At 47.9% G+C, this 68,135-nt stretch overlaps 5 protein-coding genes across 17 annotated transcripts in view; 4 read left to right on the top strand and 1 right to left on the bottom strand.

The window, feature by feature from the left end:
* STOML2 (stomatin like 2) overlaps positions 1-2,414 on the top strand; it is a 3,613-nt gene extending 1,199 nt beyond the window's left edge. Inside the window, exons 4-10 of the mRNA XM_003911548.3 lie at positions 33-91; positions 184-285; positions 435-569; positions 716-860; positions 982-1,061; positions 1,269-1,397; positions 2,134-2,414. Of these exons, the coding sequence (XP_003911597.1) occupies positions 33-91; positions 184-285; positions 435-569; positions 716-860; positions 982-1,061; positions 1,269-1,397; positions 2,134-2,271 (788 nt within the window). The 3' untranslated portion in view covers positions 2,272-2,414. The remainder of the gene's footprint in view (positions 1-32; positions 92-183; positions 286-434; positions 570-715; positions 861-981; positions 1,062-1,268; positions 1,398-2,133) is intronic.
* Positions 2,415-6,926: 4,512 nt separating this feature from the next.
* On the top strand, positions 6,927-15,315 carry PIGO (phosphatidylinositol glycan anchor biosynthesis class O). The gene is given in 12 exon segments (XM_009188579.4): positions 6,927-7,475; positions 8,485-8,996; positions 9,640-9,783; positions 9,975-10,098; positions 10,432-10,591; positions 10,803-10,982; positions 11,245-12,480; positions 12,482-12,773; positions 13,341-13,547; positions 13,733-13,947; positions 14,564-14,634; positions 14,790-15,315. Coding segments are annotated over 12 exon segments (3,495 nt in total). The 5' UTR covers positions 6,927-7,251; the 3' UTR covers positions 14,920-15,315.
* Positions 15,316-24,518: 9,203 nt separating this feature from the next.
* On the top strand, positions 24,519-31,090 carry FANCG (FA complementation group G). Of its 11 annotated transcripts, none has more exons than XR_638309.3 (14): positions 24,519-25,142; positions 25,342-25,432; positions 26,193-26,324; positions 26,583-26,785; positions 27,523-27,658; positions 27,819-27,949; positions 28,050-28,196; positions 28,337-28,488; positions 28,889-28,955; positions 29,184-29,473; positions 29,613-29,659; positions 29,854-30,009; positions 30,472-30,563; positions 30,718-31,090. XR_638309.3 is itself a non-coding variant. In XM_009188584.3 (14 exons), the coding sequence occupies exons 1-14, from the start codon at positions 25,059-25,061 to the stop codon at positions 30,824-30,826; spliced, it is 1,851 nt and encodes a 616-aa protein (XP_009186848.1). In that variant the 5' UTR covers positions 24,519-25,058; the 3' UTR covers positions 30,827-31,090. The 11 variants fall into 11 exon arrangements, 7 of the variants coding, with proteins under 7 accessions (XP_009186848.1, XP_009186847.1, XP_003911599.1 ...); XR_638310.2 differs by having other exon boundaries at positions 30,472-30,560; positions 30,718-30,831; XM_009188584.3 differs by having other exon boundaries at positions 28,337-28,470; positions 30,440-30,563.
* Positions 31,091-31,677: 587 nt separating this feature from the next.
* Positions 31,678-48,089, top strand: VCP (valosin containing protein). Of its 3 annotated transcripts, none has more exons than XM_003911546.4 (17): positions 31,678-32,572; positions 36,562-36,673; positions 36,871-37,043; positions 38,114-38,256; positions 39,521-39,651; positions 40,610-40,741; positions 41,785-41,887; positions 42,498-42,631; positions 42,710-42,845; positions 43,158-43,270; positions 43,862-44,026; positions 44,118-44,240; positions 44,516-44,728; positions 45,233-45,541; positions 45,815-45,970; positions 47,120-47,274; positions 47,430-48,089. In XM_003911546.4, the coding sequence occupies exons 1-17, from the start codon at positions 32,556-32,558 to the stop codon at positions 47,533-47,535; spliced, it is 2,421 nt and encodes an 806-aa protein (XP_003911595.1). In that variant the 5' UTR covers positions 31,678-32,555; the 3' UTR covers positions 47,536-48,089. The 3 variants fall into 3 exon arrangements, with proteins under 3 accessions (XP_003911595.1, XP_031510172.1, XP_009186846.1); XM_009188582.4 differs by lacking the exon at positions 31,678-32,572 and adding an exon at positions 32,661-33,151; XM_031654312.1 differs by lacking the exon at positions 45,815-45,970.
* Positions 48,090-58,668: 10,579 nt separating this feature from the next.
* On the bottom strand, positions 58,669-62,441 carry C13H9orf131 (chromosome 13 C9orf131 homolog). Its single transcript, XM_009188586.2, has 2 exons — positions 62,164-62,441; positions 58,669-61,786 (listed from the first exon to the last, which is right to left on the bottom strand). The coding sequence occupies exons 1-2, from the start codon at positions 62,392-62,394 to the stop codon at positions 58,781-58,783; spliced, it is 3,237 nt and encodes a 1,078-aa protein (XP_009186850.1). The 5' UTR covers positions 62,395-62,441; the 3' UTR covers positions 58,669-58,780.
* Between the last annotated feature and the right edge of the window lie 5,694 nt (positions 62,442-68,135).

Below are 68,135 nucleotides of genomic sequence, written 5' to 3'. Positions count from 1 at the left end.
GACTTTCCTCCTTTTCTCTCCTGGTTCTACAGACAATGTAACTCTGCAAATTGATGGAGTCCTTTACCTGCGCATCATGGACCCTTACAAGGTATCTGCCCCCTACTTTATCTAGCCTTTTCAGTTGCCCTCTTCACTAAAATCTTGTGCCCAAGCTTCTTACACTATTCGTGTCCGTTTCAGGCAAGCTATGGTGTGGAGGACCCTGAGTATGCCGTCACCCAGCTAGCTCAAACAACCATGAGATCAGAGCTCGGCAAACTCTCTCTGGACAAAGTCTTCCGGGTAAGCAGATCTGAGCCAGAGTTAGGGTTTGAAGACACAAACCTGACACTCAATCTTTTCTGAAGGTCAAGATCAGTCCCAGGCCCTTCTCAGTGTAGGCCCTTGATAGGTAAGTTGAAGCTGTGGGGCTTATACCTCTCTTTTTCCAGGAACGGGAGTCCCTGAATGCCAGCATTGTGGATGCCATCAACCAAGCTGCTGACTGCTGGGGTATCCGCTGCCTCCGTTATGAGATCAAGGATATCCATGTGCCACCCCGGGTGAAAGAGTCTATGCAGATGCAGGTGGGAGCCAAGGAGGGGTAGGAAAAGGACCTCAGGGTGCTCCAGTCCCAGGAGGATCCAGACTTCCCTCCTGTTATGATGGGTAGAGTTGCAGGTCTGTATAACTTTCCCTTGGCTTGTTGATTGGGATTGTTGCCGGCTTCCAGGTGGAGGCAGAGCGGCGGAAACGGGCCACAGTTCTAGAGTCTGAGGGGACCCGAGAGTCGGCCATCAATGTGGCAGAGGGGAAGAAACAGGCCCAGATCCTGGCCTCCGAAGCAGAAAAGGCTGAACAGATAAATCAGGCAGCAGGTCAGGAGAGGTAGAGGCTGAGGGAGGAGCAAGGCATGGGCCTTTGAAGATTGGTGCTGGGGCAGAATCTTTGGGCACTTTGACTTCATGGGTCAAGCAAGCTCTGTCCCTTCTCTTGCAGGAGAGGCCAGTGCAGTTCTAGCCAAGGCCAAGGCTAAAGCTGAAGCTATTCGAATCCTGGCTGCAGCTCTGACACAACATGTGAGAGGCCCCTGGGTGGGAATGGGGGACAGGAATTGACAGTGGAAGGGGTTCTCTTATCTATGCTTAAGGAGAGTTCCTGCCTCTGTGGGCTCTGTTGAACCAGATTACATAGTCCTTTTTATTGTGAACTGCTTTCTTCATTCCCCATCCACCCCTTCTTCTCCGTATCTATAATCTCTGATTTTTATCCCCCTGTGGTCACAGAATGGAGATGCAGCAGCTTCACTGACTGTGGCCGAGCAGTATGTCAGCGCGTTCTCCAAACTGGCCAAGGACTCCAACACTATCCTACTGCCCTCCAATCCCGGCGATGTCACCAGCATGGTGGCTCAGGTTAGAGCTCTCTGAGGACCCAGCACAGAGCACCTGTGCCAGGGACCGAACTGAGACCCCACCACCGTCATCAACACTTAGATACCATAAAGGCCTTTTTTTTTTTTTTTTTTTTGAGGTGGAGTTTCACTCTTGTTGCCCAGGCTGGAGTGCAATGGCACGATCTCGGCTCACCACAACCTCCGCCTCCCAGGCTCAAGCAATTCTCCTGCCTCAGCCTCCCTAATAGCTGGGATTATAGGCATGTGCCACCACGCCCAGCTAATTTTGTATTTTTAGTAGAGACGGGGTTTCTCCATGTTGGTCAGGCTGGTCTCGAACTCCCGACCTCAGGTGATCCACCCGCCTCGGCCTCCCAAAGTGCTGGGATTACAGGCGTGAGCCACTGCGCCCGGCCATAAAGGTCTTAAGAATGCCTTGGCCCTAGACATCCCTTCATTCTTTGTAGAGATGGAATCTAAGAATGAAACATCTCCACTCAGTCCTGCAAATATGGAAGTTCTTGAGATACCTTTTTTTGGTAGATACCTGTGCTGGTATTCTGAGAGTCACTTTACTCTGATGGTTTGTAAGATTCCTAAAATCAACCCCAGAGCTTACAAGACAGGTTTGAGAGAGGGAGAAAGGAAAACTAATTCACTGGCCTCCATGCCATCTTTTCCCTTTTAGCCATTGGTGGGCTGGGCTGCACCTCTGTCAAGTGTCCTCATGGTACTCTCTCTGTTCCTCTCCTCAGGCCATGGGTGTCTATGGAGCCCTCACCAAACCCCCAGTGCCAGGGACTCCAGACTCGGTCTCCAGTGGGAACAGCAGAGATGTCCAGGGTACAGATGCAAGTCTTGATGAGGAACTTGATCGAGTCAAGATGAGTTAGTGGAGCTGGGCTTGGCCAGGGAGTCTGGGGATAAGGAAGCAGATTTTCCTGATTCTGGCTCTAGCTTCCCTGCCAAGATTTTGTTTTTTATTTTTTTATTTGAACTTTAGTCATGTAATAAACTCACCAGTGGCAAACCAAAACCTGTCCTCTTTGATTGGGGAATGAAGTTGGTAAAGTCACTAGCATTTTCCTTGGATCCAGTCCTGTCAGCATGATGCCTCCATGAACAAGAGTGAACTTTTTGTAAAGTGAAACTATATTTTTTGTCTTCAAGAGAAACTGTGGGATAGGGTGGAAGAGTTAAACCACATGTTCACTGAACTGCTGGCTGGGAAGTGAAGTCCCCTTTCTGCTAAGTGTGGGGCTGTACATTTGAGGCAGGTGTGTGGGGTTTTTTCATGGGAAAGTACTACCCTGCACTGGCATACTTAAAGGGTTTTCAGGGACTGAGGGTACTCCTCATTCATTTATTCAAAAACATTAAATGTCTACCAAGTGCCAAGCTCATTACTAGACACTGGATTACAAAAATACCTGAAACCCAGTGGTCCCTGCTTTCACAGAATAGAAGGTCAGGTAGGGAAGACAGACAGGAAGCAGTGATAGAAAGTGATAAATGTGGCTGGGCGCAGTGGCTCACACCTGTAATCCCAGCACTTTAGGAGGCCAACGTGGGCGGATCATGAGGTCAGGAGATTGAGACCATCCTGGCCAACATGGTGAAACTCTGTCTACTAAAAATACAAAAATTAGCTGGGCATGGTAGCATGTGCCTGTAGTCTCAGCTGCTTGGGAGGAGGCTGAGGCAGGAGAATTGCGTGAACCTGGGAGGTGGAGGCTGCAGTGAGCCAAGATCATGCCATTGCACTCCAGCCTGGCGACAAAGTGAGACTCTCTCAAAAAAAAAAAAAAAAAAAAAGGTGTGGTGGCTCACACCTGTAATCCCAGCACTTTGGGAGGCCGAGGCGGGCGGATCACAAGGTCAGGAGATCAAGACCGCGGTGAAACCCCGTCTCTACTAAAAAAAAGATACAAAAAATTAGCCGGGTGCGGTAGGGGGCGCCTGTAGTCCCAGCTACTCAGGAGGCTGAGGCAGGAGAATGGCGTGAACCCGGGAGGCGGAGTTTGCAGTGAGCCGAAATCATGCCACTGCACTCCAGCCTGGGGGACAGAGCGAGACTCTGTCCAAAAAATAAAAAAAAAGTGATAAATGCCGTGGTAGAGGAAAGTTCTGGCTGAGGGATCTTGGTGGGAGGAGCATATCAGCTTATGAATAGCAGCGTTGCTGACTGCCATTGAGCTCAGGCTGGAAGAGTTAGCAAGTTTTCACCAAGTCAGGTCCTTGACTATATACAAAGGCTCACTGCTTGAAGAAGTTGGCTGAAGGGTATTGTGTTAAGGGGGATGTGACTACATGGCTAGGGCCAAGTCACAAGGAGCGAGATTCTTGTTGAAGGGGTTGGACGTTATCCCTAGGGTAATAGGTTTTTTTTGTTTTGTTTTGTTTTGTTTTTTGAAACAGTGTCTTCCTCTGTTGTCCAGGCTGGAGTGAATTGGCACAATCTTGGCTCACTGCAACCTCCGCCTCCCGGGTTCAAACAATTCTCCTGCCTCAGTCTCCTGAGTAGCTGGGATTACAGGCATGTGCCACCATTCCCGGCTAATTTTTGTATTTTTTGTAGAGACGGTGTTTCACCATATTGGTCAGGCTGATCTCGAACTCCTGACCTCGTGATCTGCCCGCCTGAGCCTCCCAAAGTGCTGGGATTATAGGCATGAGCCACTGTGCCCAGCCTATGAAGGGTTTTTTTCCCCTTCCCATGAAGAATTTTAAGATAAAACATCACATTGGCCAGGCACAGTGACTCATACCTGTGATCCCAGCACTTTGGGAGGCTGAGGTGGGAGGATCACTTGAGCCCTAGAGCTGGAGACCAGCCTGGGCAACATGGTAAGAACCTATCTCTACAAAAAAGAAAAAAAGAAAAGTAATCACAACAATGTTTTAGTTAGAGCTATCTTGCTGCAATGTAGAGAAGGGGTAGTAGGGAGAGAGAGGAGGCTGGGAGGACAGTGAGAAGGCTGCCTCAGTGATCCTGGAGAAGGGATGAGGCCTGAACTGAGATAAGGGGCTGTGGGGATGAAGGTGGAAGAATAACTCAACATTTTTTTGAATTAACGTATTCCTTTATTCATTTGGTCAGTATCTGAACCTCAAATCTATGCTAGGTGCTGAGGATATAGTAATGAAGAAAACAAAATTCCCTGACTTCAATGAGCTCACATTCTACTTGGAGGGGACAAACCATAAATATGTGTAGAATTTCAGATGCTGATGCATTGTGCTATGGAAGGAATTAAGGAAGTGAGAGGGGAAATTTTTCCAGAGGTTGTGGTGGTGGGGGGTGCTGTACTAGTAAAGTAGGGGATTCCAGGAAGCCTCCCCGATGTTACAGTTGAGCTTCAATATTAAGGTGATGGAGATCTATTTCAGCATTGGGAACTGAATGCAAAGGCCCTGAGGCAGAGCTGCTACGGATGGAACAGAGTGAGTGAAGCAAAGAAGTGGCAGCTAGATGAATCAGAAGGGGAAGAGGCAAATAGTGTGCAGGCCCATGTAGAGCCAATGCAAGAACTTTTACTCTGAGATGAGAAACCAGTGGACAGGCTTTGTTTCATTTTGAGACGGAGTCTCGCTCTGTCGCCTAGGCTGAAGTGCAGTGGCATGATCTCGGCCTCACTGCAGCCTCTGCCTCCTGGCTTCAAGCAATTCTCCTGCCTCAGCCTCCTGAGTAGCTGGGACTACAGGTACATACCACCACACCTGGCTAAATTTTGTAATTTTTAGTAGAGTTGGGGTTTTACCATGTTGGCCAGGCTGATCTCCAATCCCTGACTTCAACTGATTCTCCAGCCTCAGTCTCCCAAAGTGCTGGGCTTGCAGGTGTGAGTCATCGTGCCTGGCTTTTTTTTTTTTTTTGAGAGGGAGTCTTGCTCTGTTGCCCAGGGTGGAGTGTAGTGGCACAATCTTGGCTCACTGCAACCTCCGCCCCCTAGGTTCAAGTGATTCTCCTGCCTCAAACTCCTGAGTAGTTGGGATTATAGGCATCCGCCACCATGCCCAGCTAATTTTTGTATTTTTAGTAGAGACGGGTTTTCATCATGTTGACCAGGCTGGTCTTGAACTCCTGACCACAGGTGATCTGCCCACCTTGGCCTCCCAAAGTGCTGGGATTATAGGCATGAGCCACTGTGCCTGGCTGGCCTTTTAAGACAGGGCCTCACTCTGGTGCCCAGACTGGAGTGCAGTGGCCTGATCAAGGCTCACTGTAGTCTCTACCTCCCAGATTAAGCCATCATCCATCTCAGCCTCTGGTGTAGCTGGAACTACAGGCTCCTGCCACCATGTCCACCTAAATTTTGTATTTTTTTTGTAGAGATGGAATTTCACTACTTTGGCCTGACTGGTCCTGAACTCCTGGACTCAGGGGATCTACCTGCTTTGGCCTCCCAACGTGCTGGGAGTCTGTTTTGTTTTTTAATAGTGGCTTTATTGAAATATTCACACATCAGGCTGGGCATGGTGGCTCATGCCTGTAATCCCAGCACTTTGGGAGGCTGAGTCTGGAAGGTTGAGCCCAGGAGTTCGAGATATAACTCACACATCATACAACTCATTCATTTAAAATATAAACATAGTAACCTTTAGTATATTCACAGAATTGTGCTACCACCATGATTTTAATTTTAGACTGCTTCACAGCCCCCCTCCACAATATTCCATTGTATGAATACACCATTTTTTATTTTTCCATTTGTCAGTAATGGACATTTCAGTTTCCACCTTTTGGTTATTATAAGGCTACTATTTTATTTATTTATTTTTTGAGACAGGGTCTCACTCTGTCACCCAGGTTGGAGTGCAGTGGTGAGATCACAGCTCGCTGCAGCCTTGACCTCCCCAGGCTCAGGTGATCCTCCCACCTCAGCCTCCTGAGTAGCTGGTACTACAGGCACATGCCAGCACACCTGGGTAAATTTTGTGCTGGGATAACAGGTGTGAGCCACTTACCCAGCCACGAATAAGGCTACTATGAACATTTATGTACAAGTTTTTGTTTGGACATAAGTATTAATTCCTCTTGGGTTTATACCTAGGACTGAAATTGTTGGGTCATTTGATAATTATGTTTATCGTTTTGAATTATCTGTTTTTACAATCTACCAGCAGTGTATGAGGGTTCCAATTCCTCCTCCTCATTGCCAACACTTGTTGATTATAGCCATACTGGTGGGTTCAAAGCAGTATCTCCAGCATTTCCTGATGGCTTATAATAAGCCTCTCTCCATGTGTCTATTGGCTATTTGTATATTTTCTTTGGAGAAATGTCTAGTCAAATCCTTTGCCCATTAATTGGATTGTTTTTCCCTCCTCCACTCATTTTTTTTTTTTTTTTTTTTTTTTGAGACAAGGTCTCACTTTGTCGCTGAGGCTGGAGTGCAGTGGTGCAATCTCGGCTCACTGCAACCTCTGCCTCCCGGGGTCGAGTGATTCTCCTGCCTCAGCCTCCCAGGTAGCTGGGATCACAGGCGCCTGCCACCACGCCCGGGTAACTTTTGTATTTTCAGTAGAGACAGTGTTTCGTCATGTTGGTTGGGCTGGTCTCGAACTCCTGACCTTAGGTGATCCACCTGCCTTGGCCTTCCAAATTGCTGGGATTACAGGTGTAAGCCACTGGCGCCCAGCCTCCCCTCCTCCACTCCGAAGGATTATTTGCTTAATTATCCAGTTGTAAGATTCAGAGGCTTTGAGAGGAGAATGAAATCTCGGTTGGACTTAGCTAAGCAAAAAGGGAAAAATAAGTATTATCTCCATTTTACAGATGAGGTAATGCCTAATAATGACAATATGTGCGGCCGAGCTAGGATTCAAGTCAAGTTTGACTCCAGCAGCCGTGCTCTTAGTCGTAACCATGAATGGACAGTGGTTCCGTGAACTCTCCAGTTTGGTCCCCTGTTCCCAATTTTCAATTATTAAATCTCCCATCAAACTCTCTGGCCAGCCCCACGCTCCTGGCCAAACTTCCACCGAGATGCCGGCAGATGGCGATGGAGCCACCGGCGGGCCTCTCTGGCACGCGCTTCTCTGTGGTGCCAGGCCGCAGGCACCGCCGCCGCCGCACTTCCGGGTGCTATTGCAGGTGAGCCAGGGTCTGCCGAGAACCTCAAGCCCACGTAGTCCCCTCACCCTGAAACAAGGGAGTCTTCCTCTTTCCCTTAGCTCCCAACCAAGGGTGGTCAGTACCGCGGCTAGGGTGCCCAGCGGGAGGCTGGGTAGCTACCGGAGGAGGCAGAGCCAGTCGCACGCCTGGGTTCCAGCGAGGCCCAACCGACTCTCGACCCGCGCCCCAGCCTCCTTGCGTGGCGAAGGTCATGCTTCAGGTCTCCTGGCGAACCTAGCCTCCCGGAAGCGGAGCGTGACTCCTCCCCTTCGTCCCCTCGGTGCCCGCCAGGCGGCGTCGTTGGCTGGGCCCGGGTTTCCCTGCGGCTTTGATCCCTTTCCACCCTAGTGGGTGTTGAGATTGGCGAGGGGAGAGGTGCAGAAACGGCCTGTAAGAGAGCCTGGCTACCAATTGGAATAACTTTCCCTCGTGACTGTGTTTTCAGCATTAGCATTTCCTGCGTGTACATGTGAACATTCCTATGCTCTACCCCTCGAAGATCCTGATTCAGTAGATCTGGGGTGGGGCCTGGAAATAGCTTTTTAATTTTTCTGAGACGGCGTCTCCCTCTGTTGTCCAGGCTAGAGTGCAGTGGCGCAGTCTCTGCTCACTGCAACCTCCGCCTCCCCGATTCAAGCAATTGTCCTGCCTCAGCCTCCCCTATAGCTGGGACTACAGGTGCCCGCCACCAATTTTTGTATTTTTAGTAGGGACGGGGTTTCACCATGTTGGCCAGGCTGGTCTCGAACTCCTGACCTCAGGTGATCCGCCCGCCTCTGCCTCCCAAAGTGCTGGGATTACAGGCGTGAGCCACCACGCCCAGCCTGGAAATAGCAGGAGAGTAATATTGTGAGGGGTTGGCTATGGGACAGTTTATCTCCGGGAAAGTCCGGGAGGAAGTGATTCTAGCTGGGCTTGTATTCAGGGACTAGAATATCCACTGGTTCTTTGCCCCACAGTAATGAATTTCCTTCCCCACCCCTATCAGGATGCAGAAAGCCTCAGTGCTGCTCTTCCTGGCCTGGGTCTGCTTCGTCTTCTACGCTGGCATTGCCCTCTTCACCAGTGGCTTCCTGCTCACCCGTTTGGAGCTCACCAACTATAGCAGCTGCCAAGAGCCCCCAGGCCCTGGGTCCCTGCCATGGGGGAGCCAAGGGAAACCTGGGGCCTGCTGGATGGCTTCCCGATTTTCGCGGGTTGTGTTGGTGCTAATAGATGCTCTGCGATTTGACTTCGCCCAGCCCCAGCACTCACATGTGCCTGGAGAGCCTCCTGTCTCCCTACCCTTCCTGGGCAAACTAAGCTCTTTGCAGAGGATCCTGGAGATTCAGCCCCACCATGCCCGGCTCTACCGATCTCAGGTTGACCCTCCTACCACCACCATGCAGCGCCTCAAGGCCCTCACCACTGGCTCACTGCCTACCTTTATTGATGCTGGTAGTAACTTTGCCAGCCACGCCATAGTGGAAGACAATCTCATTAAGCAGCTCACCAGTGCAGGTCAGTGTGGGCCACTTTGAAGACCAGAAGTACCCTGGCAAATTTCTTCAAAATTTGAAGTCAGGGAGTCTGACCTTTGGGTGCCCAGATGCACACTTGACTATGGTGTAAGGGAACAGAGGAGAAGAAAGAGGCCAGGGCCCTGCTTGTGGGGAGCTCAGTTTGGGGGACAGAGGAAAAGGGATCTGGGCTTTGATCCTATGAAGCTTCTAATCTGAATGGAGTGCAAGTTTTATTCTTGGGGACCTCTCAGTAAAAGGGAGAAGGGAAGAAGAGAAGATGTGGATCTTGGCTTGTAAGTGTGGAGAAGAAAGCAGAGAAATACAGGCCCTGTTCATTCATTGGCTTGGAAGAAGCAGGATACACCCAGGAAAAACAAATCAGTAGAGATACCCAGATACAGAACTAGCAGAGTGTTTTGTAGGAAGGGTAAGTGTGAGGTCTGGGTGGAGTATGGTTATCAGGGAAAGCTTCCTGGTGGAAAATGTTAGGCCCTGAAGGATAAAGATTGCTGTATGGAATTGCTGTACTTCTTAGGTTACATGTTTGGAACTTCTGATGGGTCTTTCAAGGGCCTCTTTTCCTGTTTTCTCCTGACCCTGATGTTTGCTCAGGCTCTGACCTCTCTTTCATGTCCCTGCAGGAAGGCGTGTAGTCTTCATGGGAGATGATACCTGGAAAGACCTTTTCCCTGGTGCTTTCTCCAAAGCTTTCTTCTTCCCATCCTTCAATGTCAGAGACCTAGACACAGTGGACAATGGCATCCTGGAACACCTCTACCCCACCAGTGAGCATGGGGCCAGAGCACGTAGTTCTAAGACTGGGAGCTGGGGAGGACTGCTTTAGTCCACAAATTCCGAGCCTCCAATGGGTGTAACAGCTTGGGCTTGTATCCCTGGACATAGAGGAGTGTCAAAGCCTGGCTGGGGTTGAGGAGTGGGTCTTAGTCTTCTGTGCTCATTGTTCTCCCCTTCACAGTGGACAGTGGTGAATGGGACGTGCTGATTGCTCACTTCCTGGGTGTGGACCACTGTGGCCACAAGCATGGCCCTCACCACCCTGAAATGGCCAAGAAACTTAGCCAGATGGACCAGGTCATCCAGTGAGTGTGGGGCATTGGCTGGGGGAGTGGGTTTGTATCTGAGAATCTCAGGATATGTGGTCCCAGGAGAGGAAGCTCTTAGAGCTTCTTTCCTGGCTGAATTCTGTCTTCTCTAGGCCTTCTGCTAAAGCTAGAGGCCCCATCCATCTTGATTAACTCAATGTGTAGCTTTGTGCATCAGGATCATGGCTGAAGACCTGTCTCTTTGCCAAAGGTCTAGGCCTTACTAATGGAGTTATAGCTGGGGATGAACAGGCCCCTGAGAAAAATCTTTTTTCTTTTTGAGGAAAATATTTATTTGTTTCTACTCCTGACACATTTCTTGGCCCCCAGGGGACTTGTGGAGCGTCTGGAGAATGACACACTGCTGGTAGTGGCTGGGGACCATGGGATGACCACAAATGGAGACCATGGAGGGGACAGTGAGCTGGAGGTCTCAGCTGCACTCTTTCTGTATAGCCCCACAGCACTCTTCCCCAGCACCCCACCAGAGGTGAGGCCTGGGATGTTCCTCATCTGTTCTCCCAGTAATCAGCCCATGTTACCATCACAGCATCCTCATGAATACCTCTATTATAGGCCCCCAAATCCATTATCCTGGGTATCCTCCACTCTCATTTCTTACCTAGGCCCCTATGTCTGGCATCCCAAACATTGACTTCAGCTTTGTAATGAATCTGTCGACCACTGTCATTTCCCTTTAGGAGCCAGAGGTGATTCCTCAAGTTAGCCTTGTGCCCACACTGGCCCTGCTGCTGGGCCTGCCCATCCCATTTGGAAACATTGGGGAAGTGATGGCTGAGCTATTCTCAGGGGGTGAGGACTCCCAGCCCCACTCCTCTGCTTTAGCCCAAGCCTCAGCTCTCCATCTCAATGCTCAGCAGGTAGGTAAGTGGGCTGGGTTTCCAGGTGACAGAGCGAGGGTGGGCATGAAAGAAGCATAATGAACCACTCTATTGTCCTTTGACTAGTCTTAGTCCCACCTTCCATACCTATCCCTCTTCTGTTATCCCTCCCTTCCCCCATCCTGGGCAAAGTTTGGGTCTTTGACTTCCACGTACCCCCTTTTGTAATACCTGTTCTTGCCTCTGCCCCAATTTATGTCTCTGACCTGTTCCCCTTGGCCTCTGACCTTTTCTCTGCCAGGTGTCCCGATTTCTTCGTACCTACTCCGCTGCTACTCAGGACCTTCAAGCTAAGGAGCTTCATCAGCTGCAGAACCTCTTTTCCAAGGCCTCTGCTGACTACCAGTGGCTTCTGCAGAGCCCCAACGGGGCTGAGGCGACACTGCCGACTGTGATTGCTGAGCTGCAGCAGTTCCTGCGGGGAGCTCGGGCCATGTGCATCGAGTCTTGGGCTCGTTTCTCTCTGGTCCGCATGGCGGGGGGTGCTGCTCTCTTGGTTGCTGCCTGCTTTATCTGCCTGCTGGCATCTCAGTGGGCAATATCCCCAGACTTTCCATTCCGCCCTCTACTTCTGATACCCGTGGCCTGGGGCCTTGTTGGGACCACAGCATATGCTGGACTCCTGGGAATTATTGAGCTGAAGCTAGATCTAGTGCTTCTAGGGGCTGTGGCTGCAGTGAGCTCATTCCTGCCTTTTCTGTGGAAAGCCTGGGCTGGCTGGGGGTCCAAGAGACCTCTGGCAACCCTGTTTCCGATCCCTGGGCCCGTGCTGTTACTCCTGCTCTTTCGCTTGGCTGTGTTCTTCTCCGATAGTTTTGTTGTAGCTGAGGCCAGGGCCACCCCCTTCCTTTTGGGCTCATTCATCCTGCTCCTGGTTGTCCAGCTTCACTGGGAGGGCCAGCTGCTTCCACCTAAGCTGCTCACAATGCCCCGCCTTGGCACTTCGGCCACAACAAACCCCCCACGGCACAGTGGTGCATATGCCCTGAGGCTTGGAATTGGGTTGCTTTTATGTACAAGGCTAGCTGGGCTTTTTCATCGTTGCCCTGAAGAGACACCTGCTTGCCACTCCTCTCCCTGGCTGAGTCCTCTGGCATCTATGGTGGGTGGTCGAGCCAAGAATTTGTGGTATGGAGCTTGCGTGGCAGCACTGGTGGCCCTGTTAGCTGCTGTGCGCTTGTGGCTTTGCCACTATGGTAATCTCAAGAGCCCCGAGCCACCCATGCTCTTTGTGCGCTGGGGACTGCCCCTAATGGCATTGGGTACTGCTGCCTACTGGGCATTGGCGTCAGGGGCAGATGAGGCTCCCCCCCGTCTCCGGGCCCTGGTCTCTGGGGCATCCATGGTGCTGCCTCGGGCTGTAGCGGGGCTGGCTGCTTCAGGGCTCGCGCTGCTGCTTTGGAAGCCTGTGACGGTGCTGGTGAAGGCTGGGGCAGGCGCTCCAAGGACCAGGACTGTCCTCACTCCCTTCTCAGGCCCCCCCCACTTCTCAAGCTGACCTGGATTACGTGGTCCCTCAAATCTACCGACACATGCAGGAGGAGTTCCGGGGCCGGCTAGAGAGGACCAAATCTCAGGGTCCCCTAACTGTGGCTGCTTATCAGTTGGGGAGTGTCTACTCAGCTGCTATGGTCACAGCCCTCACCCTGTTGGCCTTCCCACTTCTGCTGTTGCATGCGGAGCGCATCAGCCTTGTGTTCCTGCTTCTGTTTCTGCAGAGCTTCCTTCTTCTACATCTGCTTGCTGCTGGGATACCCATCACCACTCCTGGTAAATATCTCAGCTCTGATTCACCTAAAGACAATAGTGATGTGAGTTCGGCCCCTCTTGTTTTCAAGGAGGTGTTGTTCCTGATGTTCCTGAGCTTGACAGAGGGTCCCATACCCCATACAGCTGGGAAGGTCTTGGTGTCCTCTCTCTTATCTGCCATAGCCAAGTGAATCGATCCCTCCTGTTGGTTCCCAGGGTTCATGGAGAGGAAAGACAAGGAGTCCTCTAAGATTCCTTGTGGAAATGCTGCATCCTTATGAGCACACTTCTTGATTTTCCAGTGATAGAAGTAGTGAATTGTGAATATATAATGGCACAGTGAGCTGCAGGTGTTTGAGAGAAAGAAAGAGATTGACCACAGCAGGGTTCAGATAAGCGTGATGGCACTTTTGTACCACAGAGAGAATTAGAATAATTAGAGTGTGGACTGTGAGGATGTTGGGCTGATGGGCATGTGAGTGTGTATGAGAATTGATACTGAAGTAGTAGGAGTATATGACTATGGAGCAGTAGCCTATGGATTAGGGAATAAGAAGTGACTGTAAAGTGGCATATCTTTTCTTCCAGGTCCTTTTACTGTGCCATGGCGGGCAGTCTCGGCCTGGGCCCTCATGGCCACACAGACCTTCTACTCCACGGGCCACCAGCCTGTCTTTCCAGCCATCCATTGGCATGCAGCCTTCGTGGGATTCCCAGAGGGTCATGGCTCCTGTACTTGGCTGCCTGCTTTGCTAGTGGGAGCCAACACTTTTGCCTCCCACCTCCTCTTTGCAGGTACCCACTCCTCCTTCACTTGCTTCCATTATTTACTCTGGCTTTGTGGAAAGAGAGGAAACCCCTGGATTTGAATGGAGAGATGTGGGTTTGTTGGATCTTTGGCACCCCTTGGCGTAGGCTAATTGGAACCTGAGCCAGCCAGGGTGACCCATTGATTCCAGCCATACCCTCTCCCGAGGCAGTAGGTTGCCCACTGCTCCTGCTCTGGCCTTTCCTGTGTGAGAGTCAAGGGCTGCGGAAGAGACAGCAGCCCCCAGGGAATGAAGCTGAAGCCAGAGTCAGACCCGAGGAGGAAGAGGAGCCACTGATGGAGATGCGGCTCCGGGATGCGCCTCACCACTTCTATGCAGCACTGCTGCAGCTGGGCCTCAAGTACCTCTTTATCCTTGGTGTTCAGGTGGGTGTAGGAGAGAGATCAGGAAGTGGTGTTCTTTCTCCATGGGTGTGTATCAGTTTCTTTCAGACCTTCAAAACCGTGGGAGAGAGCCTTGACTGAGGTACACCTAAGTGAAGTGGTTGCTCAAGCCCAGTGGCCTCAAATGGCAACTCTGAGACTTGAACCTGGGTCTCCTTAATCCTAGTCCTGGATTGTTTCCTCTCTACAACCTAGATCTGGACCCTGCTAGTTGCATTTGAGGATTACTCTATCAGTGGACAGACTGGAAAAACTGAGGTGATAGCCAGGATTTTCTTCCCAAACTGTGGTCATGGATCCTCCTCCTTTCCTTTAGAAGCAGATGTGGCACTGGTATCTTCCTCCACCCTGGGGCCAGAGCCTGAGTATTAGCATTACAGATGGATAATGACTTGCCCAAAGTCACATAGTGAGTCAGTGCTTGGGGCAGGATGGGAAGTAGGTCTCCTAACTCCTAGCCCAGGACATGCACTATTTTTTCCACTGACACGCACTATTCTCCTATTTCCATTTTTTACAGGGGCCTATAGCAACTCTCCCTTTGCCCTGCTTCCTCCTCCCCTTCACAAGTAACATGGCCCCTCCTCTCCTCCTCTAGATTCTGGCCTGTGCCTTGGCAGCCTCCATCCTTCGCAGGCATCTCATGGTCTGGAAAGTGTTTGCCCCTAAGTGAGTAGATTTGCTTGAGAAGTAGAGGTGGTGGGGAGGGAGAAACTTGGAACAAAGTATGAAGATCCTAAACATCCAGGATGGCCAAGGTTGCCTCTACAGGGAAAAGGCAGTAGACCTACGCTGTTCCTGAGATTCTCCACCTTTCTTTGCAGGTTCATTTTTGAGGCTGTGGGCTTCATTGTGAGCAGCGTGGGACTTCTCCTGGGCATAGCTTTGGTGATGAGAGTGGATGGTGCTGTGAGCTCCTGGTTCAGGCAGCTATTTCTGGCCCAGCAGAGGTAGCCTAGGCTGTGGTTACTGGCACATGGCTACAGAGAGTGCTGGAGAACAGTGTAGCCTGGCCTGTACAGGTACTGGATGATTTGTGAGACAGGCTCAGCCATACCTCTGCAGCCAGGGGCTGCTGACTTCTAGGACTTCATTATTCTATAATTCAGGACCACAGTGGAGTATGATCCCTAACTCCTGATTTGGATGCATCTGAGGGACAAGGCGGGTGGTCTCTAAAAGTGGAATAAAATAGGCTGGGCGTGGTGGCTTACCCCTGTAATCCCAGCACTTTAGGAGGCAGAGGCGGGAGGATTGCTTGGTCGCAGGAGTTCAAGACCAGCCTGTGGAACATAGCAAGACCCCATCTCTACTATTTAAAAAAAGTGGAATAAAATGATAATACAATTATATGTGTCTGAGATGTGGGGGAGCCCCACTGTTCTACAGGGGTTGTGAGGAGGATCAGTCTCTCTTCCCACCAGGCACAGATGAGATCAGTCATCAGGTGCCTGGCTGTGCCTGAGAACCTTTAGGAAGTGGTTGGAGTTGTCTGAATTCACTGCCTCCACCTCTTCCCAAATCAATCCTATTATCCCACCACGATTTTCCTTTGCCACGCAACACATTTTGTTAAGTTCCTGTTCTTTGTCTGATAAAGAGAGAAGACTGAGAAGACAAGCCCAGGCATCATGCAGCACTGACTTTAACTGTCTGAGGTCCCAAATAGTGCTATGCCCCCACTCTACTGGGCCTTTTCACTATAGAGCACCCTTTGCCCTTCCCTTCTATGGAAGCCTCCCTTGTTTCCCAACCTGTGCCACTCTTTATCAGATCTACATGCCCATCTTATGTAGCATTCCACCTTGTCCCATTCATTATTCATGACTTGAAGTCAAAATTGTGTGAATCCACTGGTTCTCTTCTCGTGTATGTTTTGTGCCCTCTGTTCACCCCACCACTCCTTTCATGTTTGAAATAGTGGCATGAAATCCTCCTAGAGATGTCCATCAAAAGAGTTGGGTAGAGGCCCTGGAGAGAAGCGTCAGGACTGAGATTTGAGGTTTGACCATACTTAGAACAGGAGGAGCTGATACCACTGAAAAACAGAACAGATGTTAAAACCATGGGATAGCACCTACTTTTAATTGGTAGAAAGTAGAGAAGCTGAGTAGTAATGGTTGTGAAGTATAAACGTTCACTGCTGTGGTAGGTAGCTAAGGGAAGAATTGAAATTATTTTTAATGTTATTATAATTTTAAAGACATATTTTTGCTTTGTTGCCCAGGCTGGAGGGCGGTGGTGCAATCATAGCTCCCTGTAGTTTCAAACTCCTGGGCTCAAGTAATCCATCTCAGCCTCCTCAGTATCTGGGACCATGCCTGGCTAACTTTTTAATTTTTGTAGAGATGGTTTAGCTACATTGCCCAGGCTGTTCGTAAACTCCTGGCCTCAAACGATCCTTCCACCTTGGCCTCTCAAAGCACTAGGATTGCAGGTGTGAGCCAGAGCACCTGGCTAAGTTCAAATTATTAATGGCCAATGGTCCCTAGTGTTACAGATGCCAAATAGTAAGATGATGAAAAGTATGTTTCAGCGGGGCATGGTGCCTCATGCCTGTAATCCCAGCGCTTTGGGAAGCCAAGGTGGGTGGATCACCTGAGGTCAGGAGTTTGAGACCAGCCTGGCCAACATGGCGAAAACCCATCTCTACTAAAAATACAAAAAGGAGCTGGTGTGGTGGCATGCACCTGTAATTCCAGCTACTTGGCAGGCTGATGCAGGAGAATCGCCTGAACCTGGGAGGCAGAGGTTGCAGTGAGCCAAGATCACGCTACTGCACTCCAGCCTGGGTGACAGAGCCAGATTCCCTCTCAAAAAACAGAGAAAAAGGATAGCTTGTTGTTAACCATGGTAGAAAGAGGTTTAATAATGCAAGGGGGTGAAGTTGGCCCCAGCTGGCCTGTAAGATGAATTAGAAAAACGCCTCTCCCCAAGTCTGGTGGACACAACTCCCAAGCATGGTTCGGTGAGCAAATAGTGTCTTTGCGAGAAAGGCGAAAACAAAACAAAACAAAACAAAACAAAAAAAGCCCCTTTCCTCCATCCCTAGCACCCATGGAAGGATTTTAGGCCCTAGTTCCTCCACTTCTTAGCCAGGTACCCTGCACTTTTTGCAGTAGCACTAATTTGCTCATCTGCCAACCACTGTCTATTCTTTCTCCTGGTATATCTATAAGATAAAGACATTAGTACATTGATTTAAACTATTAAAAATTCTTTCTAGCCAGGCACTATGGCATGCTCCTATAGTCCCAGCTACTTGGGAGGCAGAGGCAGGAGGATCACTTGAGGATAGCAAGACTCCATCTCTACAAAAATAAAAAAAATAGCCAGGCATGGTCCCAGCTATGTAGGAGGCTGAGGTGGATCACTTGAGCCCAGGAGTTTGAGGCTGTAGTGCACAATGAATACACCTCTGAATAGCCACTGCACTCTAGCCTGAGCAACATAGTGAGACCCTATCTCTCTTAAAAAGAAAAATTATCGGGCTGTGGCTCAAGCCCGTAATCCCAGCACTTTGGGAGGCCGGTGACGGGTGGATCACGCAGGTCAGAGATCGAGACCATCCTGGCTAACATGGTGAAACCCCGCCTCTACTAAAAATACAAAACTAGTCACATGGTGGCTGGTGCCTGTAGTCCCAGCTACTTGGGAGGCTGAGGCAGGAGAATGGCGGAACCCGGAGGCGGAGCTTGCAGTGAGCTGAGATCCGCCATTGCACTCCAGCCTGGGCGGCAGAGCCGAGACCTGCCTCAAAAAAAAAAAAAAAAAAGAAAAAATTATTTCTTATCCTTGCCTTTTCCTTGAAATCAGAGTCTATTCCACACTAACTCAATGATTCTTTTTTTTTTTCCTTTAATTTTTTGTAGAGATGGCATCTTGCTGTCTTGCCTAGGCTGGTCTTGAACTGGCCTCAAGCCATCCTCCTGCCTCAACCTCCTAAAGTGTTGGGATTACAGGTGTGAGCCACTGCACCCAGCCCTGATTCTTTTTTTAAAAAACTTTATTGAAATACAATTTACCACAAAATTTACCCATGTAAGGTGTAAGATTTAATGGTTTTTGTGTATTTACAGAATTGTACAACCATCACCAGAATCAATTTTAGAACATTTTCATCAACCCCAAAAGAAAATCTACTCTTTAGGTATCACCCTCCAACCCTCCCTAACCCCTGGCTACACTAATCTGCTTTCTGTCTCTCTATATATTTGCCCATTCTGGATATTCCACAGAAGTGGGATCATAATAATATGTGGTCTTTTGTGACTGGCATCTTCCAGTTAGCATAATGTTTTCCGGTTTCATCTATATAGCAGCACACAGCAGTACTTCATTCTTTTTCTTTTTTAAAATTGAAGTAAAATTCATATAAAATTCACCATTTTAAAGTGTATAATTTAGTGGCCATTAGTATATTCACAACGTTGTGCAATCATCACTATCAATTCCAGAATGTTTTCGTTACCCCAAAAAGAAACCCTATACCCTTAAGCAGTCATTCCTTCTCTTCTCCCCCTTAACTCCTGGTACCACTCATTTGTTTTCTGTCTGTATAGATTTGCCTGTTCTGGACATTTCATATAAATGGGCTCATACAGTAGTGCATTTTTCTGTGTTATTTTCCTTTACTCAGCCTACTGTTTTCAGAGTTCATCCATGTTGTAGCATGTATTGGTACTTCATTCCTCTTTATGGCCAAATAATACTTCATTGCATGGATATACCACATTTTGTTTTCCGTTCATCCATTGAAAGCCATTTGGGTTTACACATTTTGGTTATTATGTAATGCTGCTATAAACATTTGTGTATAAGTTTTTGTTGAGAGGTATGTTTTAATTTCTCTTGAGTGTATACCTAGCTGTACACTGAGCAACTGCTGGGTCATAAGGTAACTCTGTTTAATCTTTCAAGGAACTGCCAGCTGGTTTTCCAAAGTTGCTATATCGTTTTACAGTCCTACCAGAAGTATATATGGGTAACGATTTCTCCACATCCATGTCAACACTTGTTACTATCTGTCTTTGATTCTAACCATCCTAGTGGGTGTGAAGTAATATCTCATTGTGGTTTTGGTGTGCATTTCCTTAATGATTAATGATGCTGAGCTGAGCATCTTTTCTTGTGCTTATTGGAAAAATGCCCATTCAGATTCTTTGACTATTTTTAATTGGATTATTATTATTATTATTCTCGGACCAGGGTCTTGCTGTCACCCAAGCTGTAGTGCAGTGGCATGATCATGGCTCACTGAAGCCAGAACCTCCTGGGTTCAAGCAATCCTCCTGTCTCAGCTTCCTGAGTAACTGGGACTACAGGTGTGCACCACCATGGCCGACTAATTTTTTATGTTTTTGTAGAGACAGGGCCCCACTCTGTTGCCCAGGCTGGTCTTGAACTCTTGGGCTAAGGCAATCCTCCTGCTTCAGCCTCCCAAAGTGCTGGGATTACAGGTGTAAGCCAGTGTGCCTGGCCAGCATTTTTTTTTTTTTTTGAGAAGGAGTCTTGCTCTGTTGCCTAGGCTGGAGTGCAGTGGTGCGATCTCCGCTCACTGCAAGCTCTGCCTCCCTGGTTCACACCATTCTCCTGCCTCAGCCTCCCAAGTAGCTGGGACTACAGGCACCCGCCACCATGCCCAGCTAATTTTTTGTATTTTTAGTGGAGACGGGGTTTCACCGTGTTAGCTAGGATGGTCTCGATCTCCTGACCTCGTGATCTGCCCACCTCGGCCTCCCAAAGTTCTGGGATTACAGGCGTGAGCCACTGCACCCAGCCCTGGCCAGCATTCTTTATACATGCTAGATACAGGTCCCTTAACAGATACATGATATGATATATGATTTACAAATATTTTCTCCATTCTGTGGGTTGTCTTTTCATTTTCTTGATAATATCCTTCAGCGCACAAAAATTCTTTTTTTTTTTTTTTTTTTTTTTTTTTTTTTAGGGAGTCTCGCTCTGTTGCCCAGGCTGGAGTGCTGTGGCCGGATCTCAGCTCACTGCAAGCTCCGCCTCCCGGGTTCCCGCCATTCTCCTGCCTCAGCCTCCCAAGTAGCTGGGACTACAGGCACACGCCACATACCCAGCTAAATTTTGTATTTTTAGTAGAGACGGGATTTCACCATGTTGGCCAGGATGGTCTCAATCTCTTGACTTTATGATCCACCCACCTTGGCCTCCCAAAGTGCTGGGATTACAGGTGTGAGCCACTGCGCCCGGCCTACACAAAAATTCTTAATTTTGAGAAAGTCCAATTTATCCTGTTTTTTTCTTTCATTGCTTATGTTTTTGGTGTCATATGAAATAAGTTATTGCAAAATGCCACAACTTAATTTTAGAACATTTCTATCACCCCCCCAAAATTCCCTACATTGATTCTCTAATCCCACCCCAGACCAATGATCTGTTTTCAGTCTTTTATTTATTTATTTATTTATTTATTTATTTATTTATTTATTTAGAGATGGAGTTTCACTCTGTTGCCCAGGCTGGAGTGCAGTGGCATGATTTCTGCTCACTGCAGCCTCTGCCTCCTGGGTTCAAGTGGTTCTCCTGCCTCAGCCTCCCAAGTAGCTGGGACTATAGGCACATGCCACCACGTCTGGCTATTTTTTGTATTTTTAGTGGAGATGGGGTTTCACAATGTTAGCCAGGCTGGTTTCCTGCCCTCAGGTGATCCGCCCGCCTCAGTCTCCCAAAGTGCTGGGATTACAGGCATGAGCCACTACGCCTGGCCTGTTTTCAGTCTTTTTTTTTTTCCTTTTTTGAGACAGAGTCTCTGTTGCCCAGGCTGAGTGCAGTGGCTGACCACCACTGCAACCTCTGCCTCCCAGGTTCAAGTGATTCTCCTGCCTGTTCCCAGTAGCTGGGATTACAGGTGCACCATGCCCAGCTAATTTTTTGTATTTTAGTAGAGACGAAAGTTTCCACCATGTTGGTCAGGATGGTCTCAATGTCTTGACATCGTGATCCGCCCACCTTGGCCTCCCAAAAAGCTAGGATTACAGGCATGAGCCACAGCACCCGGCCTGTTTTCAGTCTTTATAAGTTTGTAATCCCAGCATTTTGGAAGGCTGAGGCCAGTGGATTGCCTGAGCTCAGGAGTTCGAGAGACCAGCTCTGGCACTGCAGGAACCCCATTCTATAAAACACAAAAAATTAGCTGGGCGGTGGTGCGCCTGTGATCCCAGTTACTGGGAGGCTGAGGCAGGAGAATTGCTTGGAACCCAGGAGGCAAGCCCTGCATGAGCTGAGATCATGCCATCCAGCCTGAGCAACAGAGCGGCAGACTCTGTCTCAAAAAAAAAAAAAAAGTGTGTTGGTGCACTGTTTTGCCCCTTTTTATTGCTAAATCATTGGCTTTGACCAACTGATGGACATTTTGATTGTTTTCAGTTTTTAGCTATTATGAACATTTTTAGCTACAATGAATATTTGCAACAAATCTCAGTGTGGACGTATGTTTTCATTTCTCTTGGGAGTATTCTTTGGAGTGGAATTGCTGGGTCTTATGGTAAATTTATGATTGACTTTTTTTTTTTTTTTTTTTTTTTTTTTTTTTGAGATGGAGTCTCGCTCTGTCACCCAGGCTGGAGGGCAGCGACGGGGTCTTGGCTCACTGCAAGCTCTGCTTCCCAGGTTCATGGCATTCTCCTGCCTCAGCCTCCCAAGTAGCTGGGACTACAGGTGCATGCCACCATGCCCAGCTATTTTTTTGTATTTTTAGTAGAGACAGGGTTTCACCGTGTTAGCCAGGATGGTTTCAATAACCTAACCTCGTGATCCACCTGCCTTGGCCTCCCAAAGTGCTGGGATTACAGTCATGAGCCACCATGCCCAGCCTATGATTAACTTTTTAAGAAACTGCCAAACTTTTCCAAAGTGAGTGTACTATTTTATATTCCCACCAGCAGTGTATGAGGGTTCCTTATACACATCCTCACCAACACTTGGTGTAATCTGTTTTTATTGTAGTCATTTTATGTACGTATGTGTGTAGTGTTTTTATTTTTATTTTTATTTACTTATTTTTGAGACAGAGTCTCACTCTGTCACCCAGGCTGGAGTGTAGTGGCGCAGTCTCAGCTCACTGCAACCTCTGTTTCCCAGATTCAAGTGATTCTCGTGCCTCACCCTCCCGAGTAGCTGGGATTACAGGTGTCTGCCACCATGCCCAGCTAATTTTTGTATTTTCAGTACAGGGTTTTGCCCTATTGGCTTGGCTGGTCTCAAACTCCTGGCCTCAAGTGATCCACCTGCCTCAGCCTCCCAAAGTGCTGGAATTAAAGGTGTAAGCCACCACGCCCAGCTGTGTATAGCGGTTTTTTGTTTTTTGAGATGAAGTCTCGCAGTGTCGCCCAGGCTAGAGTACAGTGGCGTGATCTCAGCTTACTGCAACCTCCACCTTCCGGGTTCAAGCCATTCTCTCACCTCAGCTTCCCAAGTAGCTGGGATTACAGGCATGCGCCACCATGCCGGGCTAATTTTTGTATTTTTAGTAGAGACGGGGTTTCACCATGTTGGCCATGCTGGCCTCCAACTCCTGACCTCAAGTGATCCACCCACCTCGGCCTCCCAAAGGGCTGGGATTACAGGTGTAACATGGCCCGGCCCTGGCCATGTTTTTAACTGCCTTTCTCTAATAGCTAATAATGCTGAGCATCTTTTTATGTGTTTCTTAGCCATTAGTGTATCTTTTTTGGTAAAATGTCTGGTTTTTTTTTTTTTTTTTTTGGTCCATCTTAAAATTGTTTTTAGTTTTGTTTTGAGAGAGGTTCTCACTTTGTTGCCCAGGCTAGAGTGCAGTGGCACAATCATGGCTCACTGCAGCTTCGACCTCCCTGGGCTCAGGTGATCCTCCCACCTCAGTCTCCTGAGTAGATGGGACTATAGGCGTGTGTCACCATGCCCAGCTAATTTTTGTATTTTTTTGTAGAGGTGGGGTTTTGCTATGTTGCCCAGGCTGGTCTTGAACTTCTGAGGCTCAAATGATCCACGTCAGCCTCCCAAAGTGCTGGGATAATAGGCGTGAACCACCACACCCAGCTAAAATTGTTTTAAAAATCTTTTTCTTGAGTTTTGAGAGTTTTTATGTGTTAGGGATACCAGTCCCTTATGAGGTATATAATTAGCAAGTAGTTTCTCCCACTCTGTGACTGTGACCTTTCTTTTTTTGAGGCAGGATCTCACTCTGTTACTTAGGCTGGAGTGCAGTGGTGTGATCATGGTTCACTGCAACCTGGAACTCCTAGGCTTAAGGGCTTCTCCCACCTCAGCCTCCCAAGTAGCTGGGTCTACAGGTGTGTTATTGTGCCAGGGTTAATGTTTTGCATTTTTTGTAGAGATAATGTCTCTACAAAAGACACCATCTTTGTTGCTGAACTCCTGGCTTCAAGGAATCCTCCAGCCTCAGCCTCCCAAAGTGCTGAGATTACAGCATGAGCCACATCCAGCCTACGACTTTTCTTTTCTTTTCTTTTCTTTTTTTTTTTTTTTTTTGAGACAGAGTCTCACTCTGTCGCCCAGGCTGGAGTGCAGTGGCGCGATCTCCACTCACTGCAAGCTCTGCCTCCCAGGTTCACACCATTCTCCTGCCTCAGCCTCCCGAGTAGCCAGGACTACAGGCGCCCGCCACCGCATCTGGCTAATTTTTGTATTTTTAGTAGAGATGGGTTTTCACCGTGTTAGCCGGGATGGTCTCGATCTCCTGACCTCGTGATCCGCCCGTCTCGGCCTCCCAAAGTGCTGGGATTACAGGCGTGAGCCACCGCGCCCCGCCAACTTTTCTTAATGATACCTTTGTAGTAAAATAGTTTTTAATTTTAATAAAGTTAACTTTTTTGTTTTATTGTTCAAGCTTCTAGTGCTGTGTCTTAAGAACTCGTTGCCATAAAGCTGTTCTCTTACCTTTTTTTTTTTTTTTTTTTTTTGAGATGGAGTCTCACTGTGTCACCCATGTTGGAGTGCAATGGCACGATCTCGGCTGACTGCAACCTCTACCACCTTGGTTCAAACGATTCTTCCGCCTCAGCCTCCCAGGTAGCTGGGATTACAGGCGCACGAACCACGCCCGGCTAATTTTTGTATTTTTGGGAAGACGGTTTCACCATGTTGGCTAGGCTGGTTTACGTTTTCTTTTAGAAGTTTTATATTTTTGGCTCTTATATTTAGTTTGTGATCCATTGAGTTGATGTTATGTATGTATGTATGGTAGCGTTCTTTCCTGTCTTTTTTCTTTCTTTTTGCATATGAATATTCAATTCTAGCTCCATTTAATTTGAAAGGATTGGGCAGGTACCTTTGAGCAGTGCAAGTACAGAGCGGCACTGCCAGCAGTCAGACTACACGCGGTAGAGAGCCGACCGTGGTGAGCATGTTGGTGCTCGACAGTGAGCAGAGAAACGATGGACGATTACGGAGCGCGCTCGTCTCCAGTCACCGTTTTCTGGAAACACCGTCCGCCAGGGCGGGGCTGTTCCACGCCGGGGGCGTTGGTTGGGGGTTGTTCCACGCCGGGGCGGGGCTCTTCCACGCCGGGGCGGTACTACGACTCCCAGCATGCACCTCGCGGCCGGCCCTCCGTGGAAGCGGGAACCCAGGCGGAGTTGGGAGTGTGGCAGCGAGGAAGGGTCAAGCCACGGACTGTGGAGCCGAGACTCGCTCCCGCCACCCTTTCTCGAGGCTGTGGCCTCCGCGAGGGCCGAGCGGGCCGCACCGCCGGCCGTGCGACTGCCCCAGACACGGCCCCCGCTTCTAGCCCGCCTAAGCCTACCTGTCGGGGGTTGCTGACTCGTTTCCTCCCCGAGTTTCCCGCGGGAACTAACGCTTGAAGAGGACCAACCGCAGCCCAGAGCTTCGCAGGCCCTGCCAACCACAGGCGAGGTTGAGAGCCGGGCGGGCCGCGCTGAGAGAGCGTCCCATCTGTCCTGGAAAGCCTGGGCGGGTGAATTGGGACCCCGAGGGAAGCAGGGGAGTTCGGCGGGGTGCGGAAGTGCCCAGGCCCCTCCCCGCTGGGGTTGAGAGCTTGGGCGTGCCAGCTTCACCCTTCCCAAGTCCGCTTCAGGTGTCTGGGCCCAGCCTCGGCCACCATGTCCCGCCAGACCACCTCTGTGGGCTCCAGCTGCCTGGACCTGTGGAGGGAAAAGAATGACCGGCTCGTTCGACAGGCCAAGGTAACACGGTTGGTGGCACCCTCGGTTTGCAGCCCCAAGATCCCTGAAAGCGGGTTTGCAGTGGATTTACCCCAACCGATGGGGAGGGGCTGAGCTTGACCAAAGAGCCAGAAATGACTGGAGAATGCATCCCTTGCCACTGCTGCAAGGGGAGAAAAAAGGATTGATCCTCAATGACAACCCCTCCCTCATGTGGCAGGTGGCTCAGAACTCCGGTCTGACTCTGAGGCGACAGCAGTTGGCTCAGGATGCACTGGAAGGGCTCAGAGGGCTCCTCCATAGTCTGCAAGGTAAGTAGGTCCTCCCCTTACCTGCTTACCTTGCAGACTATGGAGGTCAGGTAAGCAGGTAAGGGGAGTTCCCCTCCTCCATAGCCAGAGACTCATCTGCTCCTGCATTTCTGGCATCGACAAAATTACTTAGGGGGCAGGGAGTCCTGTTTAAGGCACAGAGGGGGCTGGAGTGAATCATCTTTGTACAGGCAAATCCCTCTCTTCCTTACGCACAGAGTGGCATTTGAAAAATGATTTCCAGGATGGTCTGATCTGGATAACTTTTTTGCCCTTTCCAGACTCTCTGTCCAAAGATTGGGTTCTTTTTTTTTTTTTTTTTTTTTTTGAGGGGGGGTCTCGCTGTCACCCCGGCTGGAGTGCAGTGGCACGATCTCGGCTCACTGCAAGCTCCACCTCCCGGGTTTACGCCATTCTCCTGCCTCAGCCTCCGAGTAGCTGGGACTACAGGCGCCCGCCACCTCGCCCGGCTAGTTTTTTGTATTTTTAGTAGAGACGGGGTTTCACCATGTTAGCCAGGATGGTCTCGATCTCCTGACCTCGTGATCCACCCGCCTCGGCCTCCCAAAGTGCTGGGATTACAGGGTTGAGCCACCGCGCCCGGCCTGGGTTCTTTTTTTTAATCCTTAGCTAATCGGCTGGAGGGTGGGTTCTTTATTTTGGCCATTTTTGGTTGGAGGGGGGTGATCTCTGGGTTGGTATCTTATTTGGAGGATCTTCCATGGGGGAGCAGTCTGTAAGACCAACTTTGTTGCTCCAGGGCTCCCTGCCGCAGTTCCTGTTCTTCCCTTGGAGCTGACTGTCATCTGCAACTTCATTATCCTGAGGGCAAGCTTGGCCCAGGGTTTCACAGAGGATCAGGCCCAGGATATCCAGCGGGGCCTAGAGAGAGGTGAGGGCCAGAGATTGTTCCCAATTCCCCTGCCAGCTTCAGTCTGGGTTTAAGTTATTGCAGGGGGATGGGAGGATCAACAACATCTGTCACCTCCATGGAGAGAGGTGCCCTTCTCTGTGCTCCTCAGACCAGGTTGAGGTATTATTGTGACCTTTGGGGTCCTGCAGGAGAGGAAAGCCAGAGTGTGTGGGGAGACGGAGGATGAGGTCCTACCTCAGCTGTGTGTGTGTCTGTGTGTGTGTGTATACTCTACAGTGCTGGAGACACAGGAGCAGCGGGGGCCCAGGTTGGAACAGGGGCTCAGGGAGCTGTGGGACTCTGCCCTTCGTGCTTCCTGCCTTCTACCAGAGCTGCTGTCTGCCCTGCACCGCCTGGCTGGCCTGCAGGCTGCCCTCTGGTTGAGCGCTGACCGTCTTGGGGACTTGGCCTTGTTGCTAGAGACCCTGAATGACAGCCAGGTAATAGGGAAAGTGACCTGAAGCTGAGGGTCTCCTCCTTCCTACCTTCTCCTTTCTCTCCAGCTGCAGTAGCATCATCATGTACCGCCAGGCGGCTGGGTTGGTGGTCAGAAAATCTGGATTCTCTCTGGGACTCTTGGGTGACCTTGCCCTGGTTGGTCTCTCATTGTGGGGATTCTCTTAGGAGTGTTTTTTAAAAATGGGTCAGGCATGGTGGCTCATACCTGTAATCTCAACACTTCAGGAGGCTGAGGTAGGAGGATCACTTGAACCCAAGAGGTGGAGGCAACAGTGAACTGTGAGCTATGATCATGCCACGGCACTCCAGCCCTCTAGCCTGGGTGACAGAGGGAGACCCTGTCTCAAAAAAAAGAAAATTTTTTGGGGGGGGATAGGGATAGGGCTCTAGTGATCTTGCTGAAGTCACCTCTCAGCCTTAGTCTCCTTACTGGTAACTCAAATATGGTCCTTGCCCTGAGTGAGGAGCCATGCTAGAATAGATCATCACTGCCCCAGGTTTTTCTTTCTTTTTTAAATCCTTGCCTCATAGCTGTCTATCTCTTAGAATTGGGGAAAACCATAGGCATTATGCATAGCTTCTTGCTTTGTAAGGGGAGCTGAGGCCTGTGTCCTCAAGGATCAAGAGGACCCTTGAGCTCAAGGTCTAGCCATGATGGAGATAGGAGAAGACAGGGAGGTTGTAGGCTTGGAACTTCTGGTTGTCCTTCTTTCCCCAGAGTGGAGCCTCTGAGGATCTGCTGTTACTTCTGAAAACTTGGAGTCCTCCAGCTGAGGAATTAGATGCTCCGTTGACCCTGCAGGATGCCCAGGGATTGAAGGATGTCCTCCTGACAGCATTTGCCTACCGCCGAGGTCAGCTAGCAACCTGACTCATCTCTTCCTCTCTTAAGTGGTCCTCCAGACTCATGCCCTCTCTCGTACCATTCAGTTCCATGGGCTTCTTAGAGCCTTGTCCCCCATCATGACCCCTGCTCTATAGGCCTCTCCAAGCTCACACCCTGATTGTCCTCAGGTCTCCAGGAGTTGATCACAGGGAACCCAGAGAAGGCACTAAGCAGCCTTCATGAAGTGGCCTCAGGCCTGTGTCCACGGCCTGTGTTGGTCCAGGTGTACACAGCACTGGGGTCCTGTCACCGTAAGATGGTAAAGACAGTCCTAGGGTGGATTGGGGAAACCACAAGCATTATATATAGCTTTTTGCTTTCTAAGGGTAGCTGAGGCCCGTGTCCTCCTATCCCTCTAGGGAAATCCACAGAGAGCACTGTTGTACTTGGTTGCAGCCCTGAAAGAGGGATCAGCCTGGGGTCCTCCGCTTCTGGAGGCCTCTAGACTCTATCAGCAACTGGGGGACACAACAGCAGAGCTGGAAAGTCTGGAGCTGCTAGTTGAGGTAGGGAATTGCCAGATGAAGATATAGGGTGGAGAATTCCTGAGGTGCTTGTGTTGGGGTAACTTGACTAGTCAAGATCCAAGTATAAGGAAGTATGGTTCCCAAAGATTATAGATACAATTTTTTTCTTTCTCTTTTAGGCCTTAAATGTCCCTTACAGTTCCAAAGCCCCACCGTTTCTCATTGAGGTAGAATTACTACTGCCACCACCTGACCTAGCCTCACCCCTTCATTGTGGCACTCAGAGCCAGGCCAAGCACGTACTAGCAAGCAGGTGCCTACAGATGGGGAGGTGAGGTTCCCCTTGCTCACCTGAGCTGCTCTTCCCACTTCTGATGCCTCCCCTGGGGTGTGACTCTGCTTTTGTTCTTGTGACTTGGGGGATGAATGAGGCAGTGGGAGGACATAGGTCGCCACTACTCAGCCTCCTACCTTGCTTCTAGACCTGAACTGAGGACTCTTCACTAAGACATTAACCCCCACTATCTTTGACACTCTGAAGTCTCTTCCTCAGTCAATTCTGTAACAGGTAGATCTATACTGAGCCAGAATTGGAGCCCTAAGACCTTCCCTTCCCCTCTCCTCCTCAGGGCCCATGAGCATCCCTCTGTTAGCTAAAAGAGAACATTCTCAGGACCCTTGCAGGGCCCTGCTAGGGCCTAGGGTGAGGCTTATGGGCTCTGACTCCTTAGGGCAGAAGACGCTGCAGAGCATTACTTGGACCTGCTGGCCCTGTTGCTGGATAGCTCGGAGCCAAGGGTGAGTGTGTCTTCAAGCTTCTCTGCAGTGGGGTAGAAGGGTTGGTGTCCCCTTTGGAATAGAGGGGGATTTTGTTTTTCCCTCTTTTTTTTGCAATTTTTTGTTTTTCCCTCTTTTCTGTCTGTCCAGTCTGGGGGCCCAGGACTCTGCATAGTACCAGAGCCTGGTGAAGAGGTTGGGGATGGTGGCTTATGCCTTTGAAGACACTGCCTCTTTTTCCCACTCCAGTTCTCCCCGCCCCCCTCCCCTCCAGGGCCCTGTATGCCTGAGGTGTTTTTGGAAGCAGCGGTAGCACTGATCCAGGCAGGCAGAGCCCAAGATGCCTTGACTCTATGTGAGGAGTTGCTCAGACGCACATCGTCTCTGCTACCCAAGATGTCCCGGCTGTGGGAAAATGCCAGAAAAGGAACCAAGGAACTGCCATACTGCCCACTCTGGGTCTCTGCCACCCACCTGCTTCAGGGCCAGGCCTGGGTACAACTGGGTGCGCAAAAAGTGGCAATTAGTGAATTTAGCAGGTGAGCCTGGGGTCCTAGAAGGGATGTGGAGGGATGATTTTCTGATTGGGACCTGAGTTGGTGAGCTCCGTGTTCACCTACTCACCCTAGAGTTTCTGAAATTGATTCCTCTTCACCCCTGTTCCGTGTCCTACTTCAGGTGTCTTGAGCTGCTCTTCCGGACCACACCTGAGGAAAAAGAACAAGGTGATCTAGACTTTCAGTTTTCCTCTTACCTCCTGGAAGTGGTAGTGGTGGAAGTGGGTTCGCTTTAAGGTGTCCCAGCCCACCAGGAGACTTAAGAGAAAGGGACTGTGGACACAAGAAGAAATAGAGGAGGATTTAGGGTTTTGGTGACTGAGGCTGGGAAGACACTTCTTGATTTTGGGAGTGGTCCCCAGGGGCAGCTTCCAATGGTGAGCAGGGATGTAAGTCAGATGTGGCACTGCAGCAGCTTCGGGCAGCCGCCCTAATTAGTCGTGGACTGGAATGGGTAGCCAGCGGCCAGGATACCAAAGCCTTACAGGACTTCCTCCTCGGTGTGCAGATGTGCCCAGGTACGTATACTTGCATGACATCAGCTATGCGTAGATGTGCAAGGACAGAGAAGCCCATGGGAAATACTTGGGCATAAGTGTACGAGTGATGTTCTCAGACAGGAGGGGTGATTTGGGTTGTGCTATATATACCTAGGGATATATCCAGGTGTTCAAACATACACTGTATATGCAGGGCTCCCAAGAGTTCCCTGGTTTCCCCAATATCCTCAGACACAAAGACCATGACTCTGCTGGGGTGGGTTGCACAGAAGTAGGGGGCAGATGATGGACACTGGGATGGGAATGGTTGTGAATGATCTGCCCCTGCTTCCATATGTGAGTGTAGGCAAGATACTTCCTCTCTCTAGGCCTCAGTTTCTCTTTTTATAAAACAATGCCTAAGATTATGTTAAGTTCTAAGATTGTGTACTCTGGGCTGGGGCTACAGGTAATCGAGACACTTACTTTCACCTGCTTCAGACTCTGAAGAGGCTAGATCGGAGGGATGAGGCCACTGCACTCTGGTGGAGGCTGGAGGCCCAAACTAAGGGGCCACAGGAAGATGCTACGTGGTGAGGCTCAGGCCTGCTGGCTTGGGGCTGAGGAGCAGTTGGTGTCCTAGAGTCCTTGGACCTATTGTGGGTGGTGAACACTGAAAGAGGGGGCATGGCTGCCCAGCTTTCTGCCAATGTTTCACCCTTAGGCATCATCCTTCTTGCTCTCCAGGTCTCTCCCCCTGTACCTAGAAAGCTATTTGAGCTGGATCCGCCCCTCTGATCGTGATGCCTTCCTTGAAGAGTTTCGGACATCTCTGCCAAAGTCTTGTGACCTGTAGCTGCCACGTTTCCAAGAGCTTGAGCTGGGGCCTGGCTGTCTCTCTGTGGGGAGGGCTTTCTGCTTCACCATCGTTAGGAATGTGACCATTCCTATATAATTCCTGGACTGGTGAGGTTGGTGGTAGGCCTGTGAAATTTGCCCTAATTACTACCATTCTGGTTTTGGAGGAAACAATCTCTGCCACCACCAAGTCATTGGCTTCGCTCGAGGCACCTTTCTTCCTGTTTCCTCTTTTCTTTTGTCGAGTAAAATTTCATATTTATCTCTTGTCTGCCTACTACATATACTTGGGTGGGAAGGCTCATGACCGTCTAGGTCAGTGCTAGTTGTCTATGATGCCCTTTCCTGACATCGTCTACCTTACAAACTTGAAGTCTGGGTATGAGGAAAGGGCTACAATAATCCTTACTTAGGAGGCAGTGGCTTTAGTCCTTCACATTGCCTAAATGCAGAGCCCCAAAGCCCAGGACAGTGACAATGAGTTGGGTCTGAAGGGTGGTCTAGATAGGCTTCTCAGTACAAGAGCAGGTAGCTGATAGTTAGAGACAGGCAGATTTCTCTCAGAGTGACTCTCATTCCCTTCCTAATTCCAAATTCTAGAAATTGGACTCATCTCAGTCAAATGTGTCTCTTTGGCTAGAAGGTGAAAGGTGAATTGAGTCGGCATACCACCAACAGCTGCCTGTTGACTGCAAACAGGGACCCCTGTTATTTGGGGCTTAAGGATTTTCAAGTCCCAACATACGCAGTTTTCTTGCTAATTTGGGTTCTACTGAATTGGCTGTGTGTTCTGTGGTTGTCCTTTGACTTCTCTGGATTTGAGTGCCTTATAATGTATTAACATTAACGACGGGAGGAAGAAAGGCACAAGCGCTGAGAAACTGCAAAGGTATGGGATTGGGGTTACCAGAGGGTGCAATGACAATGGGGTAGGAGTAGGGTGCTAGTCAGAAAGTTCAGAGTAGGGGTGGTTGGAGGCAGCGTTGGAAAGGAGCAAGAAGGGTCAGGGTGGTGATGGCATCTTAGAGGATCCCCAGGTTTTGGGAAAAGATGGATGTATAGGTTACCACAACTGGACTAGACTAATACAAGGGTTCAGTCTATTGTGCCACGTTCTTCTAGGAGGATAAACTCCGGAGCCAATGAACTGGAGCCAAGTGGGAGAGTCCGCCTCTAAGGGATTAAAGGGTCTCCTTTCACAAGTCGATCTCGCCCTATTCCTTTCGTTGATTGGCTGAGAATTCCAATCCGTCGAGGAAGCGTAGCGTTGCGGCCAATTGACGTGGCGTTACTAGGCGTGTCGCATCACTGAGGCGGGAGCCAGGCCTCAAGCGAATTTCCTGATTGGTTGCGGTCTGCGGGTTGCTGGGGAGAGGCACGGAGAGGCGGGCGAGAGGCCGCAGGGCAGACGCTGATTGGCTGAGGTGGGAGCAGCTTCCCTTCCGATGATTCGGCTCTTCTCGGCTCAGTCTCAGCGAAGCGTCTGCGTCCGTCGTTTGAGTCGTCGCTGCCGGTGCCACTGCCACCTCGCGGATCAGGAGCCAGCGTTGTTCGCCTGACGCCTCGCTGCCGGTGGGAGGAAGCGAGAGGGAAGCCGCTTGCGGGTTTGTCGCCGCTGCTTGCCCACCGCCTGGGAGAGCCGAGCCCCGGCCCAGTCGGTCGCTTGCCACCGCTCGTAGCCGTTACCCGCGGGCCGCCACAGCCGCCGGCCGGGAGAGGCGCGCGCCATGGCTTCTGGAGCCGAGTGAGTGTGCGCGCGCCGTCCGCTTGCTGCGGCGGCGCGCGCCGGGACCCGCGGCGCTGGGTAGGCCCGGCGGGGCCTGGCCGTGGGCGCGTCAGAGAGGTGGAGACCAGGAAAGAGGGAAGGGGAACTAGGGAGCGAGTGAGGGGCCGTGGACCCGGCAGGCCCGGCTGGGCCAGCTGCGCACCCGCGCGCCCCCTAGGCGGGGCTTGCGCTGGGCCCGGGTCGGAGCCTGGGGCCGGATCGTGCTGTGTCATGCAGGCCCCGGCCCGCCCGATTGGCTCCCTTGGAATGGCCGTCCGGGCCTGACGAGGTCTTCCGGCCCACACCGCCGGCGCGGAACCCCGGGGCCTTGGGGCGCCAGTCTGCCGTCCGGCCTACCACCCGCCGAAGGCCTTTGGTCCCTGGAGAGAGCAGGCCCCACGAGCCCGAGGCCCCAACCGGGCCCGGTGGGCGTGGACTTTGCGCCATGTGAAGGCCTCAGGAGCCCTGCCACCGAGGTGGAGGCCGGGGTCGGGGAAGGCCGGGCGAGCTCAGGGAAGCTCACAGCCGCCTTTTTGGAGTCAGGTCGGCCGGTACAAGGTGGGCATCCTCTGTGTGTGATCTGAGTAGTGAGGGACTGTTAGGGAGAGGGCGAGCCCTACCTTTCGCTTCTGGTGTTCTTACTTTAGGCCTGTTGTTCATATTAGAAAGTTTGAGCCAGTTTTCCTTAATGTTATGATTCGTGGGTGGGGAGAAAAGAATTTTTCTTTAACATTTTAGGTTCTTGGTAAAGTTGGAATCTCAGTTCGTGTTTTGTGCGCCTTTCCATATTTCCAGCTTTCGTGGTGTGCAGTTTAGAGTTGCACTAACTTATCAAAAACAAACGTGCGCACACCGCTTTACCCAGGTAGCTGTATTGAGAAATTATCCGGGCCATGGGGCTTTCTGACACCACCTCCATCCTTCAAGAAAGCGTCAGATAAAACTTGGCTACCTACCTCAGCCCATTCAATTTAGAATAGAGCTTTTAGAGGCTGAAAAAAAAAAAAAAAAAAAAAAAAAAAAAACAACCAGCCCAAGGAAACTCTTCTATGCAAATTACCTTCCTTCCTTGAAGAGAGTAGTGTTTTGAGGTGTGTTCCTTTTTCTCAAGTTTCTGAATTGGGATAAAGTATTACTCAGTTGCTTATTTAAAAGGGTCACTTACTCTGAAAGTGTTCTTTTGGTTTATATGCAGTCAGCCTTTTATTTTCAAAAGTAAAAATCTAAAATTCTTGGAACCTGGAATCATCAGCTGTTTCTAACTTCTTGGTCACCTTGATGACTCTTAGCTGAACCCCCTCCAAGTCCCTTGGAGTCCCCTGTGCAGTTCTGGAAAGGGATTGACTCATACAGAAGACAGTGGAGAATGGCCCCAAAGAGTGTCCAGAACTGCTGTTGGCCCATGGTCAGGCTGAATTCACTCTTTTAGAGACTAACACCTCTGATCTCACTAGATAGATGGGGAATTAGAGGCTTTACCTTAAGAAAAGGGCATACCACTCATCTCCAGAGCCAGAGTCCTGGCTATCGCCATCCTACCGGGATGGTAGGCAGAATGGAGGTTTTCCTAGGATGCAGCTTTGAGATTAAAATACAAACTGTTGGCTGGTCACAGTATCTCAGGCCTGTAATCCCAGCATTTTGGGAGGCCGAGGCAGGCAGATCACCTGAGGTCGGGAATTCAAGACCAGCCCGGGCAACAAGGAGAAACCCCATCTCTATTAAAATGCAAAAATTAGCCAGGCGTGGTGGTGGCGCACACCTGTAGTCCCAGCCAGTCTGGAGGCTGAGGCAGGAGAATCACTCGAACCCAGGGAGGCAGAGGTTACAGTGAGGGAGATCGCACCACTGCACTCCAGCCTGGGCAACAGGGAGACTCCGTTTCAAAAAATAAAAAACTATGATGACTAGAGGCATCTGGCATTTTATTTTTCTCCAGTCCCAGTTCTATAAGTCAAGCAAGAAGATGGCAACGCCTGAAAGAGTATTTTGATGGGACAGGAGTGGGAGAGCTCATGGGTTTACATTGCTCTCAGCTGTCGCATTGAGCATGCTTGGCCTCCACTGTGTTGATAAGCATTGGGAAAGTCTGCCTACTCAGCAGCATCGTGCCTAGAGTGGCACACTTTTGGAATGGGGGAAGCAAATTTGAGCACAGGAAATGGTCATTAGAAACTGTCATTAGAAACTAGTTTAGAGGCAGTGGTTAAAAATGCAGCCTATGTGTGAGGGTTAGCAGAAGGCCTACCATTTTGTTCGATGAATGGGGTTTGTTTTTCTCTTGGGTGTATCAGGACCCAGAGATGTAAAAACCCCACAGCTTCCTAGCTGAGCACAGTGTCTTTTCTCTGTCTTTTGGAAATTGTGAGGATATTTCCAATGGGAATACTATTTTGTGTTGCTTTGTTGACTGCAGTATCCCCAGCCCTTAGAACAATGCCTGGCACATAATTGACACTCATGAATTTGTTGAATGAAGAAATTCCTTTTAAAAATTTATTTTCTTTGGCTTCTTTCATTGTCTAGCCTTCCTACTTTGGTTAATGCTTATGTTTTCTGAGCCTTACTAACAGGAGGCAGCTCTTAAAAAAGAGAGAGAGAGTGCTGGGTACGGTGGCTCACGCCTGTAGTCCCAGCACTTTGGGAGGCCGAGGTGGGCAGATCACCTGAGGTCAGGAGTTCGAGACCAGCCTGACCAACATGGTGAAACCCCATCTCTAGTAAAAATGCAGAATTAGCTGGGCGTGGTGGCGCATGCCTGTAATCCCAGCTACTGGGAAGGCTGAGGCAGGAGAATCACTTGAACCTGGGAGGCGGAGCAGAGGTTGCAGTTAGCTGAGATCCCTTCATTGCATTCCAGCCTGTACAACAAGAGCGAAACTCCATCTCAAGAAAAAAAAAAAAAAAGAGAGAGAGAACTTGAGTCTACTAAGTGACAGCTGGAGATGGGCTAGGTAATAAGTTGGTGTCACTGTCTGGTGAATGACCCTGTCTTGTAGGAAATAACAAACTGAGTATAGACCCAGTCAACTTTGATTTGGATGAGAGGGATTTGTATTTGCACAGTGTTTCAGCATTTCTTGGTTTTGGTTTTTTGAGCCAACTTTATGGAATTGTGTGCTTTTGCAGAAATTACTGTGAAGTTTCCTTTGACCTTGAGCCTCTTTCTGGCGGTTTCATGTCTGTTAGTGTTGTTTCCAAATATGATGGTCTTTATGCTTGGCATTCCTTTGGTACTATGGAATGCCCTGGCATCAGTAGGTTTAGCCTATAAGGAGGGTAGCGCCAATAATTCTGCTTCATTGTCCCCAGGCTTGCTTGGTAGGACTTGAGAGCTCCCTGAGCCTCAAGGGAAGTTGTCTGGCTTACTTCATTCCCTGGAAAGTTAGCTTATGCTTTATACTGTTAATCATGGTGACCATTAATACCATGTGCCAGCTATTATGTTAAGCATTTTACATTCATTATCTCCCTTAAGACAATAAGCCTCTGAGGTAAGTATTATAGTCTCTCTCTTATAGAGGAGGACATCAAAGTTCAGAGGTTAGGTAACTTGCCCAAGATCACAGTTAAGCAGTGGCAGAATTGGAATTCAGACCCAATGGGTCTGACTATTATAGAGTTCCTGCTCTTAACCACTCTTCTATAAGTCTAAGACTATTTTTATTTCTCTAATAACTCTTCAGTCTCCATTTCTATTATGTCTTCTTGGGGCAGGATTACTCACTTGGAGCCTTATAGCTGGGACACTGATGCTCAAAATACCAGGAGCTGCCGGAATGGGTATTGTAATATGTATGCTAGATACTGCTCCTCGTGACCTTGGCTGCCTTTCCTTCATCCGAGCTCTCTGGTCTAGGGACAGCTTCATCTATTCACTGTTTCTTTCCTAAGTATGAGTTTTAGAGACTGGTGAGGCCCTTGGGGCAGGAGTGTCTACTGGGACTGACTCCATTTCCTGCTTCTAGTTCAAAAGGTGATGACCTATCAACAGCCATTCTCAAACAGAAGAACCGTCCCAATCGGTTAATTGTTGATGAAGCCATCAATGAGGACAACAGTGTGGTGTCCTTGTCCCAGGTAAGCTGGGGCCACAGACTAGTCTTTCCTTACTGCACTTACTTGAGGGATTTGCCCAGGTTTCTTTTCTCATTTTGCAGATATTTCTATTTGCAGACTGCAGATAGAGTGGGGTTTACTGGGAATCCCAATCTCCAGGGCTGTTGCTTACTCCCCTTCTGCCCAGTGACCCAAAGGCCTTAACTTTCTTTCCTCAGCCCAAGATGGATGAATTGCAGTTGTTCCGAGGTGACACAGTGTTGCTGAAAGGAAAGAAGAGACGAGAAGCTGTTTGCATCGTCCTTTCTGATGACACTTGTTCTGATGAGAAGATTCGGATGAATAGAGTTGTTCGGAATAACCTTCGTGTACGCCTAGGGGATGTCATCAGGTGTGTGGGGTTTTTGGCTCCACAGGGATGGGAGGCCAGAGATAGCCTGCATTACAGGCAGTACCCACGTATTACAGGCAGGACCAAGTTCTTGGAACCTGTCGATGCAGGAAGCCTGCTGGTCATGGGAAGACTTTGCTTCAGGATTGTCTTTAGGTTTTGGTTCTGCCTTCTTGGGACTTCAAAATCCATTTCTGCAGGTCGCTTGAGACATATTGGCATTCCTGTAACTTTCTTGGTGCCTTTATTTTTTCCTACTAGAAGTGTAATTTATCATACTTATAGTCTAGCTTAGGATACCACTCGAGGGTGTGTATGTATCTGCCAAATAACCTCCTCACTACTCTCACTAGTATGTCCAATTAATGGCTTGTGTTGGGGTTGGAATGAGGTGGGGATATGGACATGGAAGGTGAGCTGCTAGCAGGCCTTTTAAGCCCCTAAGTGAACCCGGGAGAGAGGAGTAGTTGGAGCCAGACCCAGGATAGTTCTCAATGTGAGTGATTTTGCTTGTTCTTGCATAATTTTAGGCAAGAGGTTGCCCCATCTTGGAGTCATCTCTAGCCACTCTTACCCAACCAACCATCACCTGGCCAGGATCATCTCAGGCTTTTGATTCTTTTTGATGGAGTCTAAGTTTCATGTAGCTTTCTTCTTGGGGGTGCTTAGTCACTTCCTCAAGGTGTTCTGAACACCTGGCTGAGATAATTTTGTTTTTTTCACTTCTGTTTCACTGACCCTGACAATTGTTAGCTTAAGACCTTCCCTTGTAATACTGGGTCACCAATATTAGCTAGAAGGGGATCATCCTCGGATATCTCACTGAAGACCTTGCATATCTTTGTGGGGTTTCTAAATGTGTGGCTCTTGATTTTGGCTCACTGATTAGAAGTGAGTGGGGCTGTTCCTTTGCCCTCACTTCCACGGTGTTCTCCTTCCTCTCTTCACCTAAAGCCATCCTGCCTTTTCTTTTTCACTTACTATCAGCTATCTGTGCCAGGCCCTTTTGGACACCCAGTGCTTGGGCCCGAAGTGTGGTTGGTAATATGGAGTCTGCTTGTCATCCTCAGCATCCAGCCATGCCCTGATGTGAAGTACGGCAAACGTATCCACGTGCTGCCCATTGATGACACGGTGGAAGGCATTACTGGTAATCTCTTTGAGGTATACCTAAAGCCGTACTTCCTGGAAGCTTATCGACCCATCCGGAAAGGTGAGAGCTAATTCTGAGTTTAAGGATTATTGACTGTAGGGAATAAACCTTGGAACATCTTCGTCTTGTTTTCTTTTTTTTTTTTTAATCTTTTATGCTTTTCTCCTGTATTTATTTATTTATTTTTTAAGAGATGGGGTCAGCTGGGCACCGTTGCTCACACCTATAACCCCAGCGATTTGGGAGGCTGAGGCGGGTGGATCACTTGAGGCCAGGAGTTCGAGACCAGCCTGGCCAACATGGCAAAACCCCATTGTGGGCACCTGTAATCCCAACTACCTGGGGGGCTGAGGCACGAGAATTGCTTGAACCCAAGAGGTGGAGGTTGCAGTGAGCCAAGACCAGGCCACTGTACTCCAGCCTGGGTGACAGAGCAAGACTCTGTCTCAAAAAAAAAAAGAAATGGGGTCTCACTATGATGCCCACGCTGGTCTCAAACTGCTGGGCTCAAGTGACCCACCTGCCATGGCCTCCCAAAGTGCTGGGATTACAGGCATGAGCCCTCATGCCTAGTCTCATTTTCTTTTCATTTTTTTTTTGAGACAGAGTCTCGCTCTGTCCCCCAGGCTGGAGTGCAATGGTCCAATCTCAGCTCACTGCAACCTCCTCCTCCTGGGTTCAAGCAGTTCTCCTGCCTCAGCCTCCTGAGTAGCTGGGCTTATAGGCGTCTGCCACCACGCTTGGCTAATTTTTGTATTTTTAGTAGAGATGGGGTGTCACTGTGTTGGTCAGGCTGGTCTTGAACTCGACTTCAGGTGAGCCACCGTGCCCGGCCGCTAGACTCATTTTCATATATTTGTATACACATGCATGCAAACCCTGCACACATATTCATATGTCTTACCCTGCTCCTTTCCTCCATCCTTCCCTGGCTCCCATCTCTCCCCTTCTGTGTTCCGGGAGAGTAAGCTATCTTTATGGATCTCTGAAGGAGAAGGTGGTCCATTTTGGCTGGGTCAGGGTCCAGAGTGCACAGTTCTATCATTGGTGGTTGTAGTGAAAACTTGGGCTACTTACATGGCAGAAGTCAGAACTTGATAGTCTTCTGACATGTCAGGTTTTCTTGACTGACCTCTTGAGCGTCAGAGGGACTCTTCACAGTTTACCTTTCTCCTCTTACCTGCTGCTTATTAAGACAGGTGGAGTTGGGGAGAAATAGGGCAATATCTAATGAGTTTGGCATTTTGACCCCAGGGTCTGATGAGTTCTCACTTTGTCTTGTAGTTGACGCCCCTAACTGTGCTTGTACTGCTTGCTCTCATAGGAGACATTTTTCTTGTCCGTGGTGGGATGCGTGCTGTGGAGTTCAAAGTGGTGGAAACAGATCCTAGCCCTTATTGCATTGTTGCTCCAGACACAGTGATCCACTGCGAAGGGGAGCCTATCAAACGAGAGGTGAGTTTTCTCCCTGATTCCAGTATCCAATTTCATGATTACTCAGTGTGGCATCATGTGGTAACTGTCAAGACTGGGTGCTCGGCCGGCTGTGGTGGCTCACACCTGTAATCCCAGTACTTTGGGAGGCTGAGGTGGGCAGATCACTTGAGGTCAGGTGTTCGAGACCAGCCTGGGCAACATGGTGATACCCCGTCTCTACTAAAAATACAAAAATTAGCCAGGCCTGGTGGTGAACATCTGGAATCCCAGCTACTCGGGAGACTGAGGCAGGAGAATCGGTTGAACCCAGGAGTTGGAGGTTGCAGTTAGCTGAGTTTGTGCCACTTCTCTCCAGCCTGGTTGAAAAAAAAAAAAAAAAAAGAGACTGGGTGTTCTTTGGAGAACTAACCATCTTTCAGGGATGAGAAACCTGCCAGCTATTCATTTCTGGGCCTAATTGTTTGTTGGATGTACCTAATGTCAGGAATTTCAAAAACCTAGACTGAATCCAAAATATATAAGTGATTGAAACCATTTTTGAAGTAAAGCTGATGGTGGCTTCAGGCCTCTGCCCATTCCCAGGGTTTCCAGCTTCAGGTTTTAGAGACCCTTTCTCAGTAAGACTACGAGTAATGTGAGAGGCAAGGACTGTGCTGGAAATCTTTGCCTTGGGATTTTTGTGGTGGTTCTTTGAGGCTGGATCCCTTTAGAGGAGAATCTTCTTTTTTAAATTTAATTTAATTTTTAATGAGATGGGATCTTGCTGTATTGCCCAGGAACAACTGGACTCAAGCAGTCCTCCCACCTCTGCCTTCCAAAGTGCTAGGATTACAGATGTGAGCCACCGTGCCGGGTTGAGAATCTTATTATACTCATACGCTAGGTTTTTGCACACTAGGTAGTGGAATGATTTAGAGAAACTCAACTTTTGCTGATATAATATTCTTGCCTTCTCCTTTCTCTCTTCCACATTCAGGATGAGGAAGAGTCCTTGAATGAAGTAGGGTATGATGACATTGGTGGCTGCAGGAAGCAGCTAGCTCAGATAAAGGAGATGGTGGAACTGCCCCTGAGACATCCTGCCCTCTTTAAGGCAATTGGTGTGAAGGTGAGCATCCTGGGCTCTGGGATCAAGTCTAAAGTGGTGATTAATATTCAGTGTCTAATCCTGGGACTGTTTTCATACATGGCTTTCATTATTGCCTTGGATTAGAGGGGCAATAATATATCCTTTAGTTTACCTAAGGCTCTAAATTCATTAGAGCTGATGGTCTAGACCAGAGTAGGCTAATTAAATTGTCTGTCGTGTGCATGTGCGCACAAAACACACACACATATGTGGGTTTTTTTCCACAACTCTTAGAATATAAAAGCCATTATTGTATCAATGGACCCCGTAAAAACAAATCTCACAATAGTTTGCCAGCCTGTCTAGAGCAATGTCACCCAATAGAAGTAAGGAAGTTAAAGGAAATTTTCAGAGTGTTAAAGGGTTTTGAGTCTAAAACATTTGAGAACTATTGGTCTAGAGTGTAGCTTCCCAATTTTTTCTATATCATGGAACACATTGAAGATGAAGTTACTCATTTTCCTAGTAGGTATCACACAAATTCATCTTCTATGTGGACAGTTTACGTGTTCTGCTTGTGGATAGGACCATAGAAAGGGTAGTGTCAAAGAAGAAAATTGATGATTGTAAGAAACACCATTCCAGTGTGATAAATTCTGGAGGGCATGGTTATTGGAGTGAGTGATTCTCTGGCAATGAAGAAAATAGACCCTGTTCTCTTAAATGGCTTAGCTAGTCTTTGGCCCTTGGTCTGTCTAAAATCGAGCCCTTTGTGTAATGGCCTCTTGCCTTTGCCTAGTCATGTATCTTCAAATACATTTGGACTAGAGTTTCTCTGCCCTTAGTCTCCTATGCAAGTTACAATCATAAATATTGCCCACTTTCTAGCAGTATTTTCCCTGCTAGTAATAGAAATGATTGTGGCCTAAAGTAAATTGTCTGCTTAGCATTTACTACTGAGGGCTTATTCTTAATATTGTCAGGGTTGAAGCCTGGTTCTCCCCGTCTCTGGAGCCCTAGTTAAGCCATTTTAGGGTTTGGGAGAAGGTGGGAACGTAATCACACTCTGCATTGGTCCACAGCCTCCTAGAGGAATCCTGCTTTACGGACCTCCTGGAACCGGAAAGACCCTGATTGCTCGAGCTGTAGCAAATGAGACTGGAGCCTTTTTCTTCTTGATCAATGGTAAGATACTTGGTTCATCTTATGCTGGCTAGACCCAATTTTGAACTGGGCTCATGAGCTGGAGCACTCATGGACACATCCTTTTTGCACCCATGCCCTCCTGCACCTTTATAGCATATTTCTTCTGCTTGGGTATATTACAGACAGATGAGTAATAGAGGGAGATATTTTACACTGGTGCTCCCTGTCCTGCCCACCTTGAGAAAGATTGTGGACAGACTGAAGAGCAGGAGCAAGCTAGAGCGAGAAAGCAAAGGGCGAATGCTTAGTGATTTGAGAGAGTTTGGGGAAAATGAACTTCGATCACTGGCTCTTGGAGAATGCTATTTAGTGGTGTGCCATCTCTCCTGCTCTGGCTAGAGCGTTTGTTGTCACATTTACACTTCTAGTTCAACTGTGAGAAGAGTATACTGAGTCCCTGGGCTTCTCTCCAGCCTTGCCTGGTGGCTTTCCTGGGATAATGGCTGGTAGAGGATCTGAGAAGTAGGCATAGGTTACCACCTTCTCACCCAGGACCTGTCTCTGGGCCAAACAAGCAAGATAACTGATTTTTTGGGGCAGTTGGGAAAGACTGTCATTTTGTTATTGCCTCCATTCTGTATCCTTTCAGGTCCTGAGATCATGAGCAAATTGGCTGGTGAGTCTGAGAGCAACCTTCGTAAAGCCTTCGAGGAGGCTGAGAAGAATGCTCCTGCCATCATCTTCATTGATGAGCTGGATGCCATCGCTCCCAAAAGAGAGAAAGTAGGAGCTTACTTGAGGGGATAGTGGGGGGTTGGAAGGCCCTGACTTCACTTCTGACCAGACATCCTGTTCTGGCAGACTCATGGTGAGGTGGAGCGGCGCATCGTATCACAGTTGTTGACCCTCATGGATGGCCTAAAGCAGAGAGCACATGTGATTGTCATGGCAGCAACCAACAGACCCAACAGCATTGACCCAGCTCTACGGCGATTTGGTAAGGACTCCAGATACTTTTGACCATGTCCTTGCTTAGGTCCTACCTCTCTCCTTCATCTAAGTCACCTAATCCTCTTGAAGCCCTTCACAGTGATTGGATCAGGGTTTCTTTTTCCTTTATCCTACGTCCTGTCTAGAGTGACCATCCACCCTGGTTTTCCTGAGACTGAAAGGTTTCCCAGGGTTGAGACTTTTTCATTGCTAACATTAGGACAATCCTGTGCTAGCTGAGATGGTTGGTCACCCTAGGCCTGTCTCTTACCTCTGGACTAGAAACGAGCCCTGTCTATGTTCATGCACCGTCCCACAGGTCGCTTTGACAGGGAGGTAGATATTGGAATTCCTGATGCTACGGGACGCTTAGAGATTCTTCAGATCCATACCAAGAACATGAAGCTGGCAGATGATGTGGACCTGGAACAGGTGAAGTGATGATGAGGGCTGACCAGGCGTTACAATATCTCTAGGCAGTTGCTGGGAACTGACTAGAGACATAAGGTTTTGATGTGAGGAGATGGGTTTTTTTTTTTTTTTTTTTTTTTGAGACGGAGTCTCGCTCTGTCACCCAGGCTGGAGTGCAGTGGCCGGATCTCAGCTCACTGCAAGCTCCGCCTCCCGGGTTCACGCCATTCTCCTGCCTCAGCCTCCCGAGTAGCTGGGACTACAGGCGCCCGCCACCTCGCCCGGCTAAGTTTTTTTGTACGAGATGGGTTTTTATTTCTGGACAGGGGAAAGGAGGTAATCTGAGATTAAATCCAGGAAATTGGAGTTGGCATTTTTCTCACTTGACGCTGCATTTAGAGTAAATCAGAATTGTTGGAGCAGCTTTATTTCTAGGTCCCGAGTCCAGGATTAAGTACTTAAAACCCAGCCCATAAAGGTATTGCTAGTATATGTATTCAAGGAAATTAGAGGACACAGGAATAGCAGTCAGGGGAAGCATTCTATTGTCTCTGAGCCTCCTGCGGCAGCTGGGTCTTTGAGGCAGCACAGTAAATAGATCTTTCTCTGCAGGTAGCCAATGAGACTCACGGGCATGTGGGTGCTGACTTAGCAGCCCTGTGCTCAGAGGCTGCTCTGCAAGCCATCCGCAAGAAGATGGATCTCATTGACCTAGAGGATGAGACCATTGATGCCGAGGTCATGAACTCTTTAGCAGTTACTATGGATGACTTCCGGGTAAGGACCACACCCCTGCCTCAGGTACACACATATGTGCTCTGACCCCTCCCCTGGTAAGTCTCATCCCCAGTTTTCCCTCCTTTTCTAGTGGGCCTTGAGCCAGAGTAACCCATCAGCACTGCGGGAAACCGTGGTAGAGGTGCCACAGGTAACCTGGGAAGACATCGGGGGCCTAGAGGATGTCAAACGTGAGCTTCAGGAGCTGGTCCAGGTAGGGTAACTTGGTCCAGGGTGAGTCACTGCCTCAGTACATTGTAATTGACCTTGGTGATCTTAGGGTGTCAACACGTTTGCTGCAAGAGATGTGAGAGCACGACTTAGGAACCTATTGTTCTTAGATTTGAGGCACTAAGGAATCTGCTTCTAGAGAACCTGGATCTGATACCATTGGGTACACCATGAAGTAATGGAGGGCATGCTTCTGTTTAGTTAGGTTTCTTTCACAAGGTGGAGGTAACCTTGAACCCTCTTTCCTTTTCCTCCTAGTATCCTGTGGAACACCCAGACAAATTCCTGAAGTTTGGCATGACACCCTCCAAGGGAGTTCTGTTCTATGGACCTCCTGGCTGTGGGAAAACTTTGTTGGCCAAAGCCATTGCTAATGAATGCCAGGCCAACTTCATCTCCATCAAAGGTCCTGAGCTTCTCACCATGTGGTTTGGGGAGTCTGAGGCCAATGTCAGAGAAATCTTTGACAAGGTGAGCTACAATAGGCTGAGCTATCTATTGATTTGCCTGGGGACAAGGAATAAAGGCTGTTTTTCTTTAAGACGGTTGAAACATTCTTATTACTGGCTTCTCAACTGGACAGCAAGTCACTTGATTTTCTTTCTGAGGTGTGAGAGAGCTGTTTTGTTGTTTTTTTTTTTTCTTAAATTGAGACAGGGTCTGGCTCTGTTGCCCAGGCTGGAGGGCAGTGGTACAGTCATAGTTCACAGTAACCTTGAAACCTGGGCTTAAGCCATTCTACTGCAGACTCCTGAGTAGCTGGGACTACAGGCATGCGTCACCACATCTGGCTAATTTTTTATTTTTTGTAGAGATGAAGTCTCAGTATGTTGCCCATGCTGGTTTTGGATTTCTGGCCTCAAGTGATCCTCCCACCTTGGCCTTCCAAAGTGCTGGGAATACAGGTGTGAGCCACCACGTTTGGCCGAGAGATCTAGTTTTGTTAATGCTTGAATCAATCCATTCCTCCTACAGGCCCGCCAAGCTGCCCCATGTGTGCTATTCTTTGATGAGCTGGATTCGATTGCCAAGGCTCGTGGAGGTAACATTGGAGATGGTGGTGGGGCTGCTGACCGAGTCATCAACCAGATCCTGACAGAAATGGATGGCATGTCCACAAAAAAAAATGTGTTCATCATTGGCGCTACCAACCGGCCTGACATCATTGATCCTGCCATCCTCAGACCTGGCCGTCTTGATCAGCTCATCTACATCCCACTTCCTGATGAGAAGTCACGCGTTGCCATCCTCAAGGCTAACCTGCGCAAGTCCCCAGTTGCCAAGGCAGGTGCAGGATCATGGGCTGTGGGAGACTTGTATGAGTCCTCAGTCTGGTATAGAGTGCTCTTTGGGTTCTGGACAAGATTGCTTTAGGGTTAGGGTTGGTCTAAAGGGAAGGTAGAATTTTTGAGGGTATTAAGATAATCTAGAATCAGGAATAAAATGGGGTGGCCAAAGAAGGGGCAGACTAGTTGGGAGTGCTTGGATGGCCCAAAGATCTGTGTATCTCAAGAGAGAAGAGGCTAAATGCTAAGGTATCTCTGCTGCTTCTTTTAGGATGTGGACTTGGAGTTCCTGGCTAAAATGACTAATGGCTTCTCTGGAGCTGACCTTACAGAGATTTGCCAGCGTGCTTGCAAGCTGGCCATCCGTGAATCCATCGAAAGTGAGATTAGGCGAGAACGAGAGAGGCAGACAAACCCATCAGCCATGGTGAGTCTGTATCCTTTCCCCAGATGTGCCAGTCATGGGGAGCCAGGCAGCAGCCACCACCATGCCCTAGAGTTGAGAGTAGAAGTTGTTGAAAAGATCATCTGAGAAGAATGTTAATAGGGCATCAAAGATAAAGAATACTGAGGTGAATCCATTCAATTTGGAATAAGGCCGAGAAGAGATGGGCAGGCTCCATTCTCAGTCTAAACCAAGCTCCATGAGGGAAATCAAAGTATGAGAGTGCACCAAACAGAGCAAAGTTTTTGTTCTTGTTTTTGTTTTTTTTGAGACGAAGTCTTGCTCTGTTGCCCAGACTGAAGTGCAGTGGCACGATCTCGGCTCACTGCAACCTCCGCCTCCCAGGTGTAAGCCATTCTCCTGCCTCAGCCTCCCGAGTAGCTGGGACTACAGGTGCATGCCACCACGCCCGGCTAGTTTTTTGTATTTTTTTTTAGTAGAGACGGGGTTTCACCGTGTTAGCCAGGATGGTCTCGATCTCCTGACCTTGTGATCCGCCCGCCTTGGGCTTTCAAAGTGCTGGGATTACAGGTGTGAGCTGCAGAGCAAGGTTTTGAACTGAGATGAGACCCATATACCTGTCCCTGATGGTTGGGGAAGGGATGGGGTCCGCAGACCTCCCAAAATGAAAAGACAAATTCATGTGTGTGTAAGCTCCATAAAGGTAGGATCTCTGTCATCTCACTTGTGTTCCACTATGTCCTGTGTTACCCTTAATTAATTCATTAAGTTCCAAACATGGGACTTACTGAATGAGCAAATAAATGGCTTTCTTTCTGTTTTGAAGGGTCTGTGACCTTCTCTCTCCCATAAAAGCTTAAAACTACTGATGAACTAATCCTAGGAAGCAGTCTCATAAGTCACAGCAATTGGCCTCTCAATGGAAGAGATAGGTTTTGAGCTGGGCTGTGAAGAGAGTATAATTTGAATAAAGGGAATAAGCAGCCCAAATAATGTGCTCTAGTAGTAGGATTGCAATCATTGGGAAACCCTGGGTATGTTTAGGAGTATATATGTCACTGAAAGTGAGACCACTGGGTAGGATGTAATCCAAATGTGGTAAGCACTGAAAGCCATTGGCATTTCCTTTTAAAGTATTAAGCCCTAGTGATCTGTGTTTACCAACTATAGGAGGTAGAAGAGGATGATCCAGTGCCTGAGATCCGTCGAGATCACTTTGAAGAAGCCATGCGCTTTGCGCGCCGTTCTGTCAGTGACAATGACATTCGGAAGTACGAGATGTTCGCCCAGACCCTTCAGCAGAGTCGGGGCTTTGGCAGCTTCAGGTAACTTGGTTGGGAGCCTTAGACAGTGCTTAAGTTACTTTGGGGACCTACACCAAAAAGGGAATGGGAATCCTAAGGAAGCTAGAGGGGTAGTTGTGGAAATCTTACACAGGCTCTGTCCTAACCGTCTTTTTTGGCTTTGCTCTCGTACACAGATTCCCTTCAGGGAACCAGGGTGGAGCTGGCCCCAGTCAGGGCAGTGGAGGCGGCACAGGTGGCAGTGTATACACAGAAGACAATGACGATGACCTGTATGGCTAAGTGGTGGTGGCCAGCATGCAGTGAGCTGGCCTGCCCGGACCTTGTTCCCTGGGGGTGGGGGCGCTTGCCCAGGAGAGGGACCAGGGGTGCGCCCACAGCCTGCTCCATTCTTCAGTCTGAACAGTTCAGCTACAGTCTGACTCTGGACAGGGGGTTTCTGTTGCAAAAATACAAAACAAAAGCGAAAAAATAAAAGCGATTTTCATTTGGTAGGTGGAGAGTGAATTACCAACAGGGAATTGGGCCTTGGGCCTATGCCATTTCTATTGTAGTTTGGGGCAGTGCAGGGGACCTGTGTGGGGTGTGAACCAAGGCACTACTGCCACCTGCCACAGTAAAGCATCTGCACTTGACTCAATGCTGCCCGAGCCCTCCCTTCCCCCTATCCAACCTGGGTAGGTGGGTAGGGGCCACAGTTGCTGGGTGTTTATATAGAGAGTAGGTTGATTTATTTTACATGCTTTTGAGTTAATGTTGGAAAACTAATCACAAGCAGTTTCTAAACCAAAAAATGACATGTTGTAAAAGGACAATAAACGTTGGGTCAAAATGGAGCCTGAGTCCTGGGCCCTGTGCCTGCTTCTTTTCCTGGGAAGAGCTTTGGGCTACCCACCACTCCCAAGGCATTCTTCCAAATGTGAAATCCTGGAAGTAAGATTGCACCTTCTTCCTTTCCTGATCAACATCAGTATGATGTCTCCTGTTGCCTCACCCTGTGTGGGCTGTATCACTAGATAGGACTGGTGGAAAGGGAGCAGCCTGACAGAGCTCCAAATGTGGAGAATATGGCATCCCTCCACCTATATTTGATGTGAACGGTAAGGCTAGGCCTGCAGAATCCCTTATCCTGACCAAAGACTGTGTTTAGGAGCCATTTGAAAATCATAGGGTTGCAAAAAAATACAATCTTATTTGCAGGTGGATATTCTCTATACTCCCTTTTAATGCATCTAAAAATCCCAAACATCCCCTGGTTGGTGATCACTTAGCGTTGTGCCCACCTTTATTTTATGTACTTTGTTTGATTTAAAAAAAAAAAAAAAAAAAGCTTTTTGTTAATATAAGATTTTAGTATTGAATTTTTTTTTCCAAACAGAAAATAGACTGTTCTCTTCAATCACTTAGTGCTTCTGGGGTCAGTACAATGATGCCTCACCCAGAGGGTGCAGAGAAAATAAATTACTAAATATTACTAAATATATGCCTCACCCAGAGGGTGCAGAGAAAATAAATTACTAAATATATGTTGATTGGGTTTGGGACATAAAAGACAGTCCTGAACACCATAATTTTGAATAAAATACTGTAGTCTCCAAAGATCAAAATTCCTAAAGTCTAAAATTCTGAAAATCACAATCCCAAAAGGTCAAAATCCCAAAATACAATTCTGGAAGAAATGCTAAACATTCTTCGAAAATTTACTTACATTTAAAAAAGCGTATTTATTTGAGAAACAACACGACAGAACATTTCATAGGCCACTTTACACGATAAAATAGGGAATAGTAACGTTTTTGCAAGGTAAACACTCAGGTATACCAACAACAGTTGCACAGATATAATGGTGATGAGCAGATGAAACATATTCATAAAGAAATAGGTCAGAAAGGGAAATGTATAAATGCTTGTCACTATGCTTGGTAATTGTGGGCATCTAGCTTTATAACTGTGGTCAACTGTAATACTGTGACAGAAAACCTAAGTCTTGATGAGATGGTTCAAAAACTGTTACGGTAACCACTGCATTGTCTCCCAGAGAGACGAGGTCTTGAGAACGTTTTATTCTTCACAAATGCACGTGTACAAAAAACAGACGTCTCTTCATTTATTGAGGAACTTTCAACATTTTTATGCACACATACAATGCTCACACACAGAGTCAACATTGTGGTCATGGAGTCAAATTTTTAATGTCCAGGGCACCAGAAGAAAAATCTGTCCTAGTCTGGACGCGGTGGCTCGTGCCTGTAATCCTAGCACTTTGGGAGGCTGAGGCGGGCGGATCACCTGAGGTCAGGAGTTTGAGACCAGCCTGACCAACGTGGAGAAACCCCATCTCCACTAAAAATACAAAATTAGCCAGGCGTGGTGGCGCATGCCTGTACTCCCAGCTACTTGGGAGACTGAGGCAGAGAATAGCTTGAACCCGGGACACGGAGGTTGCGGTGAGCTGAGATCGCGCCATTGCACCCCAGACTGGGCAACAAGAGTGAAACTCCATCTTAAGAAGAAAAATCTATCCTAGCTCTTACAGACCAATTGCCTTCTGTATTTGTTCTCTCTGGGACCCTGCCTGTTGGATGGTACCCAACAACATCGAAGGCAGGTCTTCCCCACTGAGCCGACTCAGACTTACAAACTAATCTCCAGAAACAACCTCACAGACACACCCAGATAATGCTTTGCCAGATTTCTAAATACTTAATCCAGTAAAATTGACACCTAAAATTAAGTCCACAATTCTTCTCATTGGCAACTTGGCACCCTGATGTGTCTCTTTAAACCATACTTAAGACAGTAACAAGGTAATAGTTCTGTATAGCATGATGCAACTATCTTGTTTACAACCAAAAACGTACTAATCCCTTCCCCAGAATTTGAAATTTTATGTTGTCCAGCTTGTGATTTTAGGGATTTTGATCTTTTGGGACTTCAACATTTGGGATTATGGTGTTTGGGATTGTGTCCTTCAGAATTATGATCAACACTGGTATTAGTCATCCTAGACTTTATACGAGGCAAGACCAGGCTCCCTTTTGGTCTACATAGAAAATCTTTAAGGATGCATGATACTTATATTGGTTGATTAAACTGGAGCAGCTGTGGAACTCATGCTGCGAAATGGATATTTTTGCACTTTTGGTATTTGTTATTTCAGTAGGTTTTTAGGAAACAAGTGGTGGTTGGTTACATAAATTCTTTAGTGGTGATTTCTAAGGTTTTGGTGCACCTGTCATTTGAGCGGTGTACACCATACTCAATGTGTAGTCTTTTATCCCTCACCCCCCTCCCACCTTTTCCCTGAGTCCCCAAAGTCCATTGTGTCATTCTTATGCCTTTGCATTCTCATAGCTTAGCTCCCATTTACAAGTGAGAACATACGATGTTTGGTTTTCCATTCCTGAGTTACTTCACTTAGAATAATGATATTCTGGTTGCTGCAAATGCCATTATTTCGTTCCTTATGGCTGAGTAATATTCCCTGGTATGTATATATACCATAAATTTTTTTTTTTTTTTTTTTTTTTTTGAGACGGAATCTCCCTCTGTCACCCAGGCTGGAGTGCAGTGGCATGATCTCGGCTCACTGCAACCTCTGCCTCCCGAGTTCAAGCCATTCTCCTGCCTCAGCCTCCCATGTAGGTGGGATTACAGGCACATGCCACCACACCCAGCTAGTTTTTGTATTTTTAGTAGAGACGGGGCTTCGCCGTGTTGGCCAGGCTGGTCTTGAACTCCTGACCTCAGTTATACCACAATTCAATTTATCCACTCATTGATGGGCATTTGGGCTGGTTCCATTAGTTTTGCAATTGCAAATTGTGCTGCTATAAATGTGCGTTTACAAGTATCTTTTTCATATAATGACTTATTTTCCTCTGGGTAGATACCTAGTGTTGGGATTGCTGGAATAAATGGTAGTTCTACTTTTAGTTCTTTGAGGACTCTCCACACTGTTTTCCATAGTGGTTGTACTAGTTTACATTCCCACCAGCAGTGTAAAGTGTTCCTGATCACCATATCCACACCAACATCTTTTATTTTTTGACTTTGATTATGGCCATTCTTACAGGAGTAAGGTGTTATCACATTGTGGGTTTGATTTGCATTTCTGTGATCATTAGTGATGTTGAGCATTTTTTAATATGTTTGTTGGCCATTTGTGTATCTTCTTTTGAGAATTGTCTATTCATGTGCTTAGAGCACTTTTTGATAGGATCGTTTTTTTCTTGCTGATTTGTTTGAGTTTCTTGTAGATCCTGGATATTAGTCTTTTTTGGGTGTATAGGTTGCAAAGATTTTTTGTGGGTTGTCTTTTTACTCTGCTGATTGTTTCTTTTGCTGTGCAGAAGCTTTTTAATTTAATTGAGTTCCATCTATTTATCTTTGTTTTTGTTGCATTTACTTTTGGATTCTTGGGTCGTGAAGTCTTTGCTTAAGCCAATGTTTAGAAGGGTTTTTCTGATGTTCTAGAATTTTTTTTTTTTTTTTTTTTTTTTTTGAGACGGAGTCTCGCTCTGTCTCCCAGGCTGGAGTGCAGTGGCCGGATCTCAGCTCACTGCAAGCTCCGCCTCCCGGGTTCACGCCAGCTTCTCGCGAGCCTCAGCCTCCCGAGTAGCTGGGACTACAGGCGCCTGCCACCTCGCCCGGCTAGTTTTTTGTATTTCTTAATAGAGACGGGGTTTCACCGTGTTAGCCAGGATGGTCTCGATCTCCTGACCTCGTGATCCGCCCGTCTCGACCTCCCAAAGTGCTGGGATTACAGGCTTGAGCCACCGCGCCCGGCCGATGTTCTAGAATTTTTATGGTTTCAGGTTTTAGATTTAAGTCTTTGAACCATCTGGAGTTGATTTTTTTTTTTTTTTTTGAGACGGAGTCTCCCTCCGTCACCCAGCCTAGAAGTACTCCATCTCAGCTCAGTGCAACCTCTGCCTCCCGGGCTCAAGTGATTCTCCTGCTTCAAGCCTCCCAAGTAGCTGGGATTGCAGGCATGCACCACCACGCCTCTGGCTAATTTTTGTATTTTTAGTAGAGACGGGGTTTCACCCATGTTGGCCAGGCTGGTTTCAAACTCCTGACCTCAGGTGATCCTCCCACCTCGGCCTCCCAAAGTGCTGGGATTTCAGGCATGAGCTGCTGCTGCACCAGGCCTCGAGTTGATTTTTGTATAAGGTGAGAGGTAAGGATCCAGTTTCATTCTTCTACATGTGAGTTGCCAGTTATACCTGTATAGCTGTGAACAAGGTGATAGCTCTTTTGGGGCCTCAAGTTTCTTAGTCTGATAAAATGATTGAAAAATGCTTTCTAAACTGCAGAAATGCATACTTAAACCAAGAGGCAAATTGTGTAGGCAGTCCATCTTTCCCCTCACATTATTCCTAGAAAGAAATTGGAATGTGATCTTACTGTAGCTGATCACTTTATAGAGGGTAAACACTGCGATTAGAGGTTGGATTTCTGACCAAGAATATGGTATCAAATAGAGGACCAGCAGTATGCCATAGAGGCAAAAACAAAGATGGAACAGTATACCTCATATCTTAAAACATGTTTACGTCTGGCCAGGCGCTGTGGCTCACACCTGTAATCCCAGCACTTTGGGAGGCCGAGGCGGGTGGACCACTAACTAGGTCAAGAGATTGAGACCATTCTGGATAACACAATGAAACCCTGTCTCCACTAAAAATACAAAAAATTAGCCAGGTGTGGTGGTGGACACCTGTAATCCCAGCTACTCGGGAGGAGAATGGCATGAACCCGGGAGGCGAAGCTTGCAGTGAGTCTAGGCGACAGAGCAAGACTCCGTCTCAAAAAAAAAAAAAAAGCTATCTATCTATATGTATATATAGATAGATCGATCTAAGGTACTGATCCTACAAATTCCCCTGAAAGTCCAGTGGACACAGTGCCCATGAAGGATGCAGGTCTTCCATTTCAGCTGAACTGTGGCAAATGTCAAGTGCTTTGCTAACCTTTGCTCAGCCCTACAACCCACTAAGGGCTTTAAAATACTTAATACAGGATTTGGATTTTTTTTTTATGAAGCTACTCAGAGAAGTATGGACTCACATTCCCATGTAAAATGGAAATTCAGAATTGCATTGTTTTTGGAGATCATAGTAGTGGGAGAGGGAAAGTACCTTTAGTTCCATCCTTGGCCAGCAGGTGGTGAGTTTTGGACTCAGACCCTATAGACAGGTTTGGGCTAAATAAAGCTTTGGAACAGAACAGTGACACAAGGAAGCAGCATGTACCTTCTGACTGGTTGATTCTCAACCAAATATACAGACTAGAGAGAATATGATAGAGTGGAAAGAACACTCAATTGAGAATTTGGGCTTGACCTCAGAGAACCTCATGTTAAAGCCTTACTATCAGGAAACAGGAGTTGTCAGCAAGGCACACAGTGTTTAAGTGGGACTGCAGGGAAGGCAGTACCATATAAAATACGGTTTCTAGGCCTTAAAGGAAGGTGGGAAACTTGACGTGGAGAAGTGGAGGAGAACAGTTTGAGGCACAGGTCAGAAAGTACAGCACTTGCTCATAAAGCTTAAAGTTAGACTAGCAAGAGAGTCCTGTGGTAAATTTGGAGAGATCAGGAACTATGTTGTGAAGACCCTCAAATGCCAGGACTGAACTTTCCTACAGGTGTGGGTCATCTGGAGGATTCAGGCAACAAAGTGACTTAGATTTCGGTGTTAAAACAATTCAATTTCTTTCTTGTGGCAAAAAAAAAAAAAAAAACCAAGTAATTCATCCAACAGTTTCCAAGTGTACAATACAATATTATCAATCACATGCACATGGTTATGCATAGACAATTTACATTAAATAACCTTTTATTTTTATAGAAGCAGTAATGTGCATTGTAGAAATTTAGAAAAATAGGCCAGGGCATGGTGACTCACACTGGTAATCCCAGCATTTTGGGATGCCGAGGTGAGCAGATCGCTTTAGCTTAGGAGTTCGAGACCAGACTGGGCAACTTGGTAAGATCTCATCTCTACAAAAAATACAAAAATTAGCTGGGTATGGTAGTGTGTGCTGGTAGTCCTAGCTACTTGGGAGGCTGAGGTGGGAAGATCACTTGAGCTCAGGAGGTAGAGGCCACAGTGAACAGTGATCATACCACTGCACTCCAGCCTGGGTGACAGAATGAGACCCTGTCTAAGAAAGAAATTGATTACAAACAAAATTTAAAAAATATTTCCAATATCCGGAGGTCATCACTATTTTAATAACTTTAGTGCATATGTTTCTGGATCTTTTTTGTGTATGTGTCTACACATGTGGTATTTTTAAACCAAATTGAGATCAAACTGCATTATAACTTTTTGGTTTTGGTCAGTATCTTCTTTTTTTTTTTGAGACAGAGTCTTGCTCTGTCACCCAGGCTGGAGTCCAGTGGCGTGATCTCAGCTCACTGCAAGCTCTGCCTCCCAGGTTCACACCATTCTCCTGCCTCAGCCTCCTGAGTAGCTGGGACTACAGGCACCCGCCACCACGCCCGGCTAATTTATTTGTATTTTTAGTAGAGACGGGGTTTCACCGTGTTAGCCAAGATGGTCTCGATCTCCTGACCTTGTGATCCGCCCACTTCAGCCTCCGAAAGTGCTGGGATTACAGGCATGAGCCACCGCCCCTGGTCTTGGTCAGTATCTTTACCTTTCCCTTTATGTAAATGTTCTTGGTTGAGCATGGTAGTGGTGGCTCATGCCTAAATCCCAGCATTTTGGGAGGTCGAGGCAGAAGGATTGGTTGAGGCCAGGAGTTTGACACCAGTCCAGGTAACAGAGTGAGTCCTCATTTCTACAAAAAATAAATTAAAAAAAAAAGTTCACTGGGCATGGTGGTACACAGCTGTAGTCCTAGCTACTCAGGAGGCTGAGGCAGGAGGATCACTGAAGCCCAGGAGTTAGAGGCTGCAGTGAACTGTGATCACACCACTGCACCCTAGCCTGGGTGACAGAGCATGACCCTGTCTCTAAAAGCAAAATTCTAGAGGTCAAGAACCAATCTAGATACCCATACCATATTCAGAGTTTCCCCCAACAGACCCAAATGTCATTCACAGCTATTTGGACCAAACCAATATCCAACTTAGGTCCACAAGTTGGTATCTGTTAGGTTCCTTTATTCAAACTTTAAAAAATTAGAGGATTTCGTTCTGTTGCTCAGGCTAGAGTGTAGTGGCTATTTACGGGTGCTATACCACTACTGATCTGTACAGGAATTTTATCTGCTCTGTTTCCTACCTGGGCCAGTTCACCCCTACTTAGGCACTAGTGGTCCCCCACTTCTGGAAGGTCACCATATTGATGCCAAACTTAGCTTCAGTCGGTTTACAATCGGCATAGCACACTACATCCTAGGCTCAAGGGGTTCTCCTGCCTCAGCCTCCCAAGTAGCTGGGATTTAGCGTGTACCACTACTCCTAGCCTTTTACTCAAACTTTTATGACACTTGTTGAAGAGATCAGGGCAGTTGATCTCCAGAGAATTGTAGCCATGTGCAGGATGGATTAGAAGGAATAGAGCAACCAATTTACTGAGAAATAATGACCAAGACAATAGTGATGGTGGAAATGGAGAGGAGAAGATGGATTTGAAATACATTTCATAGGAATAATTGACAAGTTTTTTTTTTTTTTTTTTTTTGAGATGGAGTCTTGCTCTGTTGTCCAGGCTAGAGTACAGTGGCATGATCTCAGCTCACTGCATCCTCCACCTGCTGGTTCAAGTGATTCTTCTGCCTCAGCCTCCCAAGTAGCTAGGATTACAGGTGCACACCACCACCACATCTGGCTAATTTTTGTGTTTTTAATAGAGATGGGGTATCACATAGGCTGGTATCGATCTCCTGACCTCAAATGATCCTCCTGCCTCAGCCTGCCAAAGTGCTGGGATTACAGGCATGAACCACTGAGCCTGGCTGACAAGATTTGATGATGGAGTAGATCAGGGAGGAAGGAGGAGTCAAAGCTTAAGTATTTAGATGGATGTCATGCCTTTTGATAGGAATGGGCATGTTGGAGGAAAAGGTTAAAGGGAAAATATGTTTTTGGACAAGTCAAATATGAGATGATGTCTGGTATGCTGTTGGATATGAGGACCTGAAGCCTAGAGATGCTTAGAAATGACTCATGTTTTTACAGTACACCATATTTAATGGAATGGGCTCAAGACATTCTATTTTTTAAAAATGGTATTGGTAAATTGGACATGATTTGGGGGAAGGTTAGATTATCACTTCATACCGTAAAAATCAGTAATCTAAAACATAAATATACAAAATTATCAAAGTGCCAGGAGAAAATGTTTTAGAAGTCATGAAGTAAAATGTTGGTAGATTTAACTACATAAAAAAAATTAACTTTGATACAGTAGAAGTCACCATAAAATTAGACAGTAAGCTATAGATTGGAAGAAAATATTTGGAACATACATAACAGATTGGGTTACTATCTCTGTAGGCAGGATCATGGCCCTCAAGATGCCCACATCGTAATCCTTGGAACCTATGTATATATTATTTCACATGGAAAGAGGGCATTAAGGTTCCAGATGGAATTAAGGTTGCTAATCAACTGACTTTATTCATTTATTTATTTAGAGACAGGCTCTTGGCTGTGTCGTCAAGGCTGTAGTGCAGTGGCATGATCTTGGCAACCTCCGCCTCCTGAGTTCAAGCGATTCTCCTGCCTAAGCCTACGGAGTAGCTGGGATTACAGGCACACACACTATGCCCAGCTAATTTTTATGTTTTTAGTAGAGATGGGGTTTTGCCATGTTGGCCAGACTGGTCTTGAACTCCTGGCCACAAATGATCCACCTGCCGTGGCCTCCTGAAGTGCTGGGACCATTACAGGCATGAGCCACTGCTGCGCCTGGCCATCAACTGACTTTAAATTGGAAGTATCCTGGAGTATTCAGCTTTGCCTAGTGTAATCATAACGGTTCTTAAAAGTGGAAGAGGTAAGGTCGGGCGTGGTGGCTCACGCCTGTAATCCCAGCACTTTGGGAGGCCGGGGTGGGTGGATCACCTCAGGTCAGGAGTTCGAGACCAGCCTGACCCAAATGGAGAAACCCCCATCTCTACTAAAAATACAAAATTAGCCAGGTGTGGTGGTGCATCCCTGTAATCCCAGCTACTCGGGAGGCTGAAGCAGGAGAATCACTTGAACACAGGAGGCAGAGGTTGCAGTGAGCCGAGATTGTGCCATTGCACTGCAGCTTGGGTGATAAGAGTGAAACTCCGTCTCAAAAAAAAAAAAAAGGTGGAAGAGGGAGGCAGAAGAGGTCAGAGTGATATACTGTGAGAAGCACTTGACTTGCCTTTGCTAGCTTTAAAGATAGAAGAAGGGGATCAGTAACCAAGGAATGTGGGCAGCCTCTAGAAACTGGGAAAGGCAAGGAGTGAATCCTACCCAGAGCCTAGAGAAAAGGATGCAGCCCGGCCAACCCCTTGATTTTAGCCCTGTGAGGAATGTGTCAGACTTTTTTTTTTTGCCGAGAGGAGACAGGGTCTGTTGCCCAGGCTGGAATGTAGTGGTGCAGTGGCTCACTGTAGCCTTGACTTCTCTGGTTCAGGTGATCCTCCCACCTCACCTTGCCGAGTAGCTGGGACTATAGGCGTGCACCGCCATGCCCAGCTAATTTTTTTTTCCTTTTTGTAGAGACAGTGGTTTGCCATGTTGCCCAGTTGGTCTTAAACTTCTGGGCTCAAGCTATCAGCCCATCTCGGCCTCCCAAAGCGTTGGGATTACAGATGTGAGCCACTGCACCCAGGCTCTGTGTCAGACTTCGGACAAAATAAATTTGTTTTGTGGTAATTTGTTATAGCAGCCGTAGAAAAGTGTAATACGTTGACTAATACAATATCCAACAAATAGTGCGTTAGAAAATGGGTAGAGGATATGACCAGGTGATTATAGAAATCCAGATGGTTACTAGACATATTAAAAGGCACTTGTTTTCATGGCCTTGGAGATGGATGAGCTGATCCAGGGAGAGAAAAGAGCAGAGGGCTGAGAAGAAATGGTCAGAAAGATATGTGGAAAACTTACGGGTCAAGTGGATGAAGAAGAGAATACCCAGGACCAAGCACAGTTGCCTAGACTCAGGCTACCTGTGCTCATGTGAATGGATGTAGTTTTTTGTCCACATGCTGTGAAGTCGTTCCCTCTCAAGGGCGGCTCTGGGTTATGCTGACCTGGCCTTGTAGCCTCACCCCGTAGAGTAGGGATGTGTGGACTCCAGATGTGATCATCTGTGAAGATCCATAAAAGAGAGTTAAGCCTGCAGAATCCTGAGTGCTATACTTCTGGGACTTGAACCTGAGGGGATATGGCTGCAGCAGAATTGGGAAGTGACATTTTCAGTACTCTGGATTCCAAAGAAAACATGAATGGGATTTGTCTAATTCAGCTAGTTTATTAGAATTTCCATTTCTTGTCTCCACATCCCCACCATCCCCCTGGTTTGGCTTCAGGTCTTGGCATACCAAGTGCCAGTATTACCAGCCTTTACTGACTAGATTTGGTGGGTAGGGGTCGATGGTTACCCAGGCATTTGGCTAACACCTTTTGGAAACCCCTGGTAAGGGAAGCCTTGAGGGTAGGGGAGGAGAGATGCTTCTCCATGTGGGCCCAAGGACAGTGCTTACAGTGGTGAGGGGTCAGGATGTCACTTGCTCTCAGACCTGCCTCTGGCTGATCCTGGGGACCCGAAGCTTTGGGGAGAAGCAGCTGGGGAAAAGCAGTGTGTTGAGAGCTCTGGCTCCTGTGTGGATACCTTTGAGGAAATGTGCTTACAGGGGCCTCTACTAGGCTTCTGGCCTGGGCGGGGTGGTTCTTCCCTGTGACTGTGGATAACCCCAACCTTGCAGTCCCTCCTCTATGGTCTCCTGCTTTGGGTTTTCTAGGGTGCTCTCCTTTTTTGGCTGAGGATGAGGCTGAAGCCTTGTCCTTTCTCTTGTCTGAGACCAGAACCTTAGAGTTTGAGGGTTCTCCTGGGCCTGGAGATGGGTAGTTCACACCAGCCTCCATGCGTACAAATGACCCTTGGAATGGGACCTGGCTCACCATCTTCCCCTTCATTTTCTCCCCTCTTTGAGATCCTTGTTCTGCCCTGCCAGACTCCTGTGACTGAATCTGGGAAGAGGATTGAGAGTGATGACAGTGGGAGGACTGGACAGGCTGAGGTACTGTGCCCTGAACTTTTTGAGGATGACAACTTGAAGAGTGGGGGCATGGATTAGGGGGATAAATCTGCTGTGGTGGGCGGGAAGGGAGTCCCCAGGAGTCTGGAATTGTGGAGCTCAGAATAGGGGAGCTGCAAAATGATTGACTTGGTCCAAGGGCTCTGGAGGCAGACCTCTGCTGCAGTTTCTTCAGCCTGAGTTTCAACTCTCTACTCCACTGCCAGGCATGGATCCTAGGATGGGTGAGCACCTCTGGGACAGTCCCTCTCTGGGATTGTGGGACCTCTGCCTTAACCCCTGGGCACGTCTGTCCCTTGGGTAGACCAGGATGAGTGCGCTCAATCTTCACAGCTTCAGCTAGGGTGGGAGGCCAGGGCACTGGGTGTAGGGGATCCACTGCCAGAGGGCTGGGGCCTTGGGGAACTTCTCTTTGTTGCATATTTCTCCACACAAATTCAAGGTCAATGTGTGGCTCTGGTAGAGGAGTACAGAGTGACCTGGGGCCTGGGAGCTCAGTGGCCCAGTGGTTCGTTCTTTGCTCCACTGCTTCCCCATCAGGCTCACAGTTGCTTTGGTCTGCGATAGGCTCACTTATGTGGGACTTTGAAACAGAGTTTGAGGATGGATTGGAGCCCCCACCTGGGAACACAGGAACACAGTTTTCTTTTTGCTCCATTTCCCCTACAGTAGACTGAGAATCAGACAAGACTCCCAGAGGGCTGACTCCATGCAGGTCTTGGGGTGAGTTACAAACTGGGTGCTTAGAGGCCCAGGAGTTCTTTCGTATGTTTCCATATCTAGCTTCAGAATCAGACAGGACCCCCATGGATCTAACTCTGAGTGGCTCCAGTGCAAGAGCTGGGAGTGGGCTGAGGGCCAGAGATGGAGACCTAGAAACCCAGGAATTCCTGGAATGCTCAGTGTCTTTCCACGTAGCTTCTGATGTAGTGAGGCCTTCCCCAGGATTGACTCTGTGTGGCTCCATAAGGGAAGTTGGAGATGCGCTATGAACAGGGTCTGGGGAATCAGATGCCCAGAGGTTCTCTTTCTGCCCCATGGTCTCCCACAAAGTTTTGGATTCAGACAGGACTCCTTGGAGGCCCATTACTAGAGACTCCAGGAGAGGGACTGAGCGAAGGCCGGGAGGTGAAACTGGGTCTGCAGGGACCCAAGTATTTTCTCTACTCTGCGTGCCCTTCCATGGTGTCTCAGATCTTGGTGGGACACATTCAGGGCTGGTTCCAGAGAGCCCTGGATTGAGGTCCAAGGCTGGAGACTCAAAAGCCCAGAGGTTTCCTGAGTTTTCTGTGCATTCCCACTGGGGCTTATATCTGGATGGATTTTCCAGGGAACTCTCTCCCTGGAGTTCTGGCAGGGAGTCCAGGGAAGGGCAAGGGACTGGCAGTGAAGACTCAGAGGCCTGAGGTTTCTCTTTGTATCCCATGGGTCCCAAGAAGTCCTTAGATGTAGTAAGTCCTCCTTCAGGGCTAACTTTTTTGGGTTCTGACAGAGAAGCTGGGAATTGGCAGGGGGGTGGCATCAGAGGCTCAAAAGCTTGGGGCATCTTTTTGTGTCTTGTGGTTTCCAACTGAGTCTCATATCCAGGGAGAACTTCCAGGGGACTGGTTCCAGGGGACTGTGTGGGTGCCTCAGCGCCAGATAAAACTCCCTTGTGGTCTACAGGGAAGGACCTCAGATGGAGGGGTAGTGATGAGACAGAAGGAGAAGATGGAGGTGGAAGCAGCTGAGGATCGGGGGCCATCCCTTCTAGATCTTCCATAGTATGGGCCTCATGGGTAGAAAACTGGGCTGAGGAGTGATACTGGGGAAGCAACAGGTTGGACCTAGGTAGGAAGGCAAGCTTGTTGAAGAAGACAGAAGAACAAACAGACAACTTCAGAGGAGAGGGGCCACCTGAGCTCAGGAAGATGGCCTCCAAGGACTCGCTATGCAGAGAGGGGAGACCCCAGAAGAGCTGGCTTTTTCTCTGCTGCCGGTGGTTGCCTGATGCTATCTTGTGCCTCACAGGAAAGCTGGTCAGAATCTGGAAGATGGGGAAGGATCTTGAAGGGCTCACGGGCTGCGTGACTGTTTGCTCTGGTATCCCTGTGGCCTTGAGGAGGCCCTCAGAACCACAGGATGGCTGGGGTGGGGCTGGAGTGGCTTGCTCTCCAGTGGGAGCTTCTTTGGTAGGAGAACATGGCTTCAGTGGATCCGGAGATGCCTCGTCTTCCACCTCTTCCTCCTCCTCTTCCCCTTCTTCCTCCACTTCTGATTTCTGCTTGCACAGGCGATCAAGGAAGGCCACATGGTGCAGAAGTGGTAGGTCCTGGGAAGTAGAGAAAGATACCCTCAGGCATGAAGCCTATTTGGATACACAGGGTTTGTTACGAGGCACTCAGTCTACTCCATATCCAGAGTGGACAGTTACTCACCAATCCCACATGTGTGGTCAGTCACCTACACAGCTGCTCATCTAGTATTAATGGTCATTACCCAGTCCTCATTTGGATCAGTATTCCCTCACATAGCTGTACATCTAGAGTCCATGGTCACTCACCTGGCTTCAAATCTAATGTCAGTGGTTATTCACCCAGCCTCACATCTAGGGCTTATAGTCACTCACCTGGGCCCACATTCATACCAATGACCTCACATGTGGTGTCAGCAGTCATTCATCCAGCTGTACAGTCACAGGTCACCCACCTTGCCTTGTACCATATTCCCAGAGCACCAGGGATGAAGCTGTCGCAACCTTCCAAGCTGCCACCATCTCCGAATCTGCCAAACCATGAATAAGAATAGTGTCACCAGATTTCCTGGACTCTGGAAGCAGCTGCTGCCGCAGTGTCTGCAGGCTAGGGTATGGGTCAGTTGGCCCCAGAGAAGCCCCATATCCCCCTTAGCCCCGAGCAGGTCCTCCAGCAGCCATTCCATTTCCCTTAGCCTTGTGGCAGTTTACCCTGAGGTCATCACTACATCACAGAACAAAGAACTCCCATCCCCCACAGAGGCCTGGGCTTAACAGCCTTCTTCCTGAATTTAGAACGAAAAAAAAATTTCCTCCATCAGGCAATTCCTGCCTCACTCAGTGAAATGTGGGTGATCCCCTTTTGATTGCCCAGTTCAGAATTATGCTTCAGGCATTGTGGTTAAGTACATGGATTCTAGCACCTAACTGCCTTATTCAAATCAAGCTCTGTCATTTCCTACCTGTGAAAACTCAAAACTACTTAATCTTTTCAGTGCCTCATTTTTCTTATCTAGCAGATAAGAAAAATGAGGCACTGAAAAGATTAAGTAGTTTGATAAGATATCATTATCTTTATTTTATAGATATTTATTATTACCGTTATTTTGAGACAGCATCTCACTGTGTCACCCAGACTGGAGTGCAGTGGTGTGATCACAACTCACTGCAGCCTCAACCTCCTGGGCTCAAGTGCTCCTCCTGCCTCAGCCTCCTGAGTAGCTGGGACCACAGGCATGTGCCACCATGCCCAGCTAATTTTTATATTTTTTATTTTTGTAGAGACAGGATCTCTCCATATTGCCCAGGCTGGTCTCTACTCCTGAGCTCTAGGGATCCTCCTGCCTTGGCCTCCCAAAGTGGTGGGATTATAGGCGTGAGCCATCTTGCCTGGCATGTTATTTTTAGAGGCAGGGTCTCACTGTATTGCCCCAGCTGGTCTTGACCTCCTGAGTTCAAGAGAGCCTCCTATCTCAGCCTCCGAGAAGCTGGGATTACACGCATGGGCCACTGTACCCAGCACAATAATATTATTACTTACTACATAGGGTTGTTTTGAGGATGTAAAAAGTAAAGTAATGGTTCCTCTTCAAAGACTTTCCTCTCCGTCTAATTCGGAATAAATAGTAACTTCTCTTAGAAGCAAAATTTATTCAAATACTTGTGCTAACATTCTTAAATATCTGCTAGCCATAATAAAGAAATCAACGTAGTTTCCACAATTTAGCCTAAATATTTGCCCTGGCATGCTTATATTGGTCCAAGCAAGCATTAGGTCATAGCCTGTTCCTCTTCTGCATTTGAAGGTGTTTTTACCTTTCTCAGCATTCCACAAGTTAACTTCTTCCTTCCTTTGTTCTCTGCCTTTGCCTCTTTTTAAAAAGTTCTAAGTTGCTAGCCAGTCAGGACAAATAACAGAATGTGAGGTCCCGTTCCAGCCAATGGAAACCGGACACAGCAGTAGGGTGGATGCGTCAGGCTGTAAATGACCCTGCCTCCTTTGTTCGGTATACTCTTCGTGGCAAAACTGCTGGCGAGTGTACCCTTTCTGCAGAAAGTAAAAATGACCTTGCTGAGGAAATTTAATTTATATTCAAGTGCTATTTCTTTATGGAACCGGGGAACAAACATTTCTAACAAGGATTAAATGAATAAATGTGAATGCTTAGAATAATGCCTGGTACATAATGTATGCTGTATTAAATTTCTATTTAAAGTTTCTGATTATAAGCTTCATTCTGTTTTTAATGGTTGGAATTTATCCCCTCTTTTTTATGCTTGTGTCAGCTGTGAACTGTGAAGCATTCATGTTAAGGATGACAAATAAATGTGCTTTGCCTTTCTTATTTCCTCCATTTTCCCCTAAAACCACCACTTTGTTCCATATCGGCCCTTCCTTTCAGGGCCACACTTCAATCCCTGTTCTCATTAAAACCTGATTTGTTCTGGTGGAAAGTGTGCTGAGCTGAAAGTGAGGAGACTTGGGTTCTCTAGCTCCGTCACTGAACCACCACATGATCTTGAGAAACCAAGAGAGGTTTCTCCTTTGGTACCATGAGTTCGACTAGATTGATTCATTCATTCATGCAGCATTTGTTGAATGCCTATTATGGACCAGGTATTGTGCTCAGACTTGAAACTGCAGAAGTAAGATAGAGTCTCTGCACTAAACTAGGTCCCATTTCATTGGGGGATCAGTGAAGTAATAGATAATGAAAATAGAGATATGCACAGAGTATTATGGGTCCAGAGAACAGATACCCAGTCCGAAGAAGGAGGTTGATGGTGAGGGTGCTTCCCAGAGGAGATGATTAATGCTTGATTTGAGGAACCAAGAAAGTGAGGATGTAGTGTAGGGAGTGAGAGGACAATCAGGCAGTAGGAACAGCCTATGTAAATGTGCTAGGGCAGAGAAACTATGACCCATTATGGAAATTGAAGGTATTGCAGTGTGGCTGTAGTTTTGTTTGGGGGTTGGGGAAACGGTAGGAGATGAACCTAGAAAGACAAGATCACAAAGCCCCTGAACACCAGGCTAAGAAGTTGGAACTCTGTCACTTTTCAATGTGAAACCACTGAAAAGTTTTAAACAGGGAAGTGAGAAGATGAAGTTTGTGTCTTGGAAATAACATTCTAGTGAGGGTAAAGACACGAAAGGCAAGAGGTTAGGTGAGTCTTGCTTTAGTTAAAGAAAAACTACCCAGCACTTTGGGAGGCCGAGGCGGGTGGATCACGAGGTCAGGAGATCGAGACCATCCTGGCTAACATGGTGAAACCCCGTCTCTACTAAAAATACAAAAAACTAGCCGGGCGTGGTGGCGGGCGCCTGTAGTCCCAGCTACTCGGAGGCTGAGGCGGGAGAATGGCGTGAACCCGGGAGGTGGAGCTTGCAGTGAGCCGAGATCGCGCCACTGCACTCCAGCCTGGGCGACAGAGCGAGACTCCGTCTCAAAAAAAAAAAAAAAGAAAAACTAAAGTGAGGCTGGAACCATGGCAGTGATGGTGGGCATGGGGAATATGGATTCAAGTAGAATTCCAGAGATAAAATTGATTAGACTTGTTTACCAATAGGATGAGTTGGGGGAGAGAGTAAATTGAGGGTGACTCCAAGATTTCTGACTTGGGAAACTGGATGTTTGTTGGTGCATTTTCACTGAGATAAGAAACAAAGACCTGGGAACCAAGTTAGGGTGGTTGGGGGATGGTGATGGGTTCCATTTTAGATATTTGAATTTGAGGTTCTGATGTCACCTCAAGGTAAAGCTAGGCAAGGGACAGATACATGGATCTGAAGCTTGGGAGAACAGTCTATGGGGAGGGGTGGCTGTAGATTTGACATCTAGCAGCATATATGTAGCAGCTGAAACCATTGAAGGGCATCAAGATGAGCTACTTATGTGTAACATTTGGCCCAGACAGTGCTTTTTAACTGTGACCAGCGGTGTTTTTTTAGAAAAACCTGAATGAGTAGCCACTATTGTAAATCAGTAGATTGTATATAATATTATTTCCAACTTAAAATCTGGCAACACTGGACTTATGTTCCCACAAAGTAAAGGCTATTTGGAGCTAAGTAGCAATTGCTCCCTTTGGAATGAACTTGTGCTCTCCAGTTCACTGCAGTTCTCACCCTGTTCTTAGAGTAAATGCCAAGACTGGGTATGGTGACTACTCACACCTGTAATCCCAGCACTTTGGAAGGCCAAGGCAAGAGGATTGCTTGAGACCAGGAGTTCAAGGCTACAGTGAGCTATGATCATGCCACTGCACTCCAGTCAGGGCAACAGAGTGAGATCATGTCTCAAAAAAAAAAAAAAGTTTAATGCCAAGACTAAGGGCTAGTTACTGTTGATCATTGTGCCTATGATTTTGTTTTCTTCCACTTGTCTATTTTACTAATTTATATTATCTGTGTGGTATTTGAATTTGCAACCACTAGATGAAGAAGGTAAATTGAGTCCTGATGGAAGACAGAGAAGGTAATACTCAACACTTATTCTGTGCTTGTTAATTTACATTATGGCAAGATAATTTACCAGTTTCTGTCTCCTACTCCTTGCCAGATGGGATGACTAGTAGGATAAAAAGATAACTTTGCTCACTTTTCTTCCAGGAATACTGGATTTCTTGTCTCATATGATTGTTTTTTTGGGACGGGGTCTCACTGTCACCCAGGCTGGAATGCGGTGGCGTGATCTCAGCTCACTGCACCCTTGATCTTCCAGGCTCAAGTGATCCTTCCATCTCAGCCTCTCGAGTAGCTAGGACTACAGGCACACACACCACCACACCTGGCTAATGTTTGTATTTTTTTGTAGATAGTGTTTTGCATTGTTGCCCAGGCTGGTCTCGAACTCCTGGGCTTAAGTGATCCACCTGCCTGGGCCTCCCAGTGTTGGGATTACAAGCATGAGCCACCACACCTGTCCTGTCTCATGGGATTATTGGTGGATTTTGTGTTTCCAAACCAAAAAAAAAAAAACCACCTAGTTAAACTAAATTCCCCTTCACACAGAATCTGGATAAAGTTGTATAACAGTGGAGCAATCTCAGCTCACTGCAAACTTCGCCTACCGGGTTCAAGTGATTCTTCTGCTTCAGCCTCCCAAGTATCTGGGATTACAGGTGTCTGCCAACATGCCTGGCTAATTTTTGTATATTTATTAGAGATAGCATTTCACCATGTTGTCCAAGCTGGTCTTGAACTCCTGACCTCAAGTGATCTGCCCACCTCGGCCTCCCAAAGTGCTGGGATTACAGGCGTGAGGACACCACGCCTGGCCATGACTTCTGATAGGGAGTGCTGATTTAATGGCTTTGGGACTAAGCATCTAGCACTTTGTCTTGGGAACTACAGAGATCTAGTGTGCATACTTGGCAGAGATGCTATGAATCTGCCTGCCTTTGAATGGACCATCATATGGATTTAGACAATGGTCATCCCAGGAATGACCATGACAGACTGAAGACCAGAGGCTCTTTTTTTTTTTTTTCCTTCCCTCTCTCCCTCCCTCCTTCCTTCTCTCTCTTTCTTTCTTTCTTTTCTTTTCTTTTTTTTTTTTTTTTTAAAGATGCAGTCTCTCTGTGTTGCCCAGGCTGGTCTCCAACTCCTGGGCTCAAGTGATCCTCCCTCCTCAGCCTCCCAAAGTTCAGGGATGACAGGCCTGAGCCACTACACCTGGCCCGGAGGCTGTTTTCTAAGTGTTTTTTTTTTTTTTTTTTTTTTTTTTGTCAGTGTACAACATGCTAAAGAGGGAAATGGGGCCCAATAAATGGTTGATATTGGTTGTCTTTCCACCCTAGTAAATGGGGTTGTGAGCCAGATCTAATTTAATTTAGAAAAAATAAATAATGCAATTTTTTTTGCTCCTCCATGATGTGGAACACATTTATACTCTAACATTTATTATCTGATTTAACCTTTTTTCTTTTCTTTTTTTTTTTTTTGGCTTAAACAACAAGCATTTATTTCTCATAATTCTGGAGGCTGGGAAGTCCAAGATCAAGGCCCCCTCAACTTCTTTTCCCCTCCACCCCCAGCAGTCAGCAGGTCTCAGAGGAACCAGAAGACGTCAGATGGTAACTTTTCATCATCAAAAACCATCGCATCCGTTCTACTTCTGTCCTGCTACTGTGGCTAGTGCCCCTCTGGAGACCTCCCTTGACTCTCCCAAGCCGCAATGAGTGCCCTTATCACTGCTTCCCCAACCCCCACACACAGCGCTTTCCACAGTAGGTTGTAACTTGTGGCTTAAATATGTCTTTTCAGACGGAAGGAACCTCGTACCCAGTTCACTGCCCCAACGTCAGTAACTTGCGCTTAGTTTCTGGTTAGGACTTAGCACCCTCTGGGTGAATGAACAAACTATGAGCGTGGTTTCTGGGAGAGGCCCCGCCCAGTCTGCCCAGGCACGGAGCCTATCTTGGG

This window comes from Papio anubis, chromosome 13, assembly GCF_008728515.1.
Source record: "Papio anubis isolate 15944 chromosome 13, Panubis1.0, whole genome shotgun sequence".
In the NCBI taxonomy this organism is placed as follows: Eukaryota; Metazoa; Chordata; class Mammalia; order Primates; family Cercopithecidae; genus Papio; species Papio anubis.
The sequence above is the reverse complement of the archived record's forward strand: the minus strand, read 5'-3'. Positions and strand labels throughout refer to the sequence as shown.

What these genes read in the sequence shown, in the direction of transcription:
- FANCG (XM_003911550.4), top strand. Translation starts at nt 25,059, where the DNA reads ATGTCCCGCCAGACCACCTCTGTGGGCTCCAGCTGCCTGGACCTGTGG. An exon ending in AGCATTTGCCTACCGCCGAG is followed by an intron (nt 27,659 to 27,818) that starts GTCAGCTAGCAA and finishes GATTGTCCTCAG; the next exon opens with GTCTCCAGGAGTTGATCACA. An exon ending in AGGTGCCTACAGATGGGGAG is followed by an intron (nt 28,489 to 28,888) that starts GTGAGGTTCCCC and finishes CTGACTCCTTAG; the next exon opens with GGCAGAAGACGCTGCAGAGC.
- C13H9orf131 (XM_009188586.2), bottom strand. Translation starts at nt 62,394, where the DNA reads ATGGAATGGCTGCTGGAGGACCTGCTCGGGGCTAAGGGGGATATGGGG. An exon ending in GGAATATGGTACAAGGCAAG is followed by an intron (nt 61,787 to 62,163) that starts GTGGGTGACCTG and finishes TCTACTTCCCAG; the next exon opens with GACCTACCACTTCTGCACCA.
- VCP (XM_003911546.4), top strand. An exon ending in GTGTGGTGTCCTTGTCCCAG is followed by an intron (nt 36,674 to 36,870) that starts GTAAGCTGGGGC and finishes TTCTTTCCTCAG; the next exon opens with CCCAAGATGGATGAATTGCA. An exon ending in ATGATGTGGACCTGGAACAG is followed by an intron (nt 43,271 to 43,861) that starts GTGAAGTGATGA and finishes CTTTCTCTGCAG; the next exon opens with GTAGCCAATGAGACTCACGG.